Below are 72089 nucleotides of genomic sequence, written 5' to 3' on the forward strand. Positions count from 1 at the left end.
CATATGATATTTATCAAACCAAATAGTGGAGTATATAAATTGATACATCTGCAATAGTTCAAGATTTAAATTGAAAAATTTATTAATTTAAAAGTTTAATTGATATAATAAAATTTAATGGTATAACTTTAACATTTAAATAATATTGTGACGATGATTCATGATTATGTTTCAAAATGATGTAACGATAATTGAATATACTTTAATGGATGTGAATTACAACAATAACACTAAGATATTATCTTTGATTAATCAAATAGAGAAAATTCTAGACAATTAAATATTTTATAGATAAGGCATTCCCTCAATGGTCAATGCGATGCAATGTTTTGGTAATTAATTTTCACACATAGCGCCAAAATGAGTTTGGTTCTGAATTAACATGCGTGTATTAATGATCAGGTTCTAATCTTCTATTCTATTATATACTATTTTTTTTTGACATGCAGCATTTATTATATAGCTCAAATAATTAGAAATAATGTTATTTATCGAAATTTAATAATATCTATATGTTCTTAGGTAAAATGTAATTTATTGTCATGAGTTTGGAAAAAATTTCTATTTAATCTTGTGGTTGGAACATTGAGTTGGGTTAAGTATTATAAAAATACATTGGAGTTACGAAATGTGATTTTGAGGGGTAATTATCTAGAATTGTAAAATGAAATTTTTCGATAAATGTGCAAAAGAGTGAAAGAGGAAAAGATGGAGTTATTTGTTAAATTTGGAAACTTCAATATGAACACTATTGAATTAAGTTATTTAATACCGACTTACGAAGCATATAAGTCAATAGGCTAAATGCAACACTCATAATTTATTTTATTAATTTTAGGTTAAATGAGTTTTTTTAGATGATCAAAAAGTGAACTTGATTGTTCGTTGACTAAAAAATGACATGTCATTATTGAGATCTCAATTTTTAAATGACATGTGCCATATTTTATTAATTTTAAGGTAAGTGGGTAAAAATAAAAATAAAAAAACTTTTCTCTCTCATACTCTCTCCCTAGTCCATTTTCTCTCATGTTATTTTTCTTTTCTCCTTTTATTTGAGGGAAAAAAATGGAGGGGATCGAATCCCAATAGAAGCGTGTGATTGCGTTCTTTGATTTCTTGAACGAATTAAAAATACAAAAATTAGAAGAAGGTTAAGCCCCATACGTTTATCGATCCATAAATGCAACAAAATCTTATTCTCGAATCACGTCTTCCTTGCTATGACTTTGGTAAGGATCCGATTTGTGGAAACCGCTTCTTGAAAGAATAGATAGAATGAAAAGAAGAATTTTCTTAGAACTTTTCTAAGAAAATCAAGAGAAATATTAGAGGGAGAGTTTTAGGTAATCGTAGAGATTATTCTGTGCAGAGAGTGAGTTTTATGAGGGCTACCAACGACCCAAAAAAAAAAAAAAAAATAAAGAAAAAAAAATAAGAGAAAAAAAAAAAAAAAAGAAAAAAAAAAAAAAAAAAAAAAAAAAAAAAATAAAAAAAAAAACAAAAAAAAAAAAAAAAAAAAAAAAATAAAAAAAAAAAAAAAAAAAAAAAAAAAAAAAAAAACAAAAAAAAAAAAAAAAAAAAAAAAAAAAAAAAAGAAAAAAAATAAAAAAAAAAAAAAAAAAAAAAAAAATAAAAATAAAAAAAAAAAAAAAAAAAAAAAAAAAAAAAAAAAAGAAAAAAAAAAAAATATACAAAAAAAAAAAAAAAAAAAAAACCCTATTTATAGAACTCTATCGGTTATTCTTAATCTTATTGGGATAACCCTTTGGAGAGTTTTCCAAATTAAACATTTAATAATATCTACCCAAATAATATTTCATCTTAGATGGTTTAAAATATTTAAATTATATTTAAATATTTCATTCAAATTAAATAATTAATTATTTTGAATCCGATTCAAATTAATTAATTCTTCAATTATTTAATTCAAATCTTATTTAAATTAAATAACTTATTCACATGGATCTCATTTAAATAATTAATTATTTGAATCATATTAAAATAAATTAATTCTCTCATTATCTATTTAATTTGATTCTTATTCAAATTAATTAATTAATTAATTTATATGGATCTCATCCAAATAAATAATTAATAATTTGAATCATATTCAAATAAATTAATTCTCCATATTATAAAGTTATAATTTGAATCTCATTCAAACAAAGTATATAATAAATCATGTAATTAATTGTATCTAATACAATTAATATTTTTTTCTCATAAATTTAAGTATTTCAAATTTCTCTTTCAACATAGTTGATCCTTGTTGGTTCGTAGTGAGATAACAAAAGGATTTTATGGACCTATAGATTATAAGCTCCAATGATCCAAAATTGATTAATTAAACTCTTTAATCAAATTAACCTTCACTCATTAACCATAGGGCAAACCACTACAGACTCATAGTTGAACTCCTATGCTTGCAGGACAAGTTGTTTCCATGGATATAATCAATATAAGCAAGTCGATCATTCACAAGTTGTTCATAATTACAGTTGAGCTAAATATATGTTTTACCCCTGTACTTATATTTTTTTCCTCAAGTACTACTGATTTCTCTAATGAATAATTTATTTATGATCCAACCGTAAACTAAGTCCTTTTCGAGCTAGTGAGAGGGTGAGACCCCTTGTTCAAGACTTGAAATCAGGGACTACTTATCTACTTATCTTATGCGGAAATGAGTGAATTCCATCTTGTGAAGTTATGTTCTTAGTTTCCCATTTAGTCAAGTCTTTAAAATGGTAGGCTTATTAAGTTGGCAACTTGGGCCACTCCCACCCATGAAAACCAAAGGATTGACCTTATAGACAATAGTTCATAAATCACTCAGGATTAAGATCGAGTCACACATGATCATTCTATGAAATATTAATCTCATCAATTAATGGATTTACAAAGAGATAAAATATTTTGTGATCTGGTCTTATACAAACTCTTTGGATAGGATACCTCCACTCACATGTCTCCACATGAATGGTCTAGATCAAACCATTTGTAACTATTACAAAGTGGATCATATCCATAGTGTCACCAGAATAAGACACCCAACCTTATCCATATACTATAGATTTTTTAGGTTATTTCTTGAACATGATCCATCTGTATGTCAACTACATACACGTTCAAGACTTCATGCAATAATCTTGGCTTTTTTGGTTAATGGAATTTAATAATGCATAATTCATAATTAAATTAATCAACTAATAAATTACAAAGTTTTTTTTTTTGGGGGGGGGGACGAATGCTTTGTGTTTGCTTATCTTTGACTTCTTCCTCTCCATCTATTGAACACACCATCTTCTTTATCCAACATTTTCTTCTAGAAGTGACAAGGCCAAAATTGACTTATTTAGAATGTACATTGTGACACTTTTAGATCATTACTGTTACCGCTCCCATTACTGTTATGGTTATCGTTATTCATTGCTCATTTAATAGCTCATTAAACAGTGATGAAATGATAAGGCAAGTAACACACTATTTTAAAACCCCAGACAACGATGGAATGATCATTGGACTTACTTTTATCCTTGCAAAATCTGCCCATTTAAGAACCCATTAGATGTTCATATGGACTTATCGCTCCGCTTGCCTCTACCTTGACCATTAAGGTTACCACACATTTAAAACCCCAGATGACATGATGGAATGACTGCTCGATTTACCTCTATCGTTACCAAAATTGCCCATTTAAAAACCAATTAGATGTTCATGGGCGTAGTGCTCCACTTTCCTCTATCTTTACTGTCAGGGTTACTGCACACATTTAAAACCACAAACGACGTGATGGAATCATTACTGACTTACCTCTACCACTACCCAAACTGGCCATACATTAGATGTTCATGGACTTACCACTCCATTTACCTACCTTTATTGTTGGGGTTATTGTGCATTTAAACCCTATATGACATTGATGGAGCAATGGTAATCATTTCACATCGTTTATTGTGCATCGATAAACTTAAGCATCAGATAAGTCACTAATTTATTGCTAGTGGTGTGGGGGAACGTAATCGTAAACATAACTAGAGGTCAAGCGAGAAGGATTACACCATGTGCTAATTTGATATTTGATAAATGGTTGCATGCGCATGAGGAAGTACAACCATCGTGCTAATTTTTAACATACCCAATTTATCCAAACCTCGGGATGTTACACATCTCCCTCAAACCATGCAATTAACCTCTATATATAGAACCACCATGTTTCATAATCGTTGCATATATTGTCTTATAATCTAATTGTCAAATAATAATAATAATAATAATAATAATAATAATAATATTGTGGTCTGACGCCAGTTTCGACCTAGCTGTAGACGTCGAGTTCAGACCCCTCCAACCCAGAAACCCCTACAACAACACCTGAGTCCTCTACAAAAGACGAGAACTCTTTAGCTACAATTGCAGTGATAGGCCTCCAATTATGTTGCAATATCAAAAAAAGAAAGAATAAAGGAGATAAGGGGAAGTCGGCGGTTGAATCAATTAAGGATTACTTTCAATTATGTTAGGAGAAGTTGAGGTTTAAAAAGAGGAAAGAAATCGAAAAAGAGGGCAATGAAGTCTGAATATTTGGAGTGAGGAAGGAGAGCTCTTGAGAGTGGGAGTTTGGAAGTCTCTATCGTGTAGAATTCGTCGTAGTGTGTCGCTCATCGTCTACCTCTTCTACTAAGCGATCGTGTAGCAGAGCCCAACGATGTGTAGCATTTGGTAGGCGATCGTATAGAATTTGGTAAGTGATCATGTAATATTTTGTAAGCGATCGTGTAGTATCTTGTAAGCGATCGCGGGGTGTGTTGTAAACGATCGTCTAAGTATTACTCAGCAATCGTATAGAGATTGTAAGCGATTGTAAAGAGTTTTTTAAACGATCGTTTGGAGTTTGATAAGTGATCGTCTAGTCTCTGTTTGACTCACATCGTTTAATAAAGAATTCGTTCATCGTTTAGTTGCTATTTCGGGAGATTATACCAAGAATTCGTTTATCGTTTAGTTGCTATTTCGGGAGATTATACCAAGAATTCGTTCATCGTTTAGTTGCTATTTCGGGAGATTATACCAACTCGTTATGTTAATAAAGTCTTTCAAGAATCAGTATCCTAACATGCAGTCGAATGACCTACAAGTTTTTTTGTTTGTGTTATGTCGACCCTTTGTAAGGTGTAATTTTTTTCTATGAAATGGAAACTTTTTATTTTTATTTTTTTTTTGTTTGTATATGATCTTTGAAAATTCTATAGGCATTATATATTAACAAACTAAAACTACATGTATTGAACAAATACATGCAACAACAAAAAAAAGGCAACTAAAAGATAGAAAATGAGGAATTTTCTTTAATTGTTATGGTTATAGATGACATACAACAGTTGATCGGTAAAAGTATAAAATAGCCAAACGTTAAAATGACATTTATACATCCACCTTTACCAATCGAACTTAATGGTATAATAATGGTTTATGACATTTGAGGTTAAAATTTAAAAAGTTGTTCAAAATTATCTTAAAACAGGTAGTAATTATTATCTTTCAACAACTCTTAATTTCGGTCAGCATACCTACATCATTCACAATGAGTAGGATATCATCTACATACAACACAAGAAAAGCTACTGAACTGTTGATGATTTTCTTGTAAACACAAGACTCATCAACATTCTGATCAAAGCCATAAGATTTGATCACAGTATCAAATCTTATATTCCAAGATAGAGAAGTTTGCTTCAATATATAAATGGACCGATTAAACTTGCAAACCTTTTGCTCTTGAATTCAGGTTATGAATCCCTCATGCTGCTCGATATGAATGGTCTCCTCAAGATTTTAATTCAAAAAGGCAGTCTTAACGTCCATTTGCCAAATCTCATAGTCATAATATGAAGCAATGGACAAGAGTATTCGAAAAGACTTCAACATGACAATAGGTGATAAAGTCTCCTCATAGTCAACTCTCTCAACTTAAGTATAACCCTTTACCACAAGTCTAGTCTTGAAGGTTTGCACCTTCCCGTCAGCACCCCGTTGTCTTTTGTAGATCCACTTGCAACCGATAGGTTTTACCCTGTTAGGTTGATCTGCAAGATCCCAAATTGAATTGAAGCACATAGATTCCATTTCGAGATCCATAGCTTTGATCCATTCATCTTTGTCAATATCCTCTTTTACCTTCTTGTAAGACAATAGATCATCAACATCTCCGTCAGCTATAATAGCTAGAGTTTTTATTAAACCCATATAACAAACAGGCGAGTTTGCAACCCTCCCACTACATCGAGGCGCCCTCAACGCTTAAGGTGGATGTGACCTACTAGATGAACCAGCTTCAACAACTCTTGTTGAAGTGTTGGGCTTTTCAACAACTCTTGTTGAAGGTTCACTAGATTCACTGGAAAACTCATTCAACACAATTTTATTGTAGGGCTTATGCTTCCTTGTATGGTCATCTTCTAAAAAGGTAGCATTTGTTGATACAAACACTTTATTATCCTTAGGATCATAGAAGTAACCACATCTCGTTTCTTTAGGGTAACCTACAAATAGGCACAATTTTGAACGAGATTCCAATTTCTTAGGATTTGCCTTAAGCACATGTTTTGGACAACCCCAAATCTTGAAATGACGTAACTACCTTTACGACCATTCCATAATTCCAAAGGTGTTTTAGTAACATTCTTGGATGGAGCACAATTCAAAATGTAAGCTACAGTCTGTACTGCATAACCCAATAACGAGTTAGGTAAGGAAGCATAACTCATCATAGGCCGAACCATGTCCAACAGGGTTTGATTTCTCCTTTTTGATATATCATTCTGCTGAGATGTACCAGGTGCTAAAAGTTGGGATACAATTGCATGTTCTATCAAATAGTCTTGGAATTTTAGATCCACATACTCTCCACCTCGATCAGATCGAAATGTTTTAATCGTTTTATTTAATGCATTTTCAACTTCAGCATTGTACTCCTTAAACTTTTCAAGGGCTTCAAACTTATGTTGCATTAAATAAACATACCCTCTAGAATAATCATCAGCAAAAGTGATGAAATATTCAAATCCTCCTCTTACCTTAACATTCATCAGACTACAGAGGTCTGAATATATAAGTTCTAAGGGTTCTTTGGTCTTATGACCTTTTCCAGTAAAAGATCTTTTAGTCATTTTTCCTTCAAGGCATGACTCACATACAGGTAAAGAATTTTCTTCTAACTCGTTTAGAATTCCATTCTTGACCAGTCTCTCAATCCTATTGAGATTTATGTGTCATAATTTTAGGCGTCAGAGATGAGCGTTTTCTTTAGGAAAAATTTTAAGTTTTTTATTCCGAGTTATCGTAGTTTTAAACAATTAGGTATTCAGAAGAGCTTTAATTGCTAACTATCTTAGCACATATAAATTATCTTACAGCTCAGCAGAACAAATATTGATATCATTTCTGTAAGTAAACACTTTACTTACATTAAATGATAAAGTATAATTTTGTTCAAGTAAACACTATACAGAAATTAAGTTCATCTTTAATTCAGGAACAATATTATATATATTTTCCAATAAAACATAACTATTCTTAAAGTAAGCCGGAGTCCTCCCACTGCTGAAGCTGAGACAACGTGAATTAATTCCCTATACAGACATGCATGGTCATCTCCCCAGCTACCAATTTCCACCATGAATTAATTCCCTGAAATAAAGAACAAACATGATTAGTGGCACCTGAATCTATTATCCAGGTTGAATCATCATTCTTCACTAAATAACTCTCCAAAACAAGTAAATCACATTTTCCTTGCTTGGTTTTCTTCTTTTCTGCCAAGTATTTGGGATAGTTCTTCTTTCACTGTCCTTTTTGGTTGCAATGGAGACATATTCCCTTTGCAGCCTTGGCCTCCTTGCCCTTCTGGACAACAGCTGGTGGGTTAGCTTTCCCTTTCCACCTTTCTTCTTCTTCCACTTTTTGGTGTCGGAAGAAGAAGACACAGACTTAGTTTCAGAAGACGATCTTCTACAGAATTTCTTAGAGGACGAGGCAACATTTGTCTAACCCTTCTATTCCTTGGATTTCATCAAGGATTGGAAAGTTTGTAGCTCGTTGAGCAAGGTGGTTAGGTTGTAGTCAATCCTGTTCATAACAGCATTGCTACGAAACTGCAGGAAACTTTCAGGCAAAGTTTCCAAGATGAAGCTAACCTGACTGGCCTCATCGATGACAATGCCACGTTAAAGTGGACCATCATGTTGAGAACATGTTCTCGAACAGATACCTATTCTTGCACACAGGCATATTTTAGAGCGTCATATCTGAGTTGAGCAGACGGTTGTCCGAACATTCCTCGCAGGAAATCCATGATCTTATGGGCAGTGATCATGGGCTCATGCTTCTTGGCCAAGACTTTAGAGAGGCTTGCCAAGATATACGCTTAATCCTTTTCATTTGCCCGTACCCAATGATGCTTATTTTTATGAAGTGGAAATGTTGATGAAATTGCATTGAACACTCAAGTTTCCTCAGCGGAATCCAAGTGTAAACTCCACTAAGTTTTCTGGTAAGTCCAGGGTCGAACTCAGGGTCTTGTGAAAACAGGTTGCGTAGGTAATTTTTATGAAAATTTTGCGGTAACCGGTAACTCAATTAATTGTTGGTTTGTTGTTGATTGCGTTAATGAAAAATAACAAATGCGGAAGATTTGAGAAAAGTCAGTTGTGTGATAGATTCACTGAGTATGCGATGAATGGGTTGAGAAGATCTTTAGCTAGCGTTAATTGAGAATGCGTCAGACTATGCGATCATGCTACAACCATGCACAACAAGTCATTTTCCAATGCAAATGCGATGCTCCTAAGTCTAGGACGCATGTGTTGAATGCAAAAGTGTCCATAGAACTTATCCCTAAGTCTCTACTCTTATCCTATGGGATGATGCAAAATACATAAAAGCAAGGTGACCGCATACAATCATATCCTATCTCTAGGATGCATACAATACGTTGATAACAAATAATGCTTATTCCTAAGTTCCTATCTCTTGATTATGCATTCTAATTTGACTCTCCCGAGCCTAGATTCTAACCTGACCTTCCCAAGCCTAGATCCTATCCTTAGACTACCCTCCCGAGTATCTCTAATGGATGAATGAAGCATACATAATACAAGATAATCGCATGGAATGAAGATTCTCTAGTTGTGCTAGCTAAATGCTTCTCAACCCATTCAATTGATTTAGCTACTCATGCGTAAATAACAAAGAGTGAACAGATATAGAGAAGTGGGTTCCATTTCAATAAATGAGTGAAGTACAAAAATACGATGAAAGTTAAAGGTAGAGAGCCTGGTAGCAATTCCTTGCTGACTGAGGCTTTTACACTATAAATCTCTATTCGGTTCCAAAGATGTTCCTGCTTCCGCAGGCGTCGGCCCTCTCTCTATCCTTGAAGCTTCTGACGCTCTCCCAAGCTTACCAGAACGATCTGTCAGCACAACCTCCTCTCTTGCGTCCGCCTTAAAATAAAAGAAAAGCTAAGAACAAGGCTAAACTATGAACAAACTTCTGAACTAATGAATGGTGAACCCCTTTTCTGAAGGATGCCTCTGGTATTTATAGAACATCCAAGGTGAATGACGGATTCTCTCTCATGATTGCACATATGTGATGGCTTTAATTCCCCTGACTGATGCGCCGAATATTTGTCACCAAAAAGCTGAATGTACTAGTTATCGTTAGCGGCTGTCAACTTAATTCGGATTCGACTGTCATCAGCTTTCTGTCCCATCGTGATTAATTAGCCTTTCACCTGGATGCGCTCACCATATTGCTCTAACCAAGTTGCGGCAATCCTTCTCGGGCGAATGTTTGCGAACACGATCATCGCAAAGCCTTGCGGTGAAGTTGCGCTCGACTAGTGATTTCCTATGATCGCAATTCTTGCCTTGCGTCAACAAAAATTAAATGTTCTAATGTGATGAACATATACGACCGCAATATTATGAAATTGATGCTTAATGGACGTAATTTAACATATTTTATCAACGTAAGCTAACTTTGTTTAAGAACTTAGCACTATGATAACATGCATTTCTGCCCATTATCACATCCCCAAATTTAAACAATGTTTGTCCTCAAACATAAGCTAAAGATTCCTTTAGTAAGTGGTCGTGTTTCCTTAAGGATTCACCAGGGGTTGTGTCTTCTTCGGGATTCACCAGGGGTTGTGTCTCCTTCGGGATTCACCAGGGGTTGTGTCTTCTTCGGGATTCACCAGAGATAGTGGGCATACTTAACTACAGTAGGGTAGAAACCCGTTTTTCATGTATGTATGTGTCCCATGAGAACTAAGGAAGTTTTTATGTTCCACCAGAGGTAGGCATCTAGAGGACATAGATGCCTAGCCCGACCTTAGTAGTGGGGTTACTTACTAAGTATTTTATACTCACCATTTCTCATGTTTATGTTTCAGGTAAGGGTAGAGACGTGCTGGTGAATGACAAGAGGAATCCATGAACGAGCCACTAGGGACCATTTTTAATGCTTCCACTCATGTTTTAAGAGTTATTTTATGTTTTTAACTTTTGATCTTGACATTTGGAACTTATCGTTTGAGATTTGTATTAAGACTTATTTATTTCCATTTATGACTTATGGGTACCCCATTATTTGTTTTTAATATTTGAATTTAATTAAGGACTTTTGAACTTACCTGATTTATTTAGCATTTATTTCGCCATAAAAGGGTGTCGTTTTAAGTTCCATGCATGCATGTATTTAGTAACGGCCTAACTTAAGTCCTAGGGGGTCGGGTCGTTACAGTTGGTACCAGAGCCAAGTTTTGGGTTCTGAAGACTGACTTACTACGTAAGTCTAGATAGTCTCTGTGGCCCATGAATGGATTCCTCGTCATCGCCAGGTATATCTTATCAATTACAATTTCTATGATAGTTGTGCACTAAAATATTTGTTTAGCTTAAATGCACCAGTTATGTTTTAATGCTAGGTCAACGACTCGTTGGAAATTATTATAAGAGGATTATCAGGTACGACACCACAAAAGGAGAAAAATAAAATAGAGTAAATTAAAAGGTCACTTGGCACTAGTTTATCTCATGGAAATTATGTTAGAAACGAACAAATATATATACCTCAGTTTAGAGATCTTAAAGGTTGATGCAAGTATGTAGAGTTATGACAATTCAGGAATAAAGGTATTTAAATGTTCAAGCCAAGGATTAAAATTGTCTAGATAAGAATACATTAAGGATTAGTGTTATGTTTTTTTTTTTTTGTTGAGTAGTGCAATTGGTGTTAGTACAAATAAATTTCTTTACAGGCCACATACTCAAGTATAAGGTTAAAAGTTGTTTTATGGATAAGAAGGAGAAAAAGAAGAGACTATGGATTTAGTAAAGGTTCTGAGATATTAAAACCAAACATTTTGAGAGGAATTTTGGAAAGGATTAATAAGTCATAATCACTTTGGTAATACTATGACTTGATGGACTAGGTAAAGTATGTGTAGTGATATGAAGGATTCTTTTGGAATATCTAGCTAAGTTGATGCCATTAAAGGAAGCCAAAATAGTTGGACATGAGTTTAGACTTAAAGGGGATAAAGCAAAGTGGTATTTGTTTGGGTAGAAGGATTATTTTAGAGTACCTAGATTAATTAAATCCATAGCCTTATTGTGTTGAGGAGATCAAAGTTGGACAAATTTGAACAAACGAAAGTTTTTTGGAGTTTAAAAGCATGAAAATTGGCAAAGGAGAATTCTACAAGATGAAAATTCTTAGTGAGAGAGATAAGACTTATGGAGAAGTTAAGTAAAATATACTTTAGTAAAGAGATTATGTTCCACTTGGAAAGTGAAAAAAAAAAGTATCCAAGAAAGTTTACTCTTTTGGAAATAGAGGAATTTAATTTATTCAAAACTCCTAGTTAAGTATGGTTTGGAGGCATGATATGAGGAGCTACAAGGAATTTGTTTTGGTGTAAAAGAAAAATGTCTCATTATCATGTGGAACTTTAGGAGAACTCTATTTTAGCACAAGAATCTGTTACCGAAATAAAAGGTTGAGAAGGGATAAGCTAAAATGGAGTTACTAGTAACAGTAGATGTTCAAGAACTATTGACATGGTATGTTGAGGCTTCATTTGTTAAAAAGTAAACTATTGAGAGCATTAGTAAGATTTAAGGGATTTTGACGTAGTGTGCAAGTTCGAAACATGAACTAGCAAGACCATCAATTTGATTGAAAAAGGAAATTAATCCAACTCGAGGTAGACAAAAGTGGTATATGCACAAAAGTAAGTTGGATCTTCTAATATCACCATTGGCATAAGGGATAGATTGGTAATAAAGTTGAGTTGATAACAAGAAGTTGCTATAGGTGGGTTTGGAGCAGTACAGTATAGTATGTTTTCCCTTGCATGGGCAATGAGTTAACTAGCTCTAGGGAGTACGAGTAATTCAAGCTATGACTTGTGAATCAAGAAGATTTTATCGTAAAAACTAACTTCAGGGATCAATTACGATTATTATGAGGTTATGAAAATGTGTTATCAATTGACTGATGCTTTAGCATCCAGGGACTTCAAAACCTCATTTTTAGAGGGAATTTTAGACTCATCCGCAACAGGGTCTAAGTAATGATATGTGATTGTATTAAGGCTAAAGGATAATATGAGGATTGGCTTAAGCATGTTTTATAGCCCATGACAGTATAGAGCCTCATGATGAGTTTCTCATGAATGTGAGACCTAATTAGACAGAGTTATTCTCAGACATGTAGACCCTAACAGAGACATCACAGTCGGCGCTTCTAGAGTAGAAGCAGCTTTCAGTGATTTGTTTTTGGTACGTATCTTCAAATGACGCATTATATAGCATGACCAGTTTCTCCACTACACATATGAAGTTTTCCCTGTGACAGAATGGTATGCTCAGATATATGTTTTTAGTGGATAAGACTTTCTTAAGCTCACAACAGTTTTCATAATTCTCAGCTTGAGCATGTTAAAGTATTGTTGGTTTTCAACATCTTAAGTTTCATAGTTATATATGGAAGAGGTTGTCACACCTCTTTTGATACTAGTTTCAACTATGTCAAATAGTGACTCTCATTTTACATCTAGATTTTGGAAGAGTCTCCAGTTAGCATTGGGTACTCGATTGGATTTTAATACAACTTTTCACCCACAGATTGATGGTCAGAAAGAATGTTTGAACCAGACATTGAAGAATATGTTGTGCACTTGTGCGTTAAGAGTTTTCAGGGAGTTGAGTCTCTCACTTTCATTTGATGGAATTAGCATAATAACAGTTATCCGGCTACCATTGGCATGTTGCTGTTTGAGGCCCTCTATGGGAAGAGTTGCAGGTCTTCTGGGTGTTGGGATGAGGTAGGAGAGAGGAAATTGCTAGGGCTTGAGCTAGTGCAAACCATGAATGGGGAAATACAGAAGATAAAGGCTCGTATGAAAACATCTCAAAGCAGAAAGAAAAGCTACGTCGACGTGAGACGTAAGGACCTAAAATTTAAGACTAGGTGATAAAGTGTTCTTAAAAGTGATACCTATAAAGGGTGTTTTGAGGTTTGGAAGGAAAGGGAAGCTGAGCCCGAGGTTCATTGGACCTTTCGAGGTCGTTGAGCGAATTAGTCTCGTAGCTTATCGATTGGCATTGCCTCCATCACTTTCTTTAGTTCATAGTGTCTTCCATGTTTCGATGCTGAGAAAGTATGTAACAGATTCGTCCCATGTAGTTGACTTTGAACCATTGTGGTTGAATGGCAACTTGAGTTATGAAGAGAGGCCTGTGCAGATTCTCACCAGAGAGGTGAAGATGTTACGCAATAAGGAAATAGCAGTTGTAAAGATTTCGTGGCAGAATCACCAGTTCGAAGAGGCCACTTGGGAATGAGAGGATGAGATGAGAACCCAGTACCCAGAGCTTTTTCAGGAATGAACTTTCGAGGACGAAAGTTCTTTAAAGAAGGAAAAATGTCACACCCTGAATTTTTATTATTTATGTAATTTCAGTGATTTTTATTAATTGAGGGCATTTTTGGAATTTTTGGACTTAAGTGTAATTGCGGAAATTTAATTATTGACATTGAAATTATTCAATTTGGAAATTCTGGTTTGATGTTGAAATTATTCAATTTGGAAATTAATGGATTGACGTTGAAATTATTCAATTTGAAAATTAATGGTAGGAATTAATTTCATTTTGGAAGGAATGAGTGTTTCAATTTAATGGTTTAATCGGAGGAAAGTTATGAAAATTGGACTTTTAATGTCACACAAATTTAATTTGAAATTAATGTCAAGAATTAATTTCATTTTGGAAGGGGGTGAGTTAAATTCTTTGTGAATTGAAAAGTTTATGGGAGAAAAAAGGATTAAAAGTTGGAAGCACGGTCTGATTGAAGGTAGAATTTGGAGATTGGAATATTGAGGGTGGTTGTTGCTCAGGCTTCATTGGGGAATTAAATTCAAAGATTGATTATCGAATACTGCCACGTGGATCGATATCTGAATCTAGTATCGAGGTAAGTAATCTTACTACTGGAACTGCCCTAGTGCCAGGCAATGATAATTATGATTTATTGAGGATATATTGATAGTTTGATGTTTATGTATGCCTTGCTGACATGAGGGTTTAAAAGACTAGTTGCACATAGAGATGTTTGAATACTAGTATGATTTGAGTATATTATTTTTATTGGAGATCCTACTGAATCTGAGGATGATGAGATGCATACGTATGTTATAGAGCTACGATGAAGAAATTCATATGTGTGTTATAGAACCATGATGATGAGATGCATACGTATGTTATAAAGATATGATGAAGAAATTTATATGTATGTTATAAAACCATGATGATGAGATGTATATGTATGTTATGAGACTAGGATGACAAGAGGTATATATACGTTGTAGAATCATGATGATGAGATCTATATGTATGTTATAGAACCATGTTGTGATACTTGTGATGTTGAGATTGTGATAGTGTCCTCACTGATTAGTTAGATACTCACCAGATATTGTGTTCCCTTTGGGATTCACCAGATTGTGTTTCCTTCGAGATTCACTAGGGGTTGTGTTTCCTTCGGGATTCCCAGGGGTTGTGTTTCCTTCAGGATTCACCAGGGGGTTGTGTTTCCTTCGAGATTCACCAGGGGTTATGTTTCCTTCGGGATTCACCAGGGGTTGTGTTTCCTTCGGGGCATACTTAACTATAGTAGGGTAGAAACCAGGTTTTCATGTATGTATGTGTCCCATGAGGACTAGGGAAGTTTTTATGTTCCTCCAGAGGTAGGCATCTAGAGGACATAGATGCCTAGCCCGCCCCCAGTAGTGGGGTTACTTACTGAGTATTTTATACTCACCCTTTCTCATGTTTATGTTTCAGGTAAGGGTAGAGATGCACTGGTGAATGACAAGAGGAATCCATGAACGAGCCACCGGGGACCATTTTTAATTCTTCCGCTCATGTTTTAAGAGTTATTTTATGTTTTTAACTTTCGATCTTGACTTTTGGAACTGATCGTTTGAGATTTATTTTCAGACTTATTTATTTCCATTTATGACTTATGGGTACCCCATTATTTATTTTTAATATTTGAATTTAATGAAGGACTTTTGAACTTACCTTATTTATTTAGCATTTATTTCACCATAAAATGATGTCGTTTTAAGTTCCATGCATGCATGTATTTAGTAACGGCTTAACTTAAGTCCTAGGAGGTCGGATCGTTACAGTATGACACTTAGGTTGTTTATAATCGTTATGAATGCCTTGCATGTGTTAGCTTAGCATTGTGGTTTTGCATGCCTTGGAAGCGTCCCCCTTCGGATGGGTTTTGTGTAGTTGGTCAAGATCAAGGTGAACTCCAGAAATGGATAGGGTTGCGTTAGGGTTTGCCCCAATCAGATTTTTCCCTTTGGATTGGCTGTTTGGGGTGGATCTCTAGGGCCTAAAATCGCTGGCCACACTTACGGGAGATTGTTAAGTAAGTTAATAATCTCTTGGCCAAAACAATGATGGCTAGTCTTTATAGAATCAAGAGTTGTTTTGGTATTAATGACTGGTTGAGAACTTCTCAATTCAGAGAAGGGATAATTGACCTCCCTTCGGCGACTTTTGTCCTAAACCTTTGAAGCGTCATTGTAAAAGTAGATGTCACACGAGGTTCATATTAGTTTTGCTAAAACCTTATTGGATGTTCTTTTGTTTTACAACGGGTATTTGCTTAAAACCTAACGTAGGTCAATGTGTTTTTCTTTTCAGCAACTCATTAGTATTTTCGTTTAGTGTTTTTAATATGACCGAATACATACAGTGGAAAGAATCGTGTGAAACATATTTCGTGGCAAACGACCTCGTATTTTTCATGGTTGAGGATTGTCCTCAAGTCCCGACCGTTGATGCACCGCGAAGTGTTCGCATTGCATATGAGGTGTGAATGAAGGCTAATTCATTGGCCTGACTTCACATTTTGGCTAACATACCTAATGTTTTGGCCAAAAGGGTTGAGAACACGGTCATTGCACGCGAGATCATGGACTCATTGCAAGATATGTTTGAACGTCAGTTCTTACTTTTCGAGCATAAAGGGATGGATGACAAAATCAGTAGTATCAGTTGTTCTGACACTGATCCCACTACTCTCCAAAAGAGGCAAGACAGTAAATCTGATTTATTGGTCTTGGAGACGTGTTTGGTAGAGAGAGGACTTAGTCATAGTAGAACTATGACTTATATTCATTAAAGGGATCAGTGGTACTTAAGGAGTTAGATGTAACTACAGGGGCATAACGATTATTGGATGAGCTGTATTTACGAGTGATTTGTGAAGGGTTGTCACACTGTTGATTAGTTAAGATGGACATATAATATATCTGTGGTAAGGAGAGTTCAACTATCGGTCTTTAGTGGAGTGCCTGGTATTTAAAGGATGGTGGATCCTATGACTAAAGAGTTTAGTCAGTTATTCACGTACCGTTGGAGCTTCGAGCTACAAGTCCATAAGGTCCCCTTGGTAGCTCAATGGATTCAGTTGAGGATCAGTTCTTGGTTTTGATTTGAAATATTCAAATTGACAAGAGGTAATTTGATTATATATGATATGATCGGTATGATGTATGAGATACATCTAGTGGAGGATTAATGTAAATGAGATTTACATTAAGTGCCATGGAATAGAAAAAGAGCTATGGTTTATATGTTTCATGAGATGAAATATCAAAACTATAGGTTATAAATATAGTATGATAAGTTGGTTATCATTTATATTTATAATAATATTAATCATTACATAATTAACTATTTTTTCTCTAATAACCAATTGAGTGGGAGGTTATTGGTGATTTCATGGTAACCGTAAGATAAAAGGAAAAATGTTTTCCTAATTTTAGTAAGCTTTTGTAAGGTTGAATTTTGTGAATTTGAGATTTCCTTTCTTGAAAATATTCTCACGGAAGTTGTCAAGTAAATAGGATTTACTAAGCGACAACTTGGATAAGGTAAACGTTTGTGGAGTGTTAGTAGGCGACTGATACTCAGCTAAGCGATGAGCTAAACGATCGCATAGCTTTTGCTACACGATCGCTTAGCTTTTGCTAAACAATTGGGCATCGAGCTATACGATAGGTTCTGCCTTCTCCCACTTGCTCAATCGTTTACACGATTGTTGTTTCCTCCGTTTTCTGCCTCAAACCAAGTCCACATAGAGCCCACCCTCTGGATTCTCACATCGAGAATACTAAGGTAGCTTTCTTGGTGGTGTCATACTCAACTCGACACTCACGAGGTCCTGTGGAGGCTGTTCGTGTTGATTGGGGTGTTCGTGATCGAGGTGATCGCTGAGTTCAAGTGCGCGGTGTTCATGTAGTGTAGCGGTCGTGTTGTTCGAGTGTTCATGATCAAGGAGCTTGGCGATGAGTCTACAAAAGTGTGTAGCTTTTGTCCTTGATCTTTTGTATTATCATGCTGTAATTTCTGTAATTAATGCATAATCGTATGTTTCTTTAATGACTGTAATTGTAAAGTTCATATATGATTGTAATTTGGAATGATCTTTTCGCTGCTCATGGAAATCCTCGTGTTTGATTTCCTTCAGGGTTTCCGTACTATTGATTGGTTATATCCGAAGGACACAGAAATATATCTGTGGTGAGAAGAGTGCAGCTGTCAGTCTTTAGTGGAACGCCTGGCAGTTAACGGATGGTGGATCTCGTGGCTAAAGAGTTTAGTCAACTATTCACGTACCATTGGCGCTTCGAGCCATAGGTACATAAGGTCCCCTTAGTAGCTCAATGGATTCAAGTTAAGAATCAGTTTTTGATTTAGTTTGAAGTGTTCAAATTGACAAGAGGGAGTTCGATTATATATGATATCATTAAACTGGTCAATTATATATGATATGATTGACATTATGTATGAGATACATTAATTGGAGAAAAATGATATAAATATGATTTATATCTAGTGGAAGAGAAAAAAATTAAGGTTCATTTGTTACATTTAATATGATATTAAACCATAGATTGTAAATATAATATGATTATATTTATTATTTAATTTAAACGATTATGGGATAATTGTTGCCTGACTTTTTCTCCATAACCGAATGATTAGTGGGAGGTTGCATTCAGTTTTCGTAACTGAAGGATAAAATGAAAATTGTTTTCATTTTGCAGAGAATCAAACATTCGCTCATCGAATTGTGTATACTGTCTATCGCATAGCAAACCAAGAGCATACATGACAGCTCAAAGTTTCTAAACGATCATATACACACGCACCTTTTTCTAAACGATCGCATAGGTTTTACTAAACGATCGTCTAGCTTTTTCCTACGCGATCACGTGCCTGAGCGTTTACTAAACGATCATCTATATGATCTCGCCCCTTTTACTATACGATTGTGTACCTCACCTAAACGATCAAGCATCGTCTATACGATAGACACCCAACAATCTCCCACTTGTCCTAAAGCGGGTGTACAAATGACTAGTCTAAAACAATAAACTAGGGCATTAAGGCCCAGTACAAAAATATCTCCCACTTTCCCTAGTCCAGCCACGGGCGGTCCCGTAGACCCATGCTCAACTGTAGTCGTGAGAGCCTTGGTAAACGGGTCAGCAACGTTGTGCTCCGAAGCGATCTTCGTGACTATCACATCCCCTCAATGCACTATCTCGCGGATGAGATGATACTTCCGCTCTATATGTTTGTCGCGCTTGTGACTCTTGGGCTCCCTGGAGTTCGCGACAACACCACTATTGTCATAATAGAGGGTGATGGGTCTAGACATATCCGAAACAACTTCCAGATCAGTCAGAAACTTCCTGAGCCAAATGGCCTCCTTAGCAGCTTCACAAGTCACTATGTACTCGGCCTCCATCGTGTAGTCGGTGATGCACCCCTACTTAGTGCTTCGCCACACTATTGCTCCTCCGTTAAGAGTAAAAACTGACCCTTAAGTGGACTTCTAAGAGTCCTTATCAGTCTGAAAGTCAGAATCCGTGTATCCAGTAAGAATCAAATCCCTAGTTCTATACATGAGCATGTAGTCCCTCGTTCTTCGAAGATACTTGAGAATGTTCTTGACTACGGTCCAGTGACCTAGGTTTGACTGATACATACCGACTATTCCCACAACATAGCATATGTCTGGTCTATTATAGAGTATCACATACATCAAACTGCCAACGACAGATGCATATAAGACCCATCTCATCTCTTCAACCTCTCGAGGCGTCTTAGGACATATTTCCTTAGACAAAGTAACTCCATGCCTGAACAGCAGTAGGCCTCTTTTGGAGTTCTGCATCAAGTACTTGAGCAACATCTTGTCAACGTACGATGCCTGAGACAGTGCTAGCACTTTGTTCTCCCGATCCCGAAAGATCTGTATACCAAGAACAAACTGAGCCTCTCCTAAATCTTTCATTTGGAATTGGGTCGGAGCCAGTTCTTAACTACAGTCAGTAGTCCTACATCATTCCCAATGAGTAAGATATCGTCTACATATAACATTAGGAAAACTACTAAACTATTGATGATTTTCTTGTAGACACAAGACTCATCAACGTTTTGTCAAAGTCGTACGATTTGATCGCAGTATCAAACTGAATATTCTAAGATCGAGACGCTTGTTTCAGCCCATAAATAGACCGATTCAGTTTGCAAAATTTTTGCTCTTGACCTTGGGCAATGAATCCCTCGGGCTGCACCATATAAATGGTCTCCTCAAGATTGTCATTTAGAGAGGCAGTCTTGGCGTCCATTTGCCAAATTTCATAGTCATAATAAGCGAAAATGGACAAAAGGATGCAGATCGACTTCAACATGGCAACAGGTGAGAAAGACTCCTCATAGTAAACTCCCTCCACCTGGGTATAACCCTTTGCCACAAGTCGAGCCTTGAAGGTTTGCACCTTCCCATCGGCACCCTGTTTCCTCTTGTAGATCCATTTACAACCTATAGGTCTTACCCCATCAGGCTGATCTACAAGATCCCACACTGAGTTGAAGTACATCGACTTCATCTCGAGATCCATGGCTTTGACCTATTCATCTTGGTCAACATCCTCCATTGCCTTCTGATAAGACAACGGATCCTCAACGTCGTCATCAACTACCATAGCCAGGATTTCCGTGAAACCTATATAGTGAACAGGTGGGTTCGTAATCCTCCCACTAAGTCGAGATTCCCTCAACTCTTGAGGTGGAATCGACCTATTAGACGAACTATCATCAACAACTCTTGTTGATGAAGTAGACCTTTCAATAACTCTTGTTGAAGTTTCAGTAGGTTCGTTGGAAAGCTCACGTAACACGATCTTACTACGTGGATTGTGCTCTCTAATATGATCCTCCTCCAGGAAGGTAGCGTTCGTAGACACAAACAATCTGTTTTCCGTCAAATCATCAAAGTAACCCCCTCGTATACCTTTGGGGTAGCCTACAACAAGGCATAACCTCGACCATGGTTCCAATTTCTTTGGATTAGCCTCAAGCACATGTGATGGGCAATCTCATATGCGGAAGTGACATAAACTAGCTTTATGCTCGTTCCACAACTCCACAGGTGTTCTCACAACACTCTTGGAAGGACCACAGTTGAGTATATACACTGCAGTCCCTACTGCAAAACTCCAAAACGAGTCCGGTAAGGAAGCGTAACTCTGTTGGGAATGTCCTAGAATCGCAGTTCGTGTTAAACATTCTATTTATCAATAATAATGACTTGTTGATTTTGCATCATATTATGAAAATCCAATAAACATATCCATGGCTATAGTCTGAATACTGTAACTTTATGTAGTGACATAAACAAGATCAAGTTGACAGTATATAACCTAAATGGTCTAATAAGTATATGGATGAAATTGGGTATCTCATCCTGGTAACACTATTGGATGCGACCTACTCTGTAGTTGTTACAAGAAGTTGTAAAGTGCTACAAACGTTGTGATCAACAAATTGTTCATGTTGAGACATTTGAGTGGGGGCATCCTATGCAATGAGTTTGCATATAGACTGGACCACGAAAATAGTAATTTTTCTTTATAACGACCATTTACTGTTAAAACTGACTATTTCATTTATCAAATAACCAAGGATACCGAATGTGGGTTAGATCGGACTAATGAGTTTAGCCGTAATCTCGAATCGTTGGAGCCTATGATCAGTAAGTCCGCGAGGTCCCCCTACTAGCTCGTAAATGGTTAAGTTTTAGAGTAGCTTGAGAAATTAATTTGAAATGTTCAAATTAAAATTAAACGAATTAGGATAATATATATTTAAATATGATTTAAATATATGAAGATGATTATTATGCAAAAATTAATTTAATATTTGTTATTAAATTAATTAATATTTTAAATTAATTTATGAAATTAATTTTAGAAAATTATTTTCAGTTTTAAAAATCAAAATGGTTTTTGAAATCAAATTTTGGTTTTAAAGAAAAATTGGAAAATTACTTTGCATGCACAAAATGGAAAAACTTGATTTTCCAATATCATCTTCTTCATGCTCACACAAAGCCCAATCCTCTTCTTCATTAAAACTCCAAGCATGAGCTGCAAGCCATGCATATTTCTTCTTTGCATGTTCATTTGAAATAACTAAAGAAGATTGGAGTGAATTGAAGGCATGCATTACACAAAATTTTTGAGAGAAAATTTCAGCTGGAAGAAGGGTTCTTCAAAAGTGTTCTGTTGTGAGCTTTTCTCTATTCCATATTGCTTCAAGCTATTCTTGAGTCCCAGAACTCGGTCTAAAGCTCCAAGAGGATTGTGGGGAAGATCTTGAGGTGGTTCACGGTGATCTTTGGTGAAGACTGCTGCTGTTGATCAAGTTCTTGAAGAGTTCTACAAAGGTATGATCTAAAACCCTCTTATTTAGATAAGCATGTTATAATCTTTGCCAAAATTAGTGAATTTGAATGCTTGTGGATCCTTGATACTTCCACTGCATGTTTTCTTACTCTAACAAACTCATCATCAACCGAACCATGTCCAACAAGGTTCTGTTTCTACTCTTCGCTACACCATTCTGCTAAGGTGTACCCAGTGCTGAGAGTTGGGAAATGATTCCATGTTCTATCAAATAGTCCTGGAATCCCGAATCCAAAAACTCTCCACCTCGATCCGCTCGAATTGTCTTAATTTTGTCTATCCAATGCATTTTCAACTTCAGCCTTGAACTCTCTGAACTTTTCAAAAGATTTAGACTTTCGTTGCATCAAATAAACATACTCATACCTAGAGTAATCATCAGTAAAGGTGATGAAATACTCATAGCCTCCCCTGGCTCGCACATTCATCAGACCATATAGGTCAGAATGGACTAACTCTAGAGGCTCTTTGGCTCGATAACCTTTTCCAGTAAAAGGTCTTTTAGTACTCTTACCCTCAAGGCAAGATTCACACACCAGCAAAGAATTTTCTTCTAACTCACTTAGAAGGCCATTCTTCGCCAACCTCTCAATCATATTGAGATTGATTTGCCCTAATCGAAGGTATCAAAGTTGGGCATTTTCTTTTGGAGAAACACGTTGACATTTATTTTGAGTTACGAAAGTTTTAATCATCTCTATGTTATGGAGGGAACTCGTTGCTAACGGTCTTACCACATACAAGTTATTTTCCAGATTTGCTATACAGATTTCAACTTCATCTTTATGAATAAACACTTTATTCAAATTAAATTCAAGAGTATATTTATACTGTAACAAGCATTTTACAGAAATTAAGTTCCTTTTCAACTCAGGAACTACAAAAACATCATGTAAACCAAGAAATTTCTTTTGTACCTTTGAGCGGAAGCAAGATCGTTCCATCACAAGCATTTATTCAAAACTATGTTTACAAACTACAAGACCCAACGGGAGTTTAGGGCATCTGGTCGTGGTAAATGATCGTCTCTTGCTCCTTCCATTTATCAAATCCAACAGAGCCCGCACCTCCTGGATTCTCACTCCGAGAATACCGAGGGTTCCAAGTGGTGGTGTCTTCCCTGTTGCCTTGTTTGTGAAGAGAATGTTCGTGAGTAGACGATAGCGATTTGGTGGACGACTTGCTTGGACAATCTCAGTGAGAACAAGAGGTGCAGTCTATTTGACGAGAGCGATATTTCGGTGAAGAAAGGTTTCAACTAGTATATATCTTCTCTCTTTGTTGTTTAAAGTTTCAAAGCATGCCTATAATTTTTTGTTAATGCATAATTATTTTGCTTGATTGTGAATGCGGTAATTCTGTCACAATGAGTTTGGAACGATCTTGCTTCCGCTCAAAAGTACTCTTTGATAAGAGTTCCTTTAAAGAAGATGTGGCGCCACATTATTCAAGCCCTGGAATTAGCCTTTAAGGGAGCAATCTATCTACTTACCCCTGCTTTGGGGAAGGAATGAATTCCATCTTGTGTAGCTGAGTTACCAACTCCCCAATCAGACGAATCCCTAAAATGGTAGGTTTGAGTTGGCAATTTAGCCACTCGCACCCATGCAAATCAAAGGACCGCTCTTATAGGTAGGAGTTCCAAACTCACTCAGGATTAAGGTCATGTTACCTATGGTTATCCTAGTGAAATGAAAGTCTTTGTCATGAATAATGTTATATAACGAGACTGAAAATTTTGTGGTCCGGTCTTATACAAACTCCTTTGTATAGGATACCCCCACTCGCATGTCTCCACATGAATGATCAGGATCATACCATCTGTAGCACTTTACAAACTTGTAACATCTACAAAGCAGGTCGTATCCGTAGTGTCACCAGGATAAGGTTTCCCTCCTTTATCCATATATTATGGACTATTTAGGTTATCACTTAAGGCATGATCCTCTTGTATGTCTCCACATACATGCTTAAGTTACAACGATAACCAGGGATCTTAGTTTATTGGTTTGTGGTTAGTGCAACTAAAATATCTCATATTTCATAGACAATGGTGAAGAAAATATCTCATATTATTACATCACATCTGTTTGTTCATACACGTGTTTACAAACTAGAAGACCCTATGAGATTTAAGGCATCAACCCCAATAGCCCATACTTTAATTAAACGTATTATTATTTAAATGCATCTAACAATCTCCCACTTGGGCTGTCTGTGTACCTAATGTAATTAAATCACATAAACCTTAAGCGCGCATAAATAGGCTATTTCAATAATAGAATTCCCCTTTAGTTCAATCTGGTCCATCTCCTGTATTAGCACAAATCAAGGTGGCTTTCGTCACTACCCTTATTACTAACCTTCCTTAATCACCAATTTCAATACATTCAATGACATAGATCAAGTATGTATGGATAGCATGGAAACTACATGCAAAGTGATCTAGATCAGGCCTGTTTCTAACTGGTCCAAATTCCTTAGTGAGATCATTCTTAAAAAATATATGCTAAACCGCATTTTCTAAACCGCATGCTTGATAAACAAGTTCAGATAATAAGACATAAATCATCAACTTTATTCTATATAGAAAATAAGCAAAATAAGGTCAAAGAACATTCTCAATAACAAACTTCCACTAAATCATGGAATTAGAAAAGTGACTAACATCCATGTAAGCAACATGCTCATGAAAAACTTTAGGTGGTAAACCTTTAGTCAATGTATCTTCCACCATAGAGTTTTTCTTATGTGTTCTATCAAAATTTGACCATTTTAAACTCTTTCTTTAACAACCAGAAACTTCACATCTACATGTTTTGACTTTGTCTTGCTTCTATTGTTGTTGGAATATATCACCGTCAACTTATTGTCACAAAATAATTTTAGCAGTCTTTCTATGACAATCACTATCTGCAGCACAATGAAAAAATTTTGCAACTATGTTCCATGATTGAACGTCTCATAACATGCTATAAACTCTGCAGCCATAGTAGAAGAAGCCATAAGTGTTTGTTTAACACTTTTCTAAGATACAACTCTTTCAGCCTATTGGGTTATATGTCCTAAAACTCGTAGTTTGTAAAGTTAAACATATTATATTATCAATAAAGTTGTTAGTGAATTTGTAAATTGCAATTGTAAAGACTAAATCCAATAAACTAAGATCCATGACTATTATATGAATACTTGAACTTTATAGGGAGATATAATAGTGGATCAGGTACGAGTAAATAGTCAAAATGATCTATAGTATACAAATAAGATTGGGTGCCTTATTCTGGTAACACTATCGGATGCGACCCACTCTGTAGTTGTTACAATTTGTTGTAAGGTGCTACAAACGAAGTGATCCAGAATTGTTCATGTATTGACATGAGAAGTGGGGGCGTCCTATGCAATAATTTTGCGTAAGATCGAACCAAGATATAAGTCAATCTTACTTTATAATGCTATTTACTGTTTAAAGACTGGCTATTTTGCTTAGATGACCTAGGTAACTCGATCTTAATCCTGAGTTAACTATGAACTCCTGTTTATTCGGGATTATCCTTAGATTTACATAGGTGAGGGTTGGCTCAATAGTTCCGGCCCAATAAGCCTTCCATTTTAGGGGTAAGATCAGGTAGATAGCTGGGGATATAGGGTGCAAGAAGGAATTCATGCCTACCCAATTTAGGGATAGAAGAAAGGTTGTTCTCTTAAGTACTGAATCCAGGTCTTAAACAAGGGGCCCCACTCTCTCGTTGGCCCAAGAGGGATCTGGTTTAGTGATTGGATCATAAACCAATTGTTCATTAAAGGATCAGTAGAACTTAAGGAGCAAAATGTAATATCGGGGGTAAAATAGTATATTGACCCAGCCAGTATTACGAAAAACCTGTGAAGGGTCGACTTACTGATTATGATTAAATCAAGTGGACACAAATATATCTAGAGTAAGGAGAGTGTAACTATCGAGCTATAGTGGTGTGACTTGATAATCAACGGATACTGATTCATTTGGTATAAAGAGTTTTAGCCAATTAATCTTAAATCGTTGGAGTTCATGATCTGGAGGTCCATAAGGTTCTTCTACTAGCTCGTAAAACATGAACACCTTGAATTAATACATTGAGTGAATTTGGAATGATATTAATTTGAATTTTTTAAATTGAATTTCAGTTTAAAAATGTTCAAATTGAAATTGTTTGAATTTGAATAGTTCAAAATTCAAATTGGGTTTGTAAAATTATATTTGATATAATTAATTAACGTTTAATTCATTGAAATTAAACGGAATTGGAGAGTATAATATTTAAATATTAATTATATAAATAGGATTCATGTTTAAAATTAGGTGTGTGATTAATTTAATATTTGATATTAAATTATTATTTAATTAATTAAACATGTTTAATTAATTAAAATTAAAATTAATTTTCATTTTCAATTCAATTTGAGAAATTGAATTTTGATGTTTTGAATTTAATTAAATTAAATTTTAGTTAATTTTTGAATTAACTAATATTTGAATTTAAAATAACAAAATTGAAAATTGGAGGAGTTAGTGGAAAAATCCACAAAACTTTGAGTAGGAGGTGTATCACCTCCAATTACACACCTTGTCCACTGAATTTTAGGTGATTGAAGTGTCAATATTGCTGAACTTCAGTGCTTGCATATGAATCAAATATAAAACCTCTAAAATTTCAAGATGTGATTAGAGTTTTTGCAGTTGGAAAAGTTCTTAATGCAGTGTTCTTCTTCTTGACAAAAACCTACTTTTCCCTTCACAAATTCACTCCAATTTGGAGTTTCACCACTCAAATTCAAGGCTGAGAATAGTAGAGAAGATCTCTTGGTGGTTCACTGTTGAATTGTAGCTGAAATCACGTGAAGAGCAGCTTGGATGGGAGAATTCATCAAAGGTATGTTGTTGAGAAACCGTCTTCTTAAATTTCTGTTTAAGCATGCTTTTAGAACTCAAATTAAATGTAATTAGAGTGTTTATTGATTCTGTTTGCTTTTGTTGCATGTTATCTTATCCTATCACAGCCAATATGAAGATATAGCCTGAAGTGGATTGCAAAATGTCTTGGCATCCAACATAATTAGAATCAGAATACACAATGATCTCCAAAACTTCAGATCTCCAATAATTGAGCATATAATATTTTGTTCTCTGTAAATACCTCATAACCTGTTTGGCTCTTTCCAATGATCCATCCTCAGGTTGCCCATATATCTGTCAAACACTCCAACTATGAATACAATATCTGAACGTATATATACTTGAGCGTACATTAGGCTTCTAACAACCGATGCATAGGGAACTTTTTGCATCTCCTAGTCTCGAGTACAGTCTTGGGGCATTGACCTAAATGAAATTTATCACCTTTAGCGACGGTGCACAATCTTTCATGCCAAAATCATCTCAAAATATTTTCAATGTAGTTCTTTTGTGACAATCTCAAAATACCTTGAGAACGATCTTGCAGTATTTCAATTCCTAATACAAAGGAAGCATCACCAAGATCTTTCATCTCAAAATTCTTTCTTGAAAAACCTCTTAGTGTCATGAAGTAAACCTACATCATTACTTGCTATGAGTATGTCATCAACATATAACATCAAAAAGATAGATTTACTCCCACTGAACTTGTGATATACACAATATTCCACTATATTCACCTCAAAACTGAAAGAGGTAATTACTTCATGGAATTTGTGATACCATTGACGAGAGACTTGCTTGAGACCATAGATGGATTTCTTCAATTTGCACACCATAGACTTTCAATTACCAGACACAAAGTTTTCTAGTTGCACCATATAAATCGTCTCATCAATATTCCCATTGAGAAACGTAGTTTTTACATCCATCTGGTGTAGATCTAAACAAAGTGAGCTACCAGTGCCATGATTATCCTAAAAGAGTCTTTCGATGAAACCGAAAAGAAAGTCTCTTTGTAATCAATGCCTTCCTTTTGAGTAAAACCCTTTGCAACAAGACGAGCCTTATATCTTTCGATATTGCTATACGAATCCCTTTTGGTTTTCAACCTATGGATTTCATTCCTGATGGAAATTTGACAAATTCCCAAACCTCATTGTCTTTCGTAGATTTTATTTCCTCTTCCATAGCATTTATCCGCTTTTGAAAGTTAGAGCTTTGTAGGGCTTGTTGGAAGTTGATTGGATCATCATCTTGTTGGGATTAACATCCTAATTCTCCCGAAATCTCGTAGTTTGTAAACTTTATACACACATTGTTATTAATAAAATAAGAGTTATTTTATTTTCATTTACTCATATCTAATAAACAAAGACCCGTGGTTATTTTATATAAACTTAAGCATGTATATGAGATATACAAATGAATCATGCCTTAAGTAATAACCTAAAAGGTCTGTAGTATAAGGATAAAGGAAGGATACCTTATCCTGGTGATACTATGGACACAACCTGCTTTTTAGAGGTTTACAAGTGTTGTAAACTACTACAGATGGTCTGATCCTGACCATTCATGTGGAGACATGTGAGCTGAGGTGTCCTATACAAAGAGTTTGTATAAGACCGAACCATGAGATAATTCGTCTCTTTATATAATGTCATTGATAATTGAGACTTACATCTCACTAAAACGACCATATGTGATATGACCTTAATCCTGAGTGTTTTGGGAACTCCTACCTATGAAGGCGGTCCTTTGATTAGTATGGGTGAGAGTAGCCAGATTTCCAACTCAACAAGCCTACCTTTTTGGGGATTTATCTATTGGGGAGCTAGGAACTCAATTACACAAGACAGAATTCACTCCTTCCCCAAAGCAGGGGTAAGTAGATAGATTGCTCTCTTAAGGGCTAATTCCAGGTCTTGAACATAGTGGTCACATCCTCTCTTTGGAAGAGAGGACCCAGTCATAGTAGGACAATGACTTATTGTTCATTAGAGGAATCAGTGGTAATTAAGGAGTTAGATGTAACTACAGGGGCAAAATGGTAAATTGGCTCAACTGTACTTACGAGCGATCTATGAAGAGTTATCGCACTGTTGATTGGTTGATATGGACACAGAAATATATCTGTAGTGAGAAGAGTGTAGTTGTTGGTCTTTAGTGGAGTGCCCGGTAGTTAACTAATGGTTGATCACGTGACTAAAGAGTTTAGTCAGTTATTCACGTATCGTTGAAGCTTCAAACTACAGGTCCACAAGGTCCCCTTGGTAGCTCAATGGATTCAAGTTGAAAATCAGATTTTGAGGTTGATTTGAAGTGTTCAAATTAACAAGAGGAAATTCAATTATATATGATATAATTGGTGTGATGTATGAGATATATCAAAGGGAAGAATTAATGTAAATATGATTTACATTAAGTACCATAAAATAGAAAAAGAACTATGGTTTGTATGTTTCATGAGATAAAATATTAAAACTATTGGTTATAAATATAATATGGTAAGTTGGTTATCATATTTATTTATAATATATTATTATATGATAATTAATTTCTTTTTCTCTAATAGCCGATTGAGTGGGAGGTTATTGGTGGTTTTATGGCAACCGTGAGATAAAAGGAAAATTGTTTTCCTAATTTTAGTAGTTACTTCATTCGGAAAGTTCTCACGGAGACAAGCTATCAAGTGAAAGAGTTTCACTAAGCGATAGCGTTGAGAGACTACACGATCAGCTAAGCAATCGCTTACCTTTGACTATACGATAGTCATTCAGCTGATCGTTGCTACACGATCGAGTGGCTAAGTCTATACGATAGGCTACCATTTACTAAACGATCGAACACATCTCTATACGATAGACCAACTTCTTATCTCCCATTTTCTCGATCTCTACTCGATCATAGACCTCCAGTCTCTTCCTCAAGCCAAGATCATATAGATCCTACAACTCCTGGATTCTCACATTGAGAATACCAAGGTAACCATTATGGTAGTGTCCTCACTCAGTTCGTGGATCGAGTGGAACTCGATTGAGTTCAAGGAGCTGTTCGTTGTGTTTGTGGTCGTGTTGTTCCGATCGTTGCGTTCGAGTATTATTGTGGACGTTTTGGAGACTGGTCGAGGGATTCTCGAAGAATGGTTCTTCAAAGGTATGCATCCTCTATCCCTTGTATCATCGTATAACGTGTTGTAATGTTTGATGTTATTGAAGAAATATAATATAATTATCCGGAATTGCACTGCTTCTTTCTCTAGTAGATCTCCTTAGTGGCACTTCTTAAAGTTGTTGAGTTTGAACTTCAGGTTCAACAACGTGGACTTCAATGTTGCCTTGTTCTATAATTGGTTAAATAGTGAAGTCAGGAATTGGAGCTTGAACATCATTTATAACCACATTAGGAAAAGAAACCAATTCCTCTTCAAAGACAACTTTCCTTATATTATCTTCCCTCTAAACTCAACATCTTCAAGGAATCTAGCATTTCTTGTCTCAAACAATGATTTAGAAGTAGGATCATAAAACTTGAAACCCCGAGAGCGCTTAGAATACCCAACAAAATAGCAGCTAATAGTTCTTTAGTCCAATTTTCTTTTGTTAGGCCTATAAGGCCTAGTCTCAGTTGAACAACCCTAGATATGAAGATGTCTAGTACTAGGCTTCTTTCCTATCCACAACTCATAAGGGATTTTAGCTACTGCTTTACTAAGTACCCTATTAAGGATATATGCTACAGTCTTTAGTGCCTCACCCGAGAGTGATTCTGGTAAAGAAGAATGACTAATCATATTTCTTACCATATCCTTAAGTGTTCTATTTTGCCTTTCTGATACATCATTCATAATGGGTTTTCCCGACATAGTGTATTACGGGACGATTCCATGTTCCTTTTGGTATTTAGCAAAGGGCCCTAGACATTGTTCACCTAATCCATCATATCTACCGTAGTATTAATGAAAATAAAGGGATCTAAAATCTCGAGGATCCTTGGTCGAGGTTGAAGCTGAAACCATCTTGTAAGATGTAATAATAGAGATATTTTTACTTTACTAATTCTGTGAAATATGAGATATTTAGTTCATTAACCACAAACCAATAAACTAAGATCCTTAGTTTATCATTGTAACTTAAAGTATGTATTGGAGACCATACAAGTTGGGTCGTGGCGCTTAACTGATAACCTAAATGCTCTGTAGTATATGGACAAAGGAAGGAAACCTTATCCTGGTGATGCTACGAGTGTGGCCCGCTTTGTAGATGTTACAAATGTTGTGAAGTGCTACAAATGGTCTGATCCTGACCATTCATGTATTAGACATGCCAACAGGGATACTCTATATAGAGGAGTTTGTATAAGACCGACCACGAAATGTTTAGTCTCGTTATATAACACCGTTCATGATAGAGACTTTCATTTCACTAGGATGACCATAAGTAAGATGACCTTAATCCTGAGTGAGTTGGAAACTCCTACCTATGAAGGCGATCCTTTGATTTGCATGGGTGCGAGTGGCTAGATTGCCGACTCAAACCTACCACTTTGGGGATTCGTCTGATTGAGGAGCTGGAAACTCAGATACACAATATGAAATTCACTCTTTTTCGATGCAGGGGTAAGTAGATAAATTGCTCCTTTAAGGGCTAAATCCGGGGCTTGAACAATGTGACTCCACACCTTTTCTTGGCCCGAAAAGGGTTTACTCATAGTAGGACTATGATGTATTGTTCTTTAGAGGGAATCATGGTACTTAAGGAGTAGATTTACACTCTGGACAAAACTTAAATAGGGGCCTCGGTATACTTGATGAGTGATCTGAGAACAGTTATTGTACTGTTGATCTGGTTATATCCAATTGAACACATAAATATATATCTGTAGTTGTTGGATTCACACAGAGCCCCCCCACCTCCTGGATTCCACTCCAAGAATACCCAAGGTTTCGAGCGGTTGTGTTGACAGGGTTGTTGTTCGTGGATCAGACAGTTCGTGATTGTCACAAGTGCAAGAAATTGCTAGACGATTGCTCACGAGAGCAAAAGGTTGCTAGACAATTGCTCACGAAAGCGAGAGATTCCTAGAAGAAGAGTTCTTCAAAGGTATATCTCTCAATTCCTTTTGTTTTAGTAAGAAAGCATGTTGTAATTTTCTCTATAATGCATAATTATTCTTGAATGTTTGTGAATGCGTTTATTCTTTCACAATGGGCTTGGAAAGATCTTACTTCCGCTCATGGAAATATTTGTGTAGATTTCCTTCAGTATTCACCACCACGATCAGATTTGACAGCCTTAATTTTCTTTCCAAGTTGAAGTTCGACTTTAGCTTTGAAAGACTTGAAAACATCCAAGGATTTAGACTTCTCATGAATTAAATATAGGTACCCATATCTTGAATAGTCATCTATGAACGTAATAAAATATTGTTGTCCATTCCAAGAGGCCGTAGGGAATGGACCACAAATGTCTATATGTATTAGTTCTAAGACATCTAAGCATCTGTTGGCACCTAATTTTCTTATGTTTGTCTGTTTTCCCTTAATACATTCCACACAAACGTTGAAGTTACTTAAATCAAGAGAATCAAGAATTCCATCTGACACAAGTCTCTGAATTCTCTGTTTAGAGATGTGACCTAAACGTTTGTGCCATAACATAGCAGAATTCTCATTTAATTTACGTTTTGTACTACATGAATTAGATAATAGGATCTTGTTAAATGAAGCAAAAGAATGAAGCATATATAGATTATCAATTAAAGAACCGGTACCAATAAGCTTAGAATCTTGAAAAAGACTAACTTTATTATTTCCAAAAGAACAAGAAAAACCAAATTTGTCCAAACTGGAAATAGAAACTAAATTCCGTCTAAATGACGGTACAACAAAAGTCTCATTCAGATCCAAATAACAACCAGTTTTTAAAAGTAGTCTAAAATTTCCAATAGCTTCAACTGGAACTTCTTTGCCATTGCCCACATAGATGAATCTTTTAGCATCACTTGGCAGCCGGCTCCACAGGCAACCCTGCATTGATATACTTATGTGAGTAGTAGCACCAGAATCTACCCACCAAGTATCTGTAGGTACGGAAGCTAAATTAACTTCAGAACAAACCAAAGTAAGAAGTTTACCCTTCTTTACACGCCATTTGGCATATTTGGGACAATCTTTCTTGAAGTGACCTTTCCTTTTGTAGAAAAAACAAGGATTTTCAGTAGCTTGTTTCTTGTTTCTATTCTGCTGAGATGTCCCTTCTGCAGCATCCACAGTTTTCCTTTTCTTCTTATCACGAGAGCATGTTGCCAAATGAGTACTTTCTGTCCTTTCTCTCTTAATCCTATCTTCTTCTTGCACACATTGTGAGATAAGCTCATTAATACTCCATTTATCCTTTTGAGTATTATAACTTATCTTAAATAGAGTGAATTGTGCAGGAAGAGAGATAAGTACCAGATGCACGAGTAAATTTTCATTTATCTCGATATCAAGTGCCTTTAATTTACCTGCGAGATTGGACATTTCCATAATGTACTCCTTTATGTTTCCATTGCCCTCATATCTCATAGAAGTTAAAGAAGTCAAAAGACTACTTGCTTCCCCTTTCTCATTTTTAGCAAAATATTTCTCAATTTGAGCAAGGAACTTATTGACATTTTCACTTTCCGTGATAAGGCCCCGAAAAGACTCCGGAATGGAGTGCCTAATGATCATCAGACACATGCGATTTGACCGTTCTTACTTCTCTATATTAGTCGTATTTGGCTGTTCCTCAGTAGAAGTAGGTTTATCGGTCCTTAATGCAAGGTCCAAATCCATACACCCAAGAAGTATCTCTAGGATTTCTTTCCAAATCTTGAAGTTCGATCCATTCAACTTAGGGATTTAACTTAGATTTCCAGGTATTTGAGTAAGACCAACTGAAACAATAAACAATAAAACATATGCTCACAATTAAAACATAACAAAATAATTTCACATATGTGGTGGGCCCCTTTAACAAGATACCTAGCACAACATTGATGTCCAGCCTTTGGGCAAAAAACACCAATTGTAAATGGTACTCTTAATGTAGTAATCAAAGTACTGACAATTAACTCTGTAAAAAAAAAAATAAATAGCCTTTCTTTGGACCGACTACTTTTCACATGAGCAATCCTTATAATTGCCACATACTCATTACTACATGCATACCCACAATTTGGCCAAATAATTATCTTCCTTTGGGCCGATAATTATCCGCATAAATTCATGAATATGCACATCTTATATTTCATAATTAAAATGATCTAGATAATAGAGGCTACTTTGGTAACATATTATTTTTGACCAATTCAATCTAAAATATAAGATACAATAATATAGTAGTCTTAAATGGAGAAAATCATAAAAAAATAAAAATCATAAAAAATAACGACCAAATTCAAATTTAAATCCACAAGATGATCAATCAAATTTTAAACTTGAATCCACAACATGATCAATTAAATTTGTATCCACATCAGGATCAATTAAATTTAAACTTAATTCCATGAATGATTAATCAAAATTAAACCGATTCACAATATAATTAATTATTAATTTAAACTGTGAATTACAAACGTTAGAGTCAAATTCAACATAATCATCCATTAAAAATCCAGATTTTAAATTTACAAAATCATCATTTTAAAAACTAGATTTAAATTCACAAGGTTTTCAATTAATATTAAAAAGCACCTTTCATTAAAAAAAAAAAAAAAAAAAAAAAAAAAAAAAACGCGGCAACTTTAACTTTCCATTCTCACTATTAAATATTATTATTTTTATTTTAAATGATAATCGAGATAACATTTTAGTTTTTTTTTTTTTTTTTGAACCACTGGCATAACCTAAAGGAAAAAAAAAACTTCAATCGGTTCTCAATCGAGACCCACACCGGTGCATCCTCAATCGGAAAACCCATCATGGCCGGCAACGGTTGCGACTGTACGGATGGCACACCTTCCACCGACAAATACTTGCAACGACAAGCACTGCTATCACCGTCAGCGATACCAAACTCAATCGCAATACCGTTTGATCATAGATTTCCTTTTGGCCAATGTGTTGTTCATGTCGTAACACAATTTTTTTTCCCTTTTTTTAATTATTCTTTAAATAATCTTTAATTCTTCAATCAAAACCAAAATCGAGTCAAAATCCCAATGGAAAACAAACCTAAACCAACAATCCAACATAAAATTGATGTTTTGATACCACTTGTTAGCATAAATACTTTAAATCTATATTGAATAGATATAACCTTAGGATCATATATACTAAATTGTCAAGAATAACATACCAGATTCTATTGCAAAATTGACGGCAACCTATAAGACGATTATTGTCTTCTTAAACCAGAACTCCGAATGCCCTAAGTAGGATCTTTCTCTAGATGGAAATTAAGAAAGATTGACGGTTTATCATTTTGGTATATTGGGAACCATACCCCTAAGATCTCGACTTCTACCCATTAAATCCACATTCAACTAAAAATTTAGGATTTTAATTAATTATATCACATAATATGGTCAAAATCTAATAAAATAATAAATTATTAATCCGCATATATAAATTATATTTTAATTAAATATATTATTATTTAAATACGTCTAACATGTAGATCAAGGGTGAAGTATTAAACTCGATGGATGTTATATTTTCATAAGAATCGTGAATATATTCCAAGGTCCATTGTTCATAAATAGCATTGCATGACAAACAGATTATCGACAGCCACATCGAATTTGGTCTGCACGTGCACCCTCCACACTGACTTTAACACCGTCCACAGATTAATCCCATGTATACTCTTTCCTTCTTTTTCTGTAAGTTTTAGTCTACCACATAACTATCATTTTTGCAAATGTCCCAAAATTTAGTAATATTTAACTACATATCAGCAACATTTTTTTTTACATTTTTAACCTTTTCATAAATTCTCCCTCATCTTTTATTTTCGTAATATTTTAACTAAAAATTATATATCAATTTACTATGAATTATATAAGGATTTTATTTTTTGAAATAACATTAATTATGTTATTTTTCATCAATAAATTTTGAAATATTTAATTCTTTCCTTATTAATATTATTTTCAAATTTTGACTTTATTTTTATTATTTATTAAATTAAGTTTATTTTTATTTAATGCATACAATTTCAAATTAATGCTTCCTTCATCTTCGAATATTTCAATTTTTTTTTCATATTCTCAATCGAAAGTTAACCACCTCTCCATTGACATCTAAGTATATTTTGAGTATATTGTAAAACTTAAATATACATATGTACATTGGCTATTATTTTTGTATATTTACAAATATATTGGAAAATATTAATATATATCACATATATTGTTTGATATATAAGATGATATATTATACAAATTATTTTGTTCATGCACTTATCAAATGTACCCTAGTTTATTTATATAAAATTCAAATATATAGTGTTGTATATATCAATTATATCTTTTCTCCGATTTTTTTTTAAAAGAATGTTTTTTTAATAAATAATGACAAAATAGGGTTTAGGTGTTTTGGGAAAGTAATGACAGATTTAGGGTAGTGAAATCGTGTATTCGGTACACGATTTCCATGTGGTATACTCATGTACCGGGTACACAAGTACCATTTAATCCAGTCAGCTGATCATGTTAGCTGACTGGTTGACCGGTCAAGTGAACTCGTGTACCCGTTACACGATTCGCTTATAATTTTTTTTCTTTTTTTTTAAAAGTTAATTATTAAAACTTAATTCCTTCATTGTTGCTTATAATTTTTTTAATTGTTAAACTTAATTATTAAACTTAATTCTTTCATTATTAAACTTAATTATATATTTAATCTACAATGAAAACATCTTGCACTCATATTAAAAAAAAATCATGATATTAAATAATATTTACAATTAGTTCTTTTGAGATTTGCAATTTAAAAATGATACAATGTGAGATTTAAAAACGACCCCGTCGGCCCTTACTCCTCATGGGGGTTGTCTTCGTGTCCCTCTAAGTTAGGTTCACCCCGTTGTTGCTATCGTCTACGACGAATACGTCTTCGATCAGTGTCAGCAACATTGAGTCGGCTTGTTTGTTGAATAATACTTTCTACGTTGATCAATGTTTGCTGACACATTGAACCCAATTCTGGTAGGTTGTTCTGCACTGAATATTGTTGAACATCGCCGATAAAATTATTCTGTAGAATAAAAAAAATATTAAACAATATTCATATTATATATATGGAAAATGTCTGATTTTAAATCTCTTACCATGCAGTAATAGTAAGCGTCGTCTGGTGATATTATATATATGGTAAATGTCTGATTTTAAATCTCTTACCATGCAGTAATAGTAAGCGCCATCTGGTGAGATAAATCGCCTCGTGATCGAATTGTAACAGGAAAAATAGTCGTCTGATACAGCTGGCCCATCTGTTAATTCTCCTTATGCACAAAGATCACGTCGTCCATGCCAGTAGGATAAATACTCTGCATGGATTCGACACCAATCTTGGTCATGCTTACCTCATAAACTAAATCATACATAAACTATACATAAACTAAATCATACACAACCTATACATAAACTAAATCATACACAAACTATATATAAACTAAATCATACACAAACTATATATAAACTAAATCATACACAAAACTATACAACATAAACTATACATAAACTATATAATACACTATACATAAACTATACATACATAAACTACACGTAAATTATACATACATAAACTATACATACACTATACATAAACTATACAAAAATGTAGGAATATACCAAGAAAAATTCAGCCCAAAAACATGCAAAAACATACATATAAATACATATCAACCTAACTAGATAAAGAAATATACCAAGCAAAATTTGGCAGCCAAAAATGTAGGAAAATCGCAACACAACTGCTACAATGGAGGATTTGGTGAGGATCAAATGGAGGACTGAAAGTCGAGAAAAAATTGAAATTTTGGAAGATTTCAGTGAAATAGAGGCTTCGGTGAGGAAAATCAATGAGATTTTGGTAGGTAGAAGGGAGGAATTGATGGTTTCGGTGAGGGAAAACGATTATAAGCGGTGGTAAGGAATAACAATAGGCGTTTCAGTGAGGAAGAAGAAGGGTTCGGACGGAGCTTTTAAGGCATGGAAGTCGTGTACCCGGTACACGACTTAGGGTAATCGTATACCCGGTACACGATTCCCTCAGTCAAACCTACATGACTGTCACGCCAGACTGGACGTGCCAGATGGCCAGGGACTCGTGTACCCGTTACACGATTTAGGCCTTATTGTGTACCGGGTACACGATTTAGGTGTAATCGTGTACCCGGTACACGATTTAAACACCTATTTTTTGGAATACTTTCTCCCAACCCTATTTTTTTTCATTATTTATTAAAAAAAATATTATTTTAAAAAAAATCCTTTTCTCCTTTAAAACTTCTTACTAATATTTGTTTTTATTTATGAGGGCAACAATCTTCAGATTTTTAGAGATACTTTTGTGTAAGTTTTGAAAAGAGAATCGTTTTGGAAGTTCATAACAACCGGAGAAAAAAACACTTATATTACATGCTTCTTTCGGTATTATTATTATTATTATTATTAATGAAAGAAAAAAAAAACCTTATGATAAGAAAACATGAAAGTCCTTAAAAAAGTTTTATTTATTAAAATTTATACATCATTAAAAGTTTAAGAACGGAATGTTTATTATTAAGTTTTAATTTAACGTACATATTAATTTAGAAAAGAAATGCTGAGAAACTAGTTCACTAAAAAGCCCAACAAACTAGTTTACAGGCCAGGCTTCACATATTTTAATGGGCTCATTTTAATTTCCCGGCAGAAGCCCAACAAACGTCGGTAACTCTACAATAGCTTCTCTATTTTCGAGAAACGTGATTCTAGAGTTATATCTTGTAAACCATGGATTATTGAGATAATAATTTATATACTAAGTTAATTATGTTTGAATTGGCAATTGTGCCTCAAAAAATTAAAAATTATGGGAAATTTTCTAGTACTTAACATTTGACACACTTCGCCAAAATAATAATAATAATAATAATAATAATAATAATAATAATAATAATGTTGACACTTCATTAAATATATATTATTTTATTTCATGGATCCTAGATAATTTTTAAATATTTCTTTTGCGACAAATAATGAATGAAGATAGACTAGAAATTTTTCAAAAAAGAAAAAAGTGATCGTATTGGTTTAAATTATATTATAAGGAATAATTAGTTCTTCAAAATATGAAATATTTCAAGTTCTATAAATAATTTGTATTAATTTCTTAAACAAACATAGCTAACTTACATACTATATGTGTTAATGAACCTAAGAAATTGAGTTACTGATGACCTTATAGCTAGGGTTGGTAAAATTCCTCACGAGATCGGATCCCTTGGGGTGGGTAATCCCTGGTTTGATCGAAGATGGGGTCAAACCGAGTACCTCTTTAGGATCCCCGAATTGGGATGGGACGGGGATGGGGAGGGTGTCCCTGCCCCGTTCTCGATCCCGACCCCGCCCCGATTAAATTTTTAAATAATTTTTTTTATATATAATTAGTTCTTTAAATATTTTCTCTCTCTATATATATATTAGGTATTTAACTTTTTAAATTTAGCTTGATTTTTAATTTAACCCAATCTAAGCCCAACTAAAGTGTCCAAGCCCAAACCAAAGATAATTTTACAAAAAAAAGTTTTAAAAAAAAGTCCACATAGGGAAATAAAAGGGAAAACGGGGAAACGGAGAATCCTCGTCCCCATCCCTGCCATTTTGCGGGGATGGAGATAAAATCCCACATCGGGGACAGGGACGGGGAACCCTCCCTTGCCCTGCCCCGGCTCCGTTGCCAACTATGAAACACAGATACAGATACGGCTACACGATACGGATACGATCGGATACGACGATTCGTCAATTTCTAAAAAACTAAGATACGGATACATCTAAGAATGTGTCATTTTTTTTATATATATTTTTCAATATATATATTTCTAAAAAACGAGGATACTGATACGTTGAAGATACATTTTTTTTCTTTAAAAAAACCTAGGATATAGATAAATTTAGCATACAAGTTAATAACAATAGCACAAAATAGAATACAAACACTGAAATATAATACAAAAAAAACATCTAAGATGTTGAAGTATAATAGTTAATAAAATGCAATAGAAAAGTGACTCATATTGCAAAAAAATAATAATAATAATAATAATATTAGAGAGAGAAGTATGAAGATAAACGAAAAACTTATAGTTAAAAATATCCAAATAGTTTATTGGTGGATTTTGCGGGGACTCAAATATGAGGATGGAGATTAGATGATTCTAGTATAGGATTTGGTCCGTTATTTTTTCTCTTTTAGTTTTGGACTCGAGTAGTGAGCTTTTTAAATATGTTGCCTTATTTTAGATTGGGAAAGATTAAATGAGTTACTTGTATTTTTTCTTAAAAAAAAGTATGCATAGAAATAGATACGTCAAATCGCGTGTTAGATATGTATCTAGAAAGTATCTGAAAGTATAGACACGTCAAACTAAAAGTATAGATAGTCAAATCGCGTGTTAGATAAGCATCTAGAAAGTATCTGAAAGTATAGATACGTCAAATCGCGTGTCAAATACGTATTTGAGAAGTATCTAGAAGTATCAGTATCTGATACGTGTCTGATACTGATTCTTTGCCTCACATGAAGTATCTGTGCTTTATAGGTTGCCAACTCTACTTATAGCAACTCATTGAAACATCTCTATGGAGAAAATTTATTTACCTTACCCTAAAATTAAATATTTTTAATTTGATAATAAAACCATACATAATCTAACTTAAAATACATATGGTGATTTCCTTACTAAATTATATGTACTTTTCAAACCGTTTCAGCGTTTGATTACGTTTTGACTAAACAATGTTTCAAGCATTGAAAATAACTTAATTATTACCCATATAATCAAATATGTTTTAATGACACTAAAAAAAACACACTTAATCAATGTTATTCAATCACAGTTCATGATTCTAAACCTTTCTTTCCGCTTCAAAGGTTTTAAGTGTTAAATTAGAGCACTTTTATAAAAATAATTGTAAAAATGAGAGTGGGCTGAAACTATTTATAAAAATAGGTTTTTTTTTTTGGACTGCATTAGTCTAAAATTGTTATCTGCATTTACTATTAAAAAAAAAAAAAAAGCAATTGCAATTTTAATTTAAAAATAAATAAATTGAAAATTCAGTGCATGTGCCTAAGTTTTATTTTTTTCAAACATGACAAATGGCTTCCGCATTAAAATTTGACTATTATATAGTTTCTATATGATTATTATATGATTGTTATATGATTTCTATGTGATTGTTATATGACTGTTATGTAATTGTCACACCTGCAATTACAAAAAAGTTGAAGTCACAGCTATGATTTCTTAAAATGTATTTGTCATACTATGCAATTTTTCAAAAGAAAAAAAAAATCTATTTATCGTTGGGGTGAAATGAAAAATATTACTTTTATGTGATATCAAGAAGCTAAACATTACTGATCCGTTTGGTAACTATTTTTTTTTTTTCTTTTTAAAATTAAACTTATGACACTACTTCCACCTCCAAATTTCTTCTCTTGTTAACTACTTCTCACCTATAATTTAAAAAATCAAACTAAGTTTTAAGAACTAAAAAAAAAATAGCTTTCAAAAAATTGTTTTTGTTTTTTAAATTTAGCTATAAATTCAACCATTATACTTAAAAAAATACAATATCATATTATAATTATAAGAATACGGATTCCAACTATATTGGCTTCATATAATTTGAATAGTTAATTATAATTTTAAATATTATTTTGATTCTTATATCTTCATCTTTTAACTCATTTTCGTCACACTATAGTTTTGGAAGGTACATTTTGATTATTATACTAATTTCAATTTTTGTTTATTTTAGACTCTATACTCCAAGCTTTTTTTGTCTTTATACGTTTTAAGCTTAGTGTTTAACTTAATTATAATATCTTGATTAGTTGAATAATTTGGTTTCAAACACGTAGCTAATTATTTATATAAAAAAAATCTAAAATTATTATCGATAGACAAAAGAGCTTTGTTTCTTTTCACAACCCAACAAGAGATAATATGTTTTGTTCAAATCTCAACTGTTCCTCCCAAAAATCTGAATCATATCCATATATATATATTTATTTATTTTAAAAAATTATAGATAAATATGAAAATTGTAGAGTAATATATTTGTGAATATGGTCAGAATAAAAAAAAAAATTTTAAAAAGTGAGGAAAGGGATTCAGTGATATATCACATTCACACATTCCTTTAGAAACAGCACCACCAAGTGAGGCTTATCCACAATAGGAGAATAGGGTTTAATTTCCTATAAAATTTAAAATATATCTCTTTCTCTCTTTTTATATATTTCATTTTCAGTTTATAAACAAACAAAAGATTAAAAAAAAAAAGAACAACTTCACTTACACTCTATCATTTTCTAAGATACCCTTAGAAAAAAACTGCACTTTTTTCTTTCTCACATGCAATCACCTTTCTTCCAGGTGTTCATGTCTATTCGACTATTCCCCCACTTTTTTTTTTTATATATATATTTTCACTTCCCGCCAACTAAAATAAATATCAATTTATACCATAAATGTTGTGTTTTGTATCAGTTTAAACCCTAAACTAATAATTATATCAATTTAAATTATAGTCATCTAATTTTGTTTGGGTTTATATAAAATAAATTTGATTGTTAATTTAATTTGTCTTAATTTGTTAATTTTAATTTGATGATTTTTTACATTTTTTATACTAATTTTTATCTCTTTCTAACTTTTATTTTAGTTTGGTTAAAATAATCAATTTAGTTAGGGTAAAAGGGAAAAAAAAACACGTGTGTAAAAATTTTGAATTTGATTTTAGTTGCGCGAAAGTTGTCTTTCCTTTTTAAGTATAGAACAAGTTTGGTAAAATTTCAAATTGATACTAATTATTAGAGTAAACATGTAAAATAGGGAAGCTATCAGAATCATTAAGCACTCTAATTATATTAATTTAATTAACAAGCATGCAAACTCATAGTTTTCAAACAATAGGGTTTCAATTGGTATACCTTTGATGATTTTCAATTGTTCCTTACAATCTCCACGAAATTGACCTTTAATCTCTTCAGTAGACCATCAAGAGTATCTTCTATACTAATCTCAGCCTTGGATTGAGTGGTGGAACTCCAATTGAGAGGGGATTTTGAATGGTTTTGGAGGGTTGGGAAGAAAAACAATGTTCCAGTTGAATTCTCTCTAAACTGATTAATTCTCAGCCTTTTAATTAGATTAAGCATGCAAGCACTTGAATAATCAGATGATTGACACTTCAAAGAGCATTATACAAGTAGGCTAGGTGTTAGTCTGTGGATAAATCTACTATGAAAGTAAATTTAGGGTAAATTCACTTAATCCAATAATTTTCAAATTTAAATTATATTTAATTTAAATAAAACCCAATAAAAGAAAATTGCAATTGAGTAAAGTTTTTGGGTTTTAAATACCCATCTTTCTCCCAAAAACCTAACTAGAAGCCAGCATTTTGATACAAACCCTTTTATTTTTCTTCAAAAAAAAACTTTTTTTCTTCTCTACAAACCCTAGCCTCCATTGCCAACAAACTCAAATTTTTTTTTCTCTCTTCTAGAGACCCTAAGCCACCATTAAAAAAAAAAACTCCAATCTCATAACACGAAAAGTCTTAACTTACTTAGAGGTTGCATTTGGTAGGGACTTTGTCCCAAGGATCTGTACCTCACATAACTAATGGCCATGTGTTCAATATTTCGTCCTTCAACCTTCTTCTTTTCTCTTAAAGACCTTGAAAAATAGAGAGAAAGAAAAGGTACGAGGAATTGATAGCATTGGAAATGTGTTATTTTCTTCCAATTAACTCAGGGTTGTTTAGCTACTTAATTCAGTTAGATTGATAATTGTAGGACTCGAGTGTACAAGCAGTCGGATTAAGCGTTCGGGACAAAAAGGTGCTAAAATGACGAAGTTAGGAGCTAAATTGAACAAATGACGAAGGAGTGAAGAATGTTGCCCTGCCGAGTGTTGCAACGCTCTCATTAAACCTAAGTCTAACGCTAGATCAACACTAAAAGGCAGAATGCTAGAATGCAGGACAGTGTTGCAATGCTGCCCCAAGCATTGCAATACTCCGGAGATGCTCCAATGTCATCGTCGCTCCGCTTGTCAATGCTTCCTTCCAACGCTCTAGGACATAATAGGCAGCATTGCAACTAGAGTTGGCAACGGGGAGGGGTGGGAGCGGGGATGCCAGTCCCGCCCCATTTCCCATTTTGAGGAGTTGGGGATTGAGTCCCCGCGGAAAAAAATTTCCAGCCCATTAGTTTTTTTTAAATTTTTTTTAAATTTAAAATCAATAATTTTTTGTATTTCTATTGAAATGATACACTTTTTAGGTAACAAGTTAGTATTATTATTATTTTATTTATTTAATTTAATAATAAAAAAATATTTTAACATTTCTTTATTTTAAAATTTAATAAAAAGTTACATACATATCTATATATATGTACATACGTTTCTATATACATGTACATACGTATCTATATACATGTACATAGATAGATATGTATATATACACATATATATTCGGGGCGGGAATATGCTCCCCGTCCCCGGTTCGGGACCTGTTTTGGGTCTTTGATTTGACCCTATCCCCGATCAAACTGGGGATTCCCCGCCCCGATCAGGGTAGGTACCCCTGAGGACCCGACCTCTCGGGGATTTTTGCCAACATTAGTTGCAACGCTCCCCCAGAACATTGCAACGCTACGCGATTTGACGGACGCACAGCTCCAACGCGCGCACAACGCAGCGTCAGGCCAGCATTGCAACGCTTGCCTGATGCTCGGCCATTATGCGTCACAGCGTTGCAACGCTCTTCCTAGCTTTTGTTGGTTTAGTTTAATTCTGATTCAATTCTTGAGACTCGTGACGTAATTCTATGAGTTTTATTATGAATTTATGATACTTTATCTTGCACATATTCTTTAATTTTCGTGTATGAAATAATCTGACAAATTAGCTATGCATGTTTAATTGATTGCTTTGATTGGCCCTAATTTGTAATCGTTAGGTAGTCATCACCTAGAAGCACGAGTTAAGTTAGTTTGTTGTGTTAATTTGGGATTCCAATTAACAAGCATTTACTTTCTAACTTAGATAAATCTCGCTAAATTAATTGGTTAGACGATGGAAATCAATTAATTGGATTAGCTTTGCCTTGAATCTTAATGCTTTTTGATTGATTGATTGGTTAAGGATTCTCTCGCTTTTCTGTTAATTAACTTGATTTTGTGGACTACCGAGTAGGATTCTAATCGAGTAGGCGAAGTTAAAATTCAAATATCCTCGCACACCTTTTGATTATTCTGTGATAGAATTGATGAGGAATGAACTAAGCAATTTATTTCAAAATTTCTCATAAAAATCCTCCCTCCCCCTCCCCCCCCAACTTTTAGTTACTTCCTACAAGTTCCAATCTTTGAGGAATCCATATTCGACTCTCTGAGGTTCGACCCCGGACTTGTTACTTGTACTACACATTTTATTTTCGTAGGCACAGGTTCAGGACGACGATGAAGCCAACGACCGACCAAATTGGCACTCTTATCGGGGAGCCAACAGAATCCTTGATTTTTTGAAACTTGTAGTGTTTATCCTTGCTAATCAATTTTCTCTTTTGGTGCATGACTCACACTCCCAAAGGTGCTAGACAATTGTATTTTGCAAAGATTTCTAGGGAGGAGCGAAGAATCAAAAGAGAAATGAGACAGCAAGTTGCACTTGACAAAGAGATTCGTGTTGAAGATACATCAGGAGAAGAAGGCATTCTTGAAGATTTTCCAGTGATGGCTGAACAAGAAAAGATCCTCAAGGAGCTTGCAACACCTGACTTCACTTAGCAGCCCTTGTGCATTGCCTATCCTGAGACGACAGGTAACTTTGAGCTTAAATTTGGCTTAATTCACTTACTTCCTGCATTTTCTAGTTTACAGGGTGGGGATCCACACAAAAACTTGAAGAAATTCTATGTGGTCTGCAATGGGATGAGACCTAATGGGGTAACTCAGGAGCACATAAATATGAGAGCATTCCCCTTTTCATTGAAGGGAGATGCCAAGGAGTGGCTCTACATTCTTCCACCAGGGAGCATCACGTCCTGGGAAGAATTGCAAAGGTAGTTCTTGGAGAAGTTCTTTTCAGCATCCCGAGCTGCTAGTGTTAGAAAGGAAATTTATAGCATCATGCAGTTCGATGGGGAGACCCTTCACGAGTACTAGGATTGGTTCAAAAAGACCTATGCCAAGTTTCCCCATCATCAGATCTCAGACCAACTCTTGATCCAATACTTTTATGAGGAACTGATGCAGACCGACAAAAGTGTAGGAATGTATCAGCAACAGCGGAAGCAACAATGATCATTTAAGCACTCTAATTCATCAATTTTGGCAAAATATAAAGCATGCTCTTGTAGAAAACAAGTGAGTTTCATGACATACCTTTGTAGAACCTCTTCAAAGCACGATCTCCAACTGCAATCTTCTCCGAATCTTGTTGCAGACCATCTCAGGATCTTTCCCACTATTCTCTTAGTGCTCTAGATTGAGTTGTGAGACTCAAAACAAGCTTGAATCAATGGTTATGGAGAATTTCTCACAGCAGCAATCTTGTTGAAGAACCCTTTCTTCAGCAAAAATTTTCTCTAAAATTCTCTCTTGATTGCATGCCTCAAATTCACTCAAATCTCTTCAATATATTGCAAATCATCATGCATGGAAGAGAGTTGCATGAGTTGCAGCTCATGCTTGGAGTTAATGAATAAGAGGAAATGGAAATTGTGTGAGCATGAAGAAGATAGATAATGAGATATCTCAATATTCCATTTTTGTATGATTTTTTCAATTTTCCAATTTTATCTCAAAATTAAAACTTGATTTTTCCAAAATCCATTTTAATTTTAAAACTGAAAAAATTTCGTTTTATAAAATTAATTTCATAAATTAATTTTTAAATAAAACTAATTAATTTAGGTAAAATAGTCTTCCTCACAATATCCATACTATGACTAGTAATGCGGTACAAGTCATTCATATCAAATATTTAATTAATTTTTACACATATCTATCTTTATATATTTAAATATAAATTCTCCTATTCCATTTAATCCTAAAATTAAATCGTAATTATATCTCATATAATTACTAATTTCCTTAATTCTAATTTGAACATTTCAGATTAACTTATCACGCTATTCTAGAGCTAGTCCGATACGAACTAGTAGGAAGACCTCGCAGACCTATAGATCATGGGCTCCAACAATCCAGATTAATTGACTATACTCATTAGACCAAATTAATCCCTATTCGTTAACTAATGAGCCACTCCACTAAAGCCCATAGTTGCACTCCTCTCACTATAGATATATTATGTCCACATGATTTAACCATAATCAAAAAGTCGACCCTTCACAGGTTGTTCGTAATAACGGGTGTGTCAAATATTTGTTTTACCCCCAAGATTACGTCTTATTCCTCAAATTCCCACTGATCCTCTAATGAACAACTAGTTTGTGATCAAATCACTAAACCAAACTCTCTCAGCTCAGTGAGAGGGTGGGGCCCCTTGTTCAAGACCTGGATTCAATACTTGAGAGAACCACCTTTCTTCTATCCATAAATTGGGTAAGTGTGAATTCTGTCTTGCACTCTATATCCCCAGCTATCTATTAGGTCTTACCCTTGAAATAGGAAGCTTATTGAGCCGGTGCTGTTGAGCCAACCCTCACCTATGCAAATCTAAGGATAATTCCGAATAAACAGGAATTCATAGTTAGCTCAAGATTAAGATCGAGTTACCCAGGTCATCTAGGTGAAATAGTCAGTCTTATACTGTAAACAACGTTATAAAGTAAGAGTGACTTATTTCTTGGTCCGATCTTATGCAAACTCATTGCAAAGGACGCCCTCACTCCTCATGTCATAACATGTACGAATTGGGATCACATCGTATGTAGCACTTTACAACCAAGTAACAACCACAGAGTAGGCCGCATCCAATAGTGTTACCAAAATAAGGTACCCAACCTTATTCATGTACTATAGATCATTTTGACTATTTACTCGAACCTGATCCACTCTTATGTCTCCACATAAAGTTCAAGTACTCATGTGATAGTCATGGGTCTTAGTTTATTGGATTTAGACTTTCATACAATTTATAAAATCAATACTAAGTATATTGATTATAGAAAATGTTTATCATTTTACAAACTGCGAGTTTTAGGACATAAAATCTAATAATACTCCCACTTCGACTAAAACTTTAGTGGATCAATATATACGATGTTGAGTTTACATGGAAAGAATAAAATGTACAAATACAATAAACTAAGGTATTAAAATACCCATAAATTCTTCCACTTGCCCTAGTGATACAAAACTCGTAGTCCTAGTCCTACTAGGTGACCCTCGAACACTTTAGTCGAGAGGGTCTTTGTAAATGGATCAGCTAAGTTGTCCTGTGAAGAAATCTGGGTGACGATTACTTCTCCTCGGTGTACAATCTCTCTGATGAGATGGTACTTACGCTTGATATGCTTTCCTCTTTTATGGCTTCGTGGTTCCTTTGAATTTGCAACTACTCCACTGTTGTCATAATAGAGAGTGACAGGAAGGTGCATATTAGGAACTACTTCCAGCTCTATCAGGAACTTTCTGAACCATACTACTTCTTTTACTGCTTCACTTGTAGCTACATACTCAGCTTCCATTGTGGAGTCAACAATACAACTCTGCTTGATGCTTCTCCACACAACTGCTCCTCCATTTAGAGTGAATACTGACCCCGAAGTTGATTTCCTCGAAACAATATCGATCTGAAAGTCAGAATCAGTGTATCTAGTAAGGGTTAGATCCTTAGCACCATACACGAGTATATAATCTCTCGTTCTCCAAAGATACTTGAGAATATTTTTAACAGCAATCCAATGATCATATCCTAGATTGGACTAAAATCTGCTGACTATTCCTACGGCATAGCATATATCGGGACGAGTACACAACATTGCATACATTAAACTCCCTACTGCTGATGCATATGGAATTCAATTCATCTCAACCTCTTGAGGTGTCTTAGGACTCTATTCCTTAGACAGGTGAATTCCATGTCTGAAAGTTAAAATCCTTTTTTGGAATTTTGTATTTTATACCTAGACAATCTATATAAGATGCTTGAGATAATGCTAATGTTCTGTTCTTGCGATTCCGAACGATTTGGATTCGAAGAACATACTATGCTTCTCTCAAATCTTTCATTTGAAATTGTGAAGCCAACCATCTCTTAACGTCAGCTAGATATTTTGCCTCATTCCCAATTAGTAGAATACCATCAACATCAACATACAACACCAGAAAAACGACAGTTTTGTTAACGATTTCCTTGTATTCACAGGGTTGTCAACATTTTGTTTAAAGCCATAAGATTTAATCGCAGTGTCAAGTCTCATATTCCAGGATCTAGAAGCTTGTTTCAATCTATAAATGGATAGATTAAGTTTGCAAACCTTTTGCTCTTGATCTTTCTATATAAACCCTTCTGGTTGAGACATATAGATACCCTCTTCAAGATAGCCATTCAAAAAAACTGTCTTGACATCCATTTTCCATATTTCATAATCATAAAATGTGGCTATGGACAAGAGTATTCTAATTGACTTTATCATGGCAACTGTAGAGAAGGTTTCTTCATAATCTACCCCTTCTATTTGGGTAAACCCTTTTGCCACAAGTCTAGCTTTGTAGGTCTGTGCCTTACCAACTTGGTCTCATTTTCTCTTATAGATCGATTTGCAACCGATGGATTTTACCCCTTCAGGTTGATCTACAAGATCCCAGACAAAATTGAAATACATAGATTCCATTTCAAGGTCCATGGCTTTAATCCATTGGTCTTTATCCACATCATTCATTGCTTGGTTAAAAGACAATGGATCCTCTAAACCATCATTTGGTGTAATGACTTGAGCTTAGTCAAACTCATGTACCAGTCAGGTTGTTGCACAACCCTTCCACTACGACGAGGCATTCTTAACTCTTGAGAAGGATGTGAAGTCTCAATTTCATCAACAACTCTTGTTGAAGGACAAGCTTTATCAAGAACTTTTGTTGATACATTTGTCGTTTCTCTGGATATTTCTTCTATTACTATCTTACAGCGAGGTTGATGATTCTTTACATAGTCTTCCTCCAGGAAGGTTGCATTTGTTGATACAAATATCTTATCTTCCTGGGGATCATAAAAGAAACCACCTTTTATTTCTTTTGGGTAGACTACAAATAGGCATACTTTTGAACGATGTTCCAACTTTTTAAGATTATGCACTAACACATGTGCTGGACAACCCCAAATCTTGAAGTGACGTAAATTTCCTTTACGTGCTATCCAGAGCTCGTAAGGTATGTCAGAAACACTTTTCGAAAGAACCATGTTCAAAATATACACCACAATCCTAACTGCGTATCCCCAAAAAGAATTGGATAACTGAGCATAACTCATCATGGAACGAACCATGTCCAACAAAGGTTCTATTTCTCCTTTCTGCCACGCCGTTTTACTGAGGTGTGCTAGGGGCTGTGAGTTGAGACTGAATTCCATGTTCTATCAAATAGTTCTAGAATTCTAAGTCCATATACTCACCACCTCGATCTGATCGAAGCGTTTTAATCTTTTTACCTAATTGGTTTTCAACCTCAACCTTATACTCTTTGAAGTTTTCAAAAGTTTCAGACTTTTCGTGCATTAGGTATATATGCCCATACTTGGAATAATCATCTATAAAACTGATGAAATATTCACACCCTCCTCTCGCTCTAACATTTAGAGGCCCACAAAGGTCTGAGTGAATCAGCTCTAGGGGTTTTTTGGCTCTAAGACTTTTTCCAGAAAAAGATCTTTTTGTCATTTTACCCTTGAGACAAGACTCACATGGTGGTAATGACCTGTCTCCCAACTTATTTAGATGACTATTCTTAACCAATCTCTCAATCCTGTTGAGATTTATGTGACTCAGTCTCAAGTGCCAAAGATAGGCATTTGGAGAAATCTTCCTTTTTTTATGAGGCTCAGCAGTTTTAAACATCTCTATGTTCAATGCGGCTTTAAACATCTCTATTTTCTAATTTTGCAGAGCAAATATGTTTACTTCTTCTATTGATAAAAATTTCATCATTTTCGAAATAAATATTATAATTTTGTTCTAGCAAACAAGAGATAGATATTAGATTCCTTTTCATAGAAGGAATATAATATAAATTTTTCAAATAAATGTACTTATCTTCTATAAATAACTTCATATCTCCCACTGCTTTAGCTGAAACAACCTCCCCGGTCCCTACCTTAAAGATTGTTTCACCTTTTGTCAACTGTCTCCAGAAACTTGTTTCCTGTGAGATAGTACAAACATGATTAGCAGCACTTGAATCAATTATCTAGATTTTATCGTTTTCCACTAAACATGCTTCGATAACAGATAAATCATATTTAACTTGTTGTTCGAATTTTGCATTCTCATCTATATAATTCAAAATTTTAGATGAGTTGGGAGATAGAGGACAATCCTCTGTTAAAACTCTTTTGGTGTAATCAACCGCTAGTAATTTGTTTGTTGATTTAATTTTACTGTTATCTAAATCGGAAGTGAGTATTCTAGAAGAATTCGACATGCTGATAAAATTCAAACAAATTCTATTTAGCAAATTGTAACTAAATCCAAAATCAAGTTTTTAGCAAAAAGTAATAATGTACCCATAACCATTATTTATTTGCAACGATGCTTTAGTGAGTCAGAACATATGCTACCGAGGGGCAATCAGATACTCCTTCACTAAAGCAAACAATTTTGACCAAACACTATCTCTGGAACAACTCTTATTCCTATTGTCTCCGGAATAACTCTTATTCCTATAGTCGTTTAGTTATCGTTTTCGGTCAAGATCTTTACTAATAATTTAGTAATTCTTGTAAGTGTGACCCACCATTGTCAGATCTTATAGGACGGTATGAATATGACTCCGAAATATAAGACAATATCCAAGATGGAACTATAAGACCCTATTCATTTTACTAAAGCTTGGGTTTTTCCGAATCCTATATTACAACCCTCCAAGGGGATAGCCATCGTTAAACGACTAGCAAGGACCACCTAAAGAAAACCAACAGGCGCAACATATGAATCTCATGGTTCAAACTAATGAAGAAGACCGCAGGATATATTGACACATATCCTTCACCCACTTACTATGAACTACTTCCTCCGTTTACCTTGTTATTGACTCATACAAAACACTTTCTGAATGGAGGTCACTCCCAAGGTACACGAAGCATCACATGAATCTCATGGTGTAAACTATGTGGAGACGTGGTAGTTGAAATCTATATATCATATAATAGACTTATGTTTGAACAACTTCCCCTTATTCACCGCAATCTAGATTTAAGCTAAAAAAATACTTTCCGAATGGAGGTCACTCCCAGGGTGACACGAAGTACCGCTTAAATCCAGACTATGAACTCTTAGGGACGCAAGAGCTAAGAATAACGTATCGTATATGTTATTAATCTCCCGCTGAAGTTTTCTAATAACTCTATCATATAGAAGTTATTAAACTGCCACTGAAGTGTTTTATTGGGTAGATTTATACTTAAGTTCTTTTCGACTAATAAAACAACCCTAAGTCTATGTGGTTTATCCAAGTATAACGCTTATAATTGGATTTTAACCTACGATGTCTAGATGATAAACCATTTTATTACCTCACATCACTCACGTATGCTCATAAAACAGATTACCAACGCTCAATAATTCGGCCATAATCCTCATGTAGGAGGTGTTCCATAAACCGTCAATTTAAGTACCCCCAGCCTTAGACAGGATATATACCGGTTGAGTTTGTAACCTGAGTTTTATAAGTTTTGACTATTAAAATATGTGGTCAACTTACGTGAGCATGCAGTTGTTGTTTATGGATTTTAAACGTCTAACCCAATTTTATAACTTATAAAACTTTAGACATGCTAAACATCCATAACATACATAAAGGCATTCAATATTTAATATAACACTTATATTAAATACAAGAAACCTTAACATGCATATTATATTATAACATATTATAACATACTTTCAATGCATGTAACATGCTTCCTATGGTGGGATTTTAAATCTAAATGGCATACTGTATGCACATACAAGATTTATTTAATTATAACATATATCAAATGCATAAATAATTAAACACATACTGATATGGTTTTAGTTTTGGTATAAACAAGCAAATAGAAACCTAACTATTACAAACAGCTTCAAAACCCATCTTTGAAATGCTCGAACCGCTCCAAACCGAACCCAATCATCTTGAACCAAACTGGATAAGTCTGAACCGGACCAACAAAGTCTGAACCGGATTAGCCAAAAACACTTTGAGGCAGAACCGGATTGGACCTCGAGAAAACTGGTCGAACCAGCTACTCTCTGTCCAAACTCAAAGTCCTATTAAGGCCGATCGTGTAGCGCTGAAGGCAATCGTCTAACACCATCGCCTTGTATTGAGAAGAGGTACACGATCGCTTAATATCATCTGTCTATTGCATAGAGCAATCGTTTAGCTTTCGGGTAGAACGAAACGATCGTTTAACACCATCGCCTAGCGTTTGATGTCATCGTTTAGTGTTTGCCGCAGCTAAATGATCGCTTATCTCTATCGTATAGAACATCATCACGTCGTTCAGCACCGTAGCTAAACGATCGTTTAGTTCCATCGTATTGAAACTTCAATGCATCACTTAGCACCGCATCTACACGATCGTTCAGTGTCGCATCTCGACGATCGCTCAACGCTATCACATAGCACTTCATCGCATCGCTTAGCGCACGTCGCAGTTACATGATCATGAAGTGCCATCATATAGCAAATCTAACGTGTCATTTAGTTCCCACGCAAAAGCTAAACGATCATGTAGTGCTATCGTATAGCATTTGACCGCATCATTTAGCTCCCACAGGTACACGATCGTTTAGCGTTCAACATCACAGCAACTAGCGCCCATTGCTGTACAATTGTCTAGCTTTTCTTCACATCGTGTAGTGCCTGGTGATAACGGGTAGAAATACACGTTATTACAGTGAAAATAAGTAAAATAATGAGGGAATGCAATGGTAAAAATATACAAAATCATGCCCAAAAGCGGTAAACTAAGAATATTGCGATCGCATGCGCCCATCGCATAAAAACGGCTAATTTACTTATTTTGTGCAAGAAAAATGCGTTGGCGCAAGAAAACTACGATCCAAGGAATTCGGCGTCTGTGCACATTGAAAGATTGCGACCGCAAAGTCATGCGATCGTATGTGCTCGTGAGAAGTTGCCCAAGAAGGTGGCCGCATAAAGACGACGCATCAAGGTGAAAGCTTAATAAATCATGATGGGACGGAAAGTTGATGACGGTTGAATCCAAATTTAGTTGACAAGCTGTTAACGACACACTGCAGCAAGTACACTCAACTTTTCGGTGACCATTAATCGGTGATTCAAAGCAGAAGATTTTTATGACCGCCCATCATTGCAATAATTAGAGAGAATAGCTTCTTCACCTCGAGCTCTATAAATACCGAAGGTCACCATCGTTAGAGGAGTTTGCAGTTAACAAGTTAAATCATATACACAATAGATAGTCGTTAGTCTGTAGTTACTCTTATACTTAGAAGACAGAGACGAGCGAAGAGACGAAGACACCGAGATATCATTCCTGGATAGCTCGAAAGACTGTCGGGAAGCGCTATAAAAGGGGAGAGGGTCGACATTTGTGAAAGAAAGGATATTCTTCTGGACAGAGTTGGAGTGAAAAGATAGTGTAAAAGCCACGGGAAGCAAGACAATCCTACCGGGCTTCTTATTCCTACTTTCCATTGTTGTTTTGTATTCTGCGCTTTATTTATAGAAAATGGAATTATCATCTCAACATCTGTTCAATCTCTCCACATTTCACATGAGTAGCTAATTTTTCGAATGGGTTAAGAAGTACTTAGCTAGCATGACCTAAGATCTTCACTTCAGGAAATCATCTTGTCTTATGTATGCGTCATTCACCCTTTAGAGATACTTGAGAGAGTAGTTTAAAGAAAGAATCTAGACTTGAGAGAGTGATGCTTGGTTTTATGAAGTGGAAATATGGATGATATGCGTTGATTGATTGTGTTGTGCACTCAAGTTTCCCCAGTGGAATTCAAGTGTAAATTCCTCTGAGTTTCCTGGTAAGTCCAGGGTCGAACACAGGGACTTGTGAAAATAGTTGCGTTGATAATTTTTATGAAAACTTTGTGGTAACTAAGTAAATAAATAAAGTATAGGTGTGTTGTTGAGTTGATGAAAAAGAAGTAAACAAGGCGGCAGATTTGAGAAAGAGAGTTACGTTAATAGATGCAATAAGTATGCGATGAACGAGTTGAGAAGATCCTTAGTTAGCGTTACTCGGGAATGCGTCAAACTTTGCGATCATGTTACCACCATGCACAGCAAGTCATTTCCCAATGTAAATGCGATGCTTCTAAGTCTAGGACGCATGTGTTGAATGCAAAATGTCCATATAGCTTATCCCTAAGTCTCTACTCTTGTCCTATGCATTGATGCAAAATGCATGAAAGCAAGGTGACCGCATACAGTCATATCTTATTACTAAGATGCATGCAATGCATTAATAACAAATAGTGCTCATTCCTAAGCGCCTATCTCTCGTTTATGCGTTCTAATCTGGTTCTTCCAAACCCAGATTCTGACTTGACCTTCCAAAATCTAGATCCTGTCCTTAGACTACCCTCCCGAGTATCTCTAATAGACGAATGAAACATACATAAACAAGATAATCTCAAAGAGTGAGGATTCCCTAGTTGTGCTAGCTAAATGCTTCTCAACCCATTCAACTAATTTAGCTACTCATGCGTGAATTACAGAGAGTGAACATATATAGAGAAAGACATTCCATTCTTATAACTGGATTGAGTACAAAATGATAATGGAAAATAAAGGTAGAGAGCCTGGTAGAAATTCCTTGCTGACCGAGGCTTTTTACACCGAATCTCTATTCTAATCTACAAATATTCCCGCTTCCACAAGCGTCGGCTCTCTCTGTCTTGGAGCTTCCGGTGCTTTCCCAAGCTTGCCGAAACGATCATTAGCACACCTTCTTCCTCGCGTTCACCTTAAAATGAAAGAAGACTATGGACAGAGACATGAACTTATAAAGTGATGAAGTAATCGATTGCTTAACCCCTTCTCTGAAGAATGCACTTGGTATTTATAGAGCATCCATGGTGAAAGGCAACTTCTCTCTTCTGGTTGTATAGATGGGACGGCTTTAATTCCTGATTGATGCGTCGGATAATTGTCACCGATAAAGCTGAATATATTTCATGACTGTTATCGGCTGTCAACTTAATTAGGATCCAACTGTCATCAGCTTTCTATCCCAACACTCTTAATTATCCATTCATCCGGATGTGCCCACTATGTTGCACTGACCAAGTTGTGGTGATTCTTCTTGGGCAAATGTTTGCGAGCACGATCAACGCAAAGTATTGCAGTGAAGTTGCGCTCGACCAGTGGATTCCTGTGATCACATTCTCTGCATTGCGTTAACGCATATTCTGTACAAAAATGTAAAGATCAACTGCTCTAATGCGTTAGACACATGCGACCGCAATATTATAGAATTTATGCTTAATGGATGCAATTTAACATATTTCATCAATGCAGTCCAACATATTTCATCATATACATTGCATGCGTCCTAGAAATAGGAACTATGGCATTTTCATTAAGAGATGACATGCTGTTGTGTGTGTGTAGCATGATCACATAACTTGAACACAATCTTAGGAAATATTAGCTAAATCCTTTCTCAACCCGTTCATCGCATACTTATTATAATTCTCGATTTCATCAGCTTTTTACTCAAACCCGCCGCATAGGATTTATACTTAAACATATCACCAACCAACTTATTTGTTTTTGCCACCGCAAAGGAATCAATTTTACTGTCGCATAGTAACTCAGTAGTCCCTGTGTTCGACCCTGGATTTACCAGGAAACCTAGTGAGATTTATACTTGAGTTTTACTAGGAAAACTTGCATGTGCAACACATAACTCATCGCCATAAACATACACCATAATCGCATCACATTTACAACGCTTCAAGTTTTTTGCGCCATTGCCGGGGACTACGGCAGTACATATTGCGCTAATAGTAACTTTTTTATTTTTTTTGCAGCTTTTGACCTCTGTGCACCGCCATTCTTTTGGTAAGGGAAGAAGCAGGTGTCATATGAGCGCAGAACACGTTCCTGAGGCCAACTACGACCTGGAGATTGAAAGAACGTTTCGAAGAAAACAGCGAGACAACTGCTAACAACAACAAGAGAGAAATCCTAGAATGGCGGAACAACTGGAAGACAGAGCAGCAAACGCGAACAATATCATGGCAAACCCTTCTCCTGGCGAACGACCTCAATAGACCCATCCGGGACTATGTGTCGCCCAACCTCTATAATTTCTCCCCAGGAATCATGAGGCCCGCTTTGGATGGATTGAGGGTTGAGATGAAGCCAGTTATGTTGCAGATGATTCAGACGGCCGGACAGTTTGGTGGAAGGCGTGGTAAGGATCCGCACGCCGATCTCTAGAGTTTCATTGAAATCTGTAACATTTTTTTGTTCCCTAACATCTCAGTTGAAGAAGTTGGACTAGCGTTGTTCCCATTTTCGTTATGCGATCAGGCAAGAAAATGGGTCTATTCTCTCGAACCAGGGGAGATAACGTCTTGGGAGCAAGTAGTAGAGAAGTTTATGAAGAAATGCTTCCCCCCTACCGAGAATGTAAGAAGGAGGAAGTTGATTACAAATTTTGAACAGGAAACTGACGAATCACTTAGCGATACCTGGGCGAGGTTTAAGAGACTAGTGCGAGATTGTCCGCACAACGGCTTACCTGACTGTCTTTAGGTAGAGATATTTTATCACGGTCTGAACCCTGCATTGCAGACAGCTACCAGTGCGGCAGTAGCTGGTGGTTTGCTTGACAAAACTTATGATGAGGCTAAAAATATTCTTGATCGCATATCAAAGAATCACGAAGATTGAAGGGAAAGCGATCAACGACTAAAAATTCGAGAAGGTGACGTAAACAATGAGACCATCGCATCTCTACAGAATCAAATGAGTGCGATGATGAATCTGATACAGGGCATCACAATCAACAGCCCTGGAACGCAAAGAGGGCAGGTCAACACAATCGCTCAGACGAACACAAGTTGTGCCACTTGTGGAAAAGCGCATCCGATTGAAGAATGCCCAAGGAACCCGCAGTCAGTATACTTCATAAAGAAAAACCCTTCCTCTGTTACATACAACCCTGGGTGGAGAAACCACCCCAATTTAGTGTGAAAAAATAATCAACAGAGTTGTCAACCGATGGTGCAAAAAGAAGGCCCGTCAGGATTTTTCCTGCGAACGAACGGTTAACCGAAACATCAAGCTAGCAGCTCGCAAGCACCGCCATCTTCCTCTCTGGATAGCCTATTAAAGCAGTACATAGAAAAGAACGAGACAGTGCTCTAGAATCAGGCGACTCCAATCCGCAATCTCGAAATCCAAATAGGACAGATTGCGGGAGAGCTGAAAAACACACCGCAAAGGGTGTTGCCGAGTTCAACTGAGCTCCCTCGCAACCCAGGGAACACAAGAAAGAAGCAATGCCTAGCAGTCTCCCTACTAAGTGAAAAGACGACAGCGAAAGAAAGGAAAGAACCCACCAGGACCAATTTGAATGCGATGGAACCTAATAACCCGTTGACACATAAATCAGAAGAGCCCAAGGAGACGAACCCAAAAGTTGCGTCCACCTCCAAGCCTCTGGAACATGAAACAGAAGAAGTACAGCTATCACCATTCCTGTAAAGATTGAAAAAGAAACAAAATGATGAAGAAAAGATCGCTACGGTGGCAATACCGCAAAGGTCAAACACTATAATCCCAAAGATGTACGACCCAGGAAGCTTCACGATACCCTACTCAATTGGAGGGGTCTACATCGGTCAGGCACTATGCGATCTTAAGGCGAGTATAAATTTAATGCCACTCTCAATTTTCAAATAATTGAATGTGGGAAAACTAATGCCCACGACGGAGACTCTCCAGCTTGCGGATAGGTCCCGAGTACACTCTGAAGGAGAGTTGAAGGATGTCTTAGTCTCAATTGATAAATTCATTTTACCGACAGACTTCATCATTCTGGATCATGAAGCAGACGGAGATACGTCCATCATATTGGGACGACCATTTCTATCGACTAGTCGTGCTCGAATCGATGTACACAAGGAATAAATCGTGATGAGCATTAATGGGAAGAAGCTCTTGATTGAGGCGATCAAGATCTTGGAAGATCAAAAAAGGAGAGAAAACCTCTGTGGACGAAAAAGTCCAACTTGAAGAAGAAACAAGCAGTCCCTACGTTGATAGGCGACATAAACTCATCAGGGACGCATTTTTTTCTTAGAATCCTTTTTATATCTTTCTTTCATGAACTTACTTTACCCTTTTTTGTACAAACACTTCTCTTTAAAAATACCAACTCTGTCTTTCATAATTTTTACCTTCTTGATTTTTTTTTTTTTTGCAACGATCATAGTAAACGATTACGGTGGAGCTACGCGATAACCAAAAAGCATGACCAGTTCGTTCAGCCCATAGCAATCAAGGAATCAACTCGCCGCAAAGAAGGATGTGATCACAGATGATGCGGGCAACAGAGCAAATTTGGGGTTGTATCTTTCTTTGACTTTCTTATTCCAAATTTTACACTCTCGCATCTCATTTTAACATTGCTAATTTTATCATCGCATCCTCTTTAGTTTGGCACAATCATTGAATATTGATTTACTTTAGTTAGTCACCGCATTTTTTTCCCGTGCCAATTATGATTTCAATGATGAAACTCATGCCTCTATTTCTCATCGCATATACTAGAATCAACTTAATTTAAGGACGGTCAATTCATGAAACATTTCTAGAAGTTAGTGGTCCACCAGTTTTCTTTCAAAATAATTTTTACGAAACTTTCTAAGAGCATTGCATGAGTCATTTCAGTTTATCAGCAATGGGGACATTGTTGCATATAAATCTGGGGTGACAGTATTTATTTTCAACCTTGTTACTTTTAGACATTTCATTAAAAAAAAATCATCATAACGTTGAGATCGGATCCTACTCGTAGTTGGATATCCGCATGACACCCGTGGGGGCAAGCCAAAACGAAGGTAGAAATCGTGATCAACGCATAAATCAAGTGATCGCAACTCCGCTGCCAAATAGGCATGAGTTTAGACTGAGAAAGAGAGCCTTGCTCGTAATTGGATGCTCGCATGACACCCATGAGGACAAGCTAAAACGAAGGTTAGGCATTTGGATCAGGGCGGGGCCTCATTCTTCATTTTCCCACAGGGATTCCCCTAATAATTCCCTACGGAGACTCCCCATTTTTTTTAATTAAAATGGGCTTGGCTTCTTGGGCTTAGAGTTAGAATTTGGATATTTAATATTGGGCTCCAATCCAACATTATACATTATAAACATATATATAAATAAATTATTTTATATATTATAAATATATATTTATAAAAATATAAACATATCAAATCGGAGTCGGGGTCGGGGTCGGGGTCCCGAAAATCTTCCCCGGTTTGACTCCATACCCGGTCAAACTGGGGATTCCTTCCCCCTCCTCCGATTGGGGTGGGTCCTCGTGGGGAATTTTGCCAACCCTAATGTATATATGCCTGAAGCACCTTTTCCTTCTAAGCTGGCAAGGCCAAATGAACCAACTGCAGACAAGGACAATGAGCTTTTGGAGATGTTTAAAAGTTTGGAGATAAATATACCTCTCCTTGATGCAGTCAAGCAAATCCCGAAATATGCCAAATTCCTGAAGGAGCTTTGCACGAGGAAGAGACAAGCCAAGGAAAAGGAGAGAATGGTGGTAAGTCAATTTGTGTCTGCGATCCTTCAGAAAAACTTGCCAAAAAATAAAAAGATTCAGGTATGTTTTCTCTCATTTTCATTATAGGTAAAAAGAAATTTGATAGGGCCATGCTAGATTTGGGTGCATCAATAAATGTTATACCTTATTCAATTTATCGAGAATTAAAATTAAAGGACCTAACTGAGCTGGAGTTGCCATTCAATTAGCTAATAGGTCTTTTATACACCCATTAGGAGTCATAGAGGATGTCCTAGTTCAGGTCAATGAATTGCTTTTTCCTACTGATTTCTATGTTCTTAAGATGGAATAGTCCACATTTATCTCATCTGCATCCATCTTGCTTGGGCAGAATTTTATAAAGACGACCAAGACTAAGATTGATGTGGATGAGGGCACTTTGTTTGTGGAGTTCGATGGTGAGTTGGTTAAATTTAATATTTTCGATGCTATGAAACTTCCACCATAAGGCAAGTACATTCTTTGTGCCAAATATGTGTTTGACTCTCTTGAGCATGAGATTATATGGGATGTCTATGACAAAAATGAAGATGACTCAGGAAATTTGATCCTTCTTGGAGAGCTTGCCACCTTGTTTATGACAGGCCGGTAGGTATGCCCTCATGTTCTGATGATGAATCTTCTGATAAGGTGCTTCCTTTTGTTTTGCAGGCACCTAAATTGAAGTTGAAGAAGCTTCTAGACCACTTGAAATAACCCTATCTTGGGGAAGCTGAGACCTTGTCTGTCATAATTTCAAAGAACCTGACTAACGAACAAGAGAAGCAGTTGGCTGGAGGTATTGCAGAAATACAAGCTGGCCATTGGATCAACGTTGGATGACATAAAAGGTATTAGCTCTGTTGTGTACATGCATTGAATTTCTTTGGAAGATGGAGCTAAGCCTTGTCGATAGCCTCAACAACATCTAAATCCTGTCTTGAAGGAGGTAGTAATGAATGAGGTGTTCAAACTCTTAGATGCAGGTATTATCTATCATATTCCTGATATTGAGTGGGTTAGTCTTATTCATGTAGTGCCTAAGAAAACGGATATTACTGTGGTAAAAAATGATGAGGGTAGTTTAATTCCTATTAGGGTTCAGAATTGGTGGAGGATGTGTATAGATCTCAGAAAATTAAATGTTGTAACTAGAAAGGACCACTTCCCCATTCCTTTATTGATCAGATGTTTGAAAGGCTAGCTGGTAAGCCCTTCTTCTGTTTCCTTGATGGTTTTTCAGGTTTCTATCAGATCTCGATTAACCAGGAGGACCAACAGAAGATGACTTTACATGTCCCTATGGTACCTTCGCCTTTAGAAGAATGCCATTTGGACTATGTAATGCTCCTATCACCTTTCAGCGTTGTATGATGTCCATATTTTCTAAGTTTATTGAAAAATGCATGGAGGTTTTTATGGATGACTTTATTGTGTATGGAAACTCAGTTGTTGATTGTCTATCTAATTTGTCTAGGGTGCTAGAAAGAGGCATTGAATCTAACCTGGTTCTTAATTTTGAAAAATGTCCTTTCATGGCCTCACGTGGCATTGTATTGGGACACATAGTATCTAAGCATGGCATAGAGGTAGACCCTACTAAGATTGATGTTATTGCTAAGCTCCCTTACCCCACAAATGTGAGGGAGGTTCGTTCGTTTCATGGTCATGCAAGTTTCTATCGCAGGTTCATAAAATATTTTAGTAAGATTGCTCAACCAATGACCTCTCTTCTCCAAAAGGATGTGGCTTTTGATTTCAATGATGATTGCATGAGAAGTTTTAATGTGCTAAAGAACACCTTGTCGTGCACTCCGGTTATTCAGGCTTCTCATTGGGATCTTCCCTTCGTGATCATGTGCGATGTGAGTGACCATGTTGTAGAATCAGTGTTAGGGCAGAAGATTGATAAGAAACATCACGTCATCTACTACGCTTCAAAGACCCTCAACCCAGCTCAGTGCAACTACACCACGAAGAAAAATGAGATTTTAGCTGTTATTTTTGCTTTAGAAAAATTTTGCTCTTATATTATAGGATCTGAAGTTATTGTTTTTCTTGATCATGTAGCTTTGTGCTACCTAATGTCAAAGAAGGAGTCCAAGCCTAGATTGCTGAGGTGGGTTATATAATCAAGAGTGAGTCAAAGTATTATGTTTGGGAGGACCCTATCCTATGAAAATTCTATTCTGATTAGGTAGTTGGGAGGTGTTTTCCTATAGATTCTAGTTTATATTGGGACACATTGTTTAGGGATGCAACTTTCCATTCTTTTAAGTTCTTATTCACATGCATCCTAGAAAAATACACGCTTAACTTTGGAGTTCTTATGATTGAGCCACCGAAAAGGAAGGTGCACCTTGTTGGTATAGGTAGTAACTTTCAATTCTTTTAATCCTTTCTTAACCATACTTTCATGTCCTTAGGATCCCTCTCATTCAGATGTGATATCGGTTCATTCATGTACCCCTCCTGAACTCGGGTCATTACACTTTTCCTTCTTCTTGTGGATATACGTACATTTTATTGGCAGTGTACTATGTTTCCAAATGGGTGGAAGCAAAGGCGTTAGTTATTGATGATGCTAAAGTGGTTGTAGGTTTCTTCAAGACTAACATTCTATGTAGGTTTGGCTTCCCTAAAGCAATCATCAACGATTAAGGATCACACTTTTGCAATCGGGTCATTGCCTCCTTGTTGAAAAAATATGATGTTCAACATCGTATCGTCACCCCATGCCACCCTCAAACCAATGGGCAGGTGAAGGTGTCCAACAAGGAAATAAAAACCATTTTGGAAAAGGTGCTCAACCCAGGAAGAAATGATTTAAGCCTCCGACTAGATGACAATATATGGGCTTACAGGACAGCTTTCAAGACTCCTATTAGGATGTCTCCCTACCGGATGGTTTATGGTGAGGCTTGCCATCTTTCAGTTGAAATCCAGCACAAGGCTTATTGGGTAGTCAAGAAGTGCAACTATGACTTAGAGGCAGCTGAGAAGGCCAGACTTCTATAGCTTCAAGAGTTAGAAGAGTTGAGTTTAGAGTTTTTTAATAATTCTTTGATTTACAAGAAAAGAGAGAATGACCTTCATGAAAAAATGATTGCTCTCAAGAAGTTTCAGGTAGGGAAAAAGGTACTTCTGTATAACTCTCGATTAAAATTTATGCCTGGTAAACTCCAGTCCAAATGGCTTGGACCATTTGGTGTTTCTCACGTGTATCCTTATGGTGTAGTAGACATTGTTAATCTTGAGACAGGGAAGGTTATTAAGGTAAATGGGCACAAGTTGAAGGTCTTCCATGATAGCGAGTCGTTGGACTGCTTTGACATCGCCTACCGGTTGGACTCGTCAGTCTAGCTCTAAAATCGAGCCATCACGGTCGAGTAACCGACCATAAATATTTGCACTACCTAGAGGCAGCCATGATTTAAATTTAATTTCTTTCTAGGATTAGATTTCAATTCAATATTTTTTTTCTTTTTATTTATTTTGTTAAGCCTAATTCTTACTATTATTTTTGTTTACTAGGATTTTTTAGAAGAAAAGGAGTCGAGCCGAGTGTCTTAGATCCTTCCTTCACTCCATTATTCATAGAAGTATTCTGATCCTCCGTACTTCATTTTAATCACATTGAGGACAATGTGTGTTTTAAAAGTTGGGTGTAGGATGTTTGGATTTTTGGGCTGAATTTTTTTTTATTTTCATGATATTATTTGGGGTCCTAGAGCGTTGTGCTCGGACAATGCTTGCTTGATTAAGTTTGTCTTGCTGTTTTGTTCCTTATGGTGACTAGCCTATGATGCACTTGCATGAATTGTTTTTGCATTAGAATAGGTTTGATGAAAAGGTTCATAATTTTCATGATGTTTTCGAAAAATTCTGCTTAATTTTTTTTTATTACATCTCTAAGCCCTTTGCATATCTATCTTTACCTATTTGCTTGCTTAGAATTGAATTATGAGACCATAAGTTTTTTGTCACTCCGATAGGCCTTGGTGATAGATATTAGTTTTTTCGCGGTTCAATTTAGTAATGCATGCTTTAGATGTAGTCAATTGATATAACTGTCGCCTAGTAAAAAAAGAGAGATAGAGAGAGAGAATTTTCATTTATGCACCTTTAGGGGTCTACTTCTCTTCTTCAAGGGTATGATTAACCTGAGGTGACCATGACACTCGTGATTTCCCTCTGAGCTAAAGTATCCTAGAGGAATGAGTAAGCTTAGGCCTTTTTGAAGGAAAATTGGCCCGTAGTTGAATGACTCGCATGACATCTGTGTGGGCAATCCAAAAAGAAAGTCGGTTTCCTAGATTAAGTTTTCCCTTTGAGCTTTAAAAAAAGGGAGATAATAATAATAAATGAGAAAGAAAAGCAAGCAGTAAGGCAATGGGTGATTAGATTTTGACTGATCTAATTTTATGTCATTACCACTTTCATGCAGTAAAACTAATTCCAGAGCCTTCAAGCCAGTGTAGTGGGAAAATAAATGGAAGATTCATAAGACCATTCCGAACTCGCTCTTGTTCAAAATGAATAACTTTGAGCTTGAACATGCATTAAAAATTTTAAAACGAGTTTTCAAACCGTTCATGATGATGGAATGCTTTTTTATTATCTAATCGATTGCGAAATTAATTCTAGTTTACTATTGAGGCTTAAGTAAGGAAAATTCTAGTTTGACAAACTGATTATCTTTTGCATGATTGCTTGTTTTAACTTGCTCGAGGACGATCAAGAATTAAGTTGAGGGTGTTTGATAGCACTGGAAATGTGCTATCTTCTTCCAATTAACTTAGGATTGTTTAGTTACTTAATTTGGTTAAATTGATCATTTTGTAGGACTCAAGTGCACAAGTAGTCAGATTAAGCATTTGGGACAAAAAGACGCTAAAATGACGAAGTTATGAGCTAAATTGATCAAATGACAAAAGAGTGAAGAATGCTACCCTACCAAGCATTACAATGCTCTAATTAAATCTTAGTCCAATGCTAGATCAACACTAGAAGGCAGAATGCTTGAATGCATAGTAGCGTTGTAATGCTTTGGAGATGCCCCAATGCCACCGTCGTGCCACTCATCAGTGCTTCCCTCTAACGCTCTAAGACATAATAGGCAGCATTGCAACGCTCGAACGTTGCAATGCTACGTGGTTTGACGGACGCACAGCCCAGCGCGCGCGCAACGCATCGTCAGGCCAGCACTGCAACACTTGCCTGACGCTCGACCATTATGCGACGCTGCGGTAGTTTTATAAAAAGAATATATTTGGTTAGCCGATTACAGGAAGAACCAAGTACACCGATTTTTTAACGTCGCCGCTTTGTCCAGCCTAATTTTAGTTCCCTTTTACACCAAAATTCTGTAAAAATTCTTCCCCTTTTCCAATTGTATTGAATTCAAGCATGATTCAAGGCTAAAGCGTATGAACTTAGCTTGGGTTTGTTAGTTTAGTTTAGTTCTGATTCAATTTTTTAGACTCGTGTTGTAATTCTGTGAGTTTTATTATGAATTTATGAGACTTTATCTTGCACATATTCTTCAATTTTCATGTATGGGATAATCTGACAAATTAGCTATGCATGTTTAATTGATTGCTTTGAATGACCCTAATTTGTAATCGTTATGTAGTAATCACCTAGAAGCATGAGTTAAGTTAGTTTGTTGTGTTAATTTGGGATTTCAATTAGCAAGCATTTACTTTCTAACTTAGATAAATATCACACAATTAACTAGTTAGACGATGGAAATCAATTAATTGGCTTTAACTTTGCCTTGAATCTTAATGCCTGTTGATTGATTGATTGGTTAAGGATTCTCGCTTTTCTGTTAATTAACTTGATTTTGTGGACTACCGAGTAGGATTCTAATTGAGTAGGTTAAGTTAAAATTCAAATATCCTCGCAAATTTTTTAATTAGTCTGTGATAGAATTGATGACGAATGAACTAAGCTATAATTACCTAAGCTAAGTATTCGTTCGATTGATAAATTTTTGCATTCTCTTACGTTGCACACTTTTTGTTCTCTAACAATTTATTTCATAATTTCTCATAAAAATCCCCCCTTTTGGTTACTTCCTACAAGTTCCAATCTTTGAGGAATCCATATTCGGCTCTCTGAGGTTCGACCCTGGACTTACTACTTGTACTACTAATTAGTATAAGGGGTTAGTTTGGTGCATACAAATTTTATTTGCATAGACGCAGGTTCACGAACGACGGTGAAGCCAGCGGCCAACCAGGAACAAACATTAGTATTGTTCTTACCATTTTTTTTCTTATTCCCTTGGTTTATTTTATCTTCATTTTATCCTTGTGATATTTTGTTTATTTTTACATGCATTTGTTTTAGATATGTAATTATTATTCGTTTCATTTATATGTTTGTTTGCTTTTTTTGTTCACCTTCTTTCTGTTCTATGTGGCCTTTCTTTGTTATTGTTTTATGTTTTTAATTTTTTGTAAAATAGGATGAAGTTAAGTATATGTAGCAAAAAGAGTTGAGATTGAGGTTTAAATGGAGGTACCATACCTTTGGTAGTGGAAGATAACTTTTTCTTTGTGTTCTAAAATAAACCTTTTTTTTTATTAAAGAAGAGACAAAAAAAAAATTGTGAAGAGAGTTTGAGGAAGAAAAGAGAGAAAATAGTTTGGGGGTGTGGGAAAATTAATTTGAAACAGTAGAAGAAGGAAAGAAAAATGAAAGGTGAGTTTTAAAATGGACCTTTAATATTAATATTTTTGTTTTCAAAACTTATTAGAGAAATATTGTTGTTTTGAAACTTATTAGAGAAATATTGTTGTTTTGGGAATTCGAGGCTAGAGGTCGAACGTTGAAAACTCGACTAATGTGGAGGTCGAACGTTGAGAACTCGACGAACAAAGAAAAATTTGGAAATAATACATAAGCCGAAATTTCAACACTCGACAAGGGAAATCTCGCGAATCTCGCTTAGGTTGTCGAATGTTGAAGTTTCGACACACATCCACCCTCGAGATTGCAGGTTTATTACTTTTCTTTTTCCCTCATAGAGGAAATAAAGTAATGAGATGGTATACTATATGTATTTGTGTACTCGAGCTGCTTATAACAACCTATCCATTTTGTTATCATTTCGAATTATACGGGGGCTTGTGGGATTGACGTGAGGGGGTGGGGATGGCTATATTTCTGGGAGCGAACTCCAGGCGAATATGAAGCGCATGGATACGAGTTATGCCTTGGAATGAAAGATAATTCCGAATTAGCTTTGTCTACGAACAAAAAAATAGATCCATAATCAAAAAAGTGTTTGTGATTGTTCCAGAAGAAATGAAAGCTAGTAATCATTAATGAAAAAATAACAACAATAACAGAGAGAGCGAGATATTGAGAGAGAGCAATGGTGAGAGAGCGAGATCTTAGGAGAGAGCGAGAGTGAGAGAGCAAGATCTTAGGAGAGAGCAAGATTGAGAGAGCGAGATCTTAGGAGAGAGCGAGAGTCTTCACTTTATTTGAACTTTCCATAGATATATATATATATAAAGAGAGAAAAAAGAGCTAATAACCATACTATAATTGAATAATCATTAGACAACAAATTGAATATATTAGATTATTATACTATAATTGAATAATCATTAGACAATAAATTGAATAAATTGAATATATTAGATTATTATACTATAAATTGAATATATTAGATTATTATAATGTAAAACTTTATTGATTACAAAAAAAAAATTGAATATACAGTAGATTATTATAAAAAAATTGAATATACAGTAGATTTTTATAAAAAAATTGAATATACAATAAATTATAATAAAAAAATTGAATATACAATAAAATGAATATATAATTAAAAAAATTATTTATTATTCAATCCCTAACTATCTGGAGCCCGTCTTAGTAACGAAGGACACTTCCTTCGATATGTCCTAACTGGTTACAAAATCCACATCATTGTCGAGTAGCTGGTTCTGTCCAATCCATCTCGTTGTGATAACGTGAACTTTTCGGGTGTCAGTTTATGTTTATCGTGTCGGGTGTCAGTTTCAAATTCAAAAGTTCAACAAAGCAGTTGAAGATATCAAAGGAATAAATTAGAGCTGTCTAAGTTTTTTTTACAACATTAGTTTAGAGCAATGGACTTGTGCACGTGATGGAGGATTCAGATATGGGTGGATGACGACAAATCTATCAGAGTGCATAAATGGAGTCCTCAAAGGAGCTCGAATGTTGCCTATAAATGCTCTTGCTCAGATAACATTCTTCAAATGCGTGAACTATTTCAAGAAAAGAAGAGCAGAAATAAAGGATGCATTGGAGCGTCAAGATAAACCTAGGACCTGTTGATCTCGATGTTTTGTACGACTAGTCCATTCATCGATCATATGTTGTATGGCGAGATCGTACTACTGGAGAAATATCTTGCAGACGTCGAGAGGCAAGATTTATTCAGTTGGACTGGCATCTGATCATAGCCTTGGTCGAGAGATGGAGGCCCGAGACTCATACATTCCATATGTCTGTTGGAGAGTGCACTATCACTCTACAAGACATAGAAGTGTTGTTGGGGTTACCTGTTGACAGTGAGCCGGTCACCGGAGTGATGTACGATGACTAGTTAGAAGTTTGTCAACTTTACCTCGGTGCGACCCCACCTGCCGACAAGATTAAAGGATCGAGGTTAAGTTTAATATGGTTAGGAACACAATTTCGTGAGCTCACAGATGATGCAAACGAGGAAACCGTCATAAGATATGCGCGAGCATATATATTACAAATGATGGATGGAAGTCTGTTTTCAGATAAATCAAGTCATTTTGTTCACTTGATGTTCCTGCCACTGTTAGCCAACCTCTATGATGCGGGGCGATATTTTTGAGGTGGAGCATGCTTGGCATGATTGTATAGACAACTATGCAAAGCAGCAAGACCTGAGGTTCGAGAGATAGCTAGGCCTCTCATACTTTTGCAACTATGGGCTTGGGAGCGATTTCCAACAATGGCTCCACAGCTACATCATGTTAATGATGCTCAATTAATTGGACGAGCCTACGGTCCTCGGTATGTTGTTTTAATTCAATTTAATTTTTATATCACTGATCTAGTTAATTTAAATTCTAAATTATCAATTTAAAAATTTAGGTGGGGAGACAAAATTTGTGTGACTAGGACAGCCACATATGTAGTCAACCAGTATAGATACATGTTTGAGCTACTTCAACCTGATCAGTTACATTACACTAAACCTAATTGATTATTTTATTCACATTTTTATTGTATTTGTCTTTAATATTCTCTAATATAATATTGTTTGTTTCAGGTTATTTGGGAGCCGTACAAAATTATTGGGCATACTTTGCCTAATTTTTGTACAAATGGTCAAAACATATGGCGGACGATGAGTCCTCTCATATGTTTTCACATTGGTGAGTGGCATCTTCCTGACGGGGTGATGAGACAATTTGGTTTTCAGCAGGATGTCCCATCGCTTTGTAATACTGAACCCGTACTGCATGATATTGACCTAAGGACTGGAGATTGGTCCGAAAAAGTTGCACATTTGGTAGTGCGATGGCACTATCGTGCAAGGTTTATTGCAGTGGGGGTTTCTCTTGAACAGTTTGACACAGATGTCACTCAAGAATATATTCATTGGTATAATAATATCACAAGGCGCTACATCACTCGTCCGGGAGCAGCTGTGGGTCATTTGATAAATGAATGAATATTATCTAATTTTTTTTTAATTTAAATTTATTTTAAATATTGTCTAATTGTTTTATAATTCACAGAGATCGAACAACAGTAGACTCCATGAGGTTGCGAATGATCCGAACAGGTTCTTGCTATATGTAATGACAACCAAAGCTATATGGAGGAAATTCATTATATGTACGATATACCTATTGTTCTTTCACCAACTCCTAGACATAGAGGACCTGTTCAGAAAGAGGATGAGTTTGGTGAGGTTGCACATAATGTGGAAAAGTTGCCCCCTATGACGCAGACGCAGAGTCAAACTGATTATGTTAGTCCGATGATGATGATGCCAGCATTTGGTTCAGGACATTATGACTCAGAGGTTGGTCCTTCGTCTTCATACGTACATGGACATGGTCGGGGTCGTGGAGAGCATAATGAATATTTATATTATGAAGTGCCTGTAAAGGTACCAGAACAACATCGAGAAGAACCCGAGCAACCTCAAGTTCAAATTCGACGACGACAACCAGCTCGAAATCGAAGATGTCCGCCTTGTGGGACACATTGATTTTTGTAATTATTTTTATATAAATGAGATATTTAATTTACATTTTTTTATTTTTATGAGTTATTATTTTTTTTAATTTATTCTTTTTAGAGTTTAAATAAAATAATAAATATTTTTAGAATTTTTTTTATAAAATGGAAAATTAAAAAAAAAAAAAGGATTAGAAAGAAGAAGGTGGAATGTGTAATAATTAAAAAGGAAAAAAAAGGGAAATTTGTACGGTATTCTCACTCTCTATCAAAA

The 72089-nt window shown here is 35.5% G+C and overlaps 1 protein-coding gene across 1 annotated transcript; it reads right to left on the reverse strand.

Moving 5' to 3' along the window:
* Positions 1-33352: 33352 nt before the first annotated feature.
* On the reverse strand, positions 33353-34245 carry LOC150037733 (uncharacterized). The gene is made up of 2 exons (XM_090311000.1): positions 33489-34245; positions 33353-33381 (listed from the first exon to the last, which is right to left on the reverse strand). The coding sequence occupies exons 1-2, from the start codon at positions 34075-34077 to the stop codon at positions 33353-33355; spliced, it is 618 nt and encodes a 205-aa protein (XP_090167126.1). The 5' UTR covers positions 34078-34245.
* Positions 34246-72089: the final 37844 nt, after the last annotated feature.

This window comes from Benincasa hispida, chromosome 2 (genome assembly GCF_027475165.1).
Source record: "Benincasa hispida cultivar pf3 chromosome 2, pf3_genome.v1.1, whole genome shotgun sequence".
Classification (NCBI taxonomy): Eukaryota; Viridiplantae; Streptophyta; class Magnoliopsida; order Cucurbitales; family Cucurbitaceae; genus Benincasa; species Benincasa hispida.

What these genes read in the sequence shown, in the direction of transcription:
- LOC150037733 (XM_090311000.1), bottom strand. Translation starts at nt 34,077, where the DNA reads ATGTGTCTGATGATCATTAGGCACTCCATTCCGGAGTCTTTTCGGGGC. An exon ending in CAAATGGCGTGTAAAGAAGG is followed by an intron (nt 33,382 to 33,488) that starts GTAAACTTCTTA and finishes ATATCAATGCAG; the next exon opens with GGTTGCCTGTGGAGCCGGCT.